This window comes from Hyposmocoma kahamanoa, unplaced genomic scaffold (genome assembly GCF_003589595.1).
Source record: "Hyposmocoma kahamanoa isolate Upper Pololo Valley unplaced genomic scaffold, ASM358959v1 202, whole genome shotgun sequence".
NCBI classification, from domain to species: Eukaryota; Metazoa; Arthropoda; class Insecta; order Lepidoptera; family Cosmopterigidae; genus Hyposmocoma; species Hyposmocoma kahamanoa.
In genome coordinates this window covers 13,871,268-13,929,524 of record NW_020653726.1, presented here as the reverse complement: position 1 = coordinate 13,929,524, position 58,257 = coordinate 13,871,268, and the positions used below count along the sequence as shown (strand labels likewise).

Below are 58,257 nucleotides of genomic sequence, written 5' to 3'. Positions count from 1 at the left end.
AAGGTTCCTGATTCCTGATTTAATGTGATGTCATGAAATGCCTATAGCAAATGGTGCTAAATATAGTAGGTACCCAGCTTTTACTGCCGGTTGCTTCAGCCCATTTCTCCTTTAAAAAGGATCCGGCGGGAATCTAAAAAAACCAATACAAAAACTGCAAATGTAAATCATGCCTGTGATAAAACTAACAACTCAAGCGGACGAAGGTGACGTATAACAGTGTTGGACGTTAATCAATTAAATTTCAATCAGAAATTCAATCAGATAAAAAAATAAATTCAATTGAAATCAATTGTAATTAAAAATTGCAATAAATTTTTTTAGTTGTTCTAAGAAACAATTCAAACCGAAACTACCAAATAAAAGTGTAATTACGAATATGGGTTAGGGGGTGGGTTAGGTTTGTGTTAGGGGGTGCTTTAACGGACCCCATAACCAACCCATTAACCGACTCCCAACCGGCCCTCCCTTTTTTTTCTTTCCGGGGGAAAATCCGTCATGGATACCACCGCGTCACGGAGACGCGGTGGTTATGTGAGACTCCTACTCACTAAAAACCCCCGGGTATTCCCACACTCCGCGTGGGACAGCCCCTGTGGCCACGTGGTTTACGATCTACCTCCGATCTCCAATGGTCCAGTGGCCAGATCTCGGCTCCTCCAGCTTCTCTTGCTACTTCCGGAACACGGCCCGTCGGATGTTTATCTGCCATCGATTAATGTGCTCCATAAGTGGCTCCTCCCCTTCGGCCCTCAGCTCTGCCGACCGCCAGTACAAAGCTGACAGCCCCTCTGCGTCCAGATCCTATGGTGGGGTACCTGCCATGACGAATGTCGCCTCGTAAGAGGTGGTGCGATATGCTCTCGTTACCCTGACCGTTATGACTCGCTGCGGTCTCCGTCTTGCTTTGAGCGGTGAGGCTATTTGCCCACATGGGCGCTCCATACATGGCCATCGAACGCAGCGACTTTATAAGATTGGAGATTTTCTTTCCCTTATCAACATGATTCCTATCTCCCTACTTGCTAATTATACGTCAGTGTTTTGTCCAATTTGTCCAAGGAAGAGGTACCAGAGGGCTGATATTGAACCTACGGCTTATAGTAGAAAAGTGCTACGAGTATAACAGCGACTTTCATATGTTTTGTGGCACTACCAAAAGGTTTTCGACTGTGTCAAGTAGGAGAAACTCTGGAATTTCTCATTTAATCAGATCAGTCAATCAGACTCACCTTGTATTAAGGGTTCGCAAACTTTATGAGTCCAGTTTCGGTACAGTGACAAAAGGAAACGTAACATCGGACCGTTTCAATTTCCAGATAGGCGTTCGACAGGGGTGCGTGATCCCCGGGCGGCGTCGTGGTGAATGTTCACTGATCCCGCGGCGCCGACTCAACCGGCGAGAGGGAAACCCGGGGGGGTTTTAGTGGGGTAGTTCCTCCAGTCTGGAAGGAGAGTCCCCACATAACCCCAGAGTCTCCCTGGGCTCAGGGGTATCCATAAAGATTTACTCCCCGTCAAAAAAAAAAAAGGTGTGCGTGATCTCCTATTTTGTTCAACATTTATGGCGAGTACATAATGCGTCAAACGCTCGAAGATTGGGAAGGTAGCATCAAGATAAATGGGGCCAAAGTAACTAACCTCCAATACGCAAATGACACCACCCTTTTTCATCATCGGAAGTTGAAATGGCGGAGCTGATAAATCGGTTGGAAACAAATAGTCTAGAAATGGGTCTTGCTATAAATAAATCTAAGACTAAGCTCATGGTGATGGACCGTTTCGCGACTATTCACCGTACTAACCTCCTGCAGGTATATGAGACCGTGGACCAGTTTCATTACCTGGGCTCTTTGATAACCAGTGGGGGCAGTTGTGAACCTGAAATACGAAGACAAATTGGGATGGCAAAGACAGCAATAACTCAACTGAGCAAGATATGGAGAGACAGGAATATCAGAAACCGAACTAAAATACGCCTGATTCGCACTCTTGTCTTCTCCATCTCTCTTTGTGGTGCAGAGACATGCGCACTGATAGCCACCGACAGGCAAACTATTGACGTCTTTGAAAGTGGTGCTGGCGCAGAATGTTAAGGACACCGTGGACAGCCTGCCGCACCAATGTCTCTGTACTTGAGGAACTCCAGATAAAGAATGCACAGCGTCTGTCTTCAACTTGCATGCAGCGTGTGATACGCTATTTTGGTCACGTGTCACGTAGAGATGCTAATAACCTGGAACGTTTGATGGTGGCAGGGAAGGAAGGCCCAAAAGGTGGTCGGATCAGATCTCCGAGCAACTGGAGATACCTGTTAGCGCCGCACTACATCATGCGACTGAGCGCCACCGATGGAGGCAAATGGTTGGCAGGATGAAGTGAAGTCACAATCCTCAGCAGTGAGGAAGCGATTAAGAAGAAGAAGTAGTGTATTTGAGATAGATGCACAACTCTATGGTTCTTATTTTAATTACGAGGTCCAAAAGTTAGAATTAAATGTTAATTTAATATTATCGAGATATGGTGGTATATCATAGTTATTACCATAAGCGAAATTTATATAACGCCAAGACGTCACGTAATTCCTTTTTTGAAAAAAAGGCGTACGAGGATTGACCTATATTGGTAGGTCAATGCGTACGAGGAACGATATCTATGTACTAGCGTACTAAATGCTGCGTTCCATACATACGCGGTGTATCACTGATGTGCGATGAAGACGCTGCACATCATTGAGTTGGTTGTCAAACATTCACGTTGGAGGACGCAGATGCGGTCCTCTTTGACAATTAATTTACATAGATATGTTGCTCACATTTCGCTGTTTGACTAAATTGTGTGAACATATAATTAAAGTTTTAAATTTATCACATTGTTTCGGTAAGTAATGTCGTTTTTGCTTAGTTTGTGCATTATAATATTTGATAATCGCGAAATAGTATACAAAATTTCGCACTATCCATCTCGTATTGCAACCATGCAATGACGCGTGTTAAACCAAGAAAAAACATACATCATAGATTAATAAACAACAGAGTGTTCTGACTACACAATAACAGAGTATGTATAATAAGATTATATCAGTTATTGAGGTTACCATATGAATTTAAGAATTATAAAAAAAGACGGCTCAACGATATCTATGTACTTGATCTACGTGGTCTAAAGATCTTTGCCTTTCCGCAAGGAAAAGTACATAAAATAACATCATTCATTTCAACAATTCGACTATTTTTTTTTTTCTTTTACTTATGTTTCTCTTTATATAACGCGATAATTCCGGTATTTGTGAACCGATTTTCATGATTCTTTTTTTGTTGGAAAGGGGGTACTTTCATAATGGTCCCATTTCATTTTGAAGAAAACCATCCACCTCGAAGGATGGCTGTTCACGCATGAAGATTCATTTTTATAAATAGCGCCTAACTTTAATTTAGGAGCAATTACTTTAATGGTTGATTTTGCTATTTCTCCAATTCAAGGCGTTTTTCTCTCGATATACTTTGCGTAGTGAGAACCGATTTTTATTATCTCCAGTTGCAAGTCCTGTAGAGTGGCGAACTAGGGGATATTTCAATAAAACTTGGTAAATAGACGTAATTCCACGTACTTTTGAGGTCGGTTTTCTAGTACTCTGTACTGACATTATATTATCATAAAAAACCATAACCCAGTTGTACAATATTGAAATTATTTAATGATATTTCAGCTATGTATCGTTAACTGGGTTCCAATAAATCGAACACGTTAAATAATTTCAACTGTTTTTAAAAGAGAATTTTGTCCTCTAATTTTTAACCGACTACAAAAAAGGAGGAGGTTCTCAATTCGTCTCTATGTTTTTTTTGTATGTATGTTACGCGACAACTCCGCCATTTGTGAACCAATTTTGATGATTCTTATTTTTTTGTTAGAAAGAACGTACCTCAGATGTGATCCCATTTAAATTTCAAGAAAATATTCCACCTGTAAGGGTGGCAAACTAGGGGACGAATGACTTTTGAGGTCGTTAGTAGTATAATAATTATAAATAGTAAATATAAGGACCCTGGGTCTAAACAAACTGAAAGTATTGTGCAATTAAAACAAAAATTAATAGCGACTTGGTGTTTTACATTAATTCTCCGACTATAGATGAATATCATTGGTAAACCCTCGATATTATCTGCTGCCTATTTGTAAGTCAATGTGCCTAGCTAATAAATAAAGCTACTGGGAATATCCAATAGGGATAGACTGTTGTCTGTCCGCGGTACTACGGTACGGTATTGATCATCTTTGACAATTTGTTTGGAATATGTAGTTGCTGTTAGTGTGAGGCCAGACGAGTTAAGTGAGCCGGGACTGCTAATTAATAGACTGGGTTTCTTATAAATATGATTTTATTGTATGGGAACAAAAATCGGGACAGCAGAAGATGGCCTTTAATAATTAGCGCCTTGTATCGTCTATGGTTTCGGGTTTCCCCATACTATAATAATAATAACGCACACACCATTGACCTTGATAGGTCAATGACACACACTCAACATAGTCTTGCACTAGGGAAACCTTGTGTCGCGGGTGCCATGGGCACACATATAGACAACCACAAATTACACATAAACTCACGAGAGAACTAAATGTAGGCCATACAAATATTTTCTCCTCCATACAAATACACTCCCAGCCCGGGAATCGAACCTAGGTCCCATTAAAAAAAAAACACACGCTGTATAGTAATACACTCTATCTATCATCTATGGTACTGAATTTCGGCATTCGTTGCCGCTAGTGACATCTAGTGAGAGATTGTTGGAAAACTTGACCGCAGCTGATAACTTTACAGGTGGCACGACTGACGCAGATGTTGCTTCAAATGTATTAATACGACTTTCTGTGAAATACCTCCACTAGTTTTGTATGTAGCTGTGAGAAGATAAACACTGATGTTTCCTTCCACACGTATGTAAGTTTACAATCAGAATATGCATAATTTATTTTAAAATCAATTATTTTCATTTGAATGAATTTCGTGGAAACAAATACGCAAACGAGTGCATGTAGCATGTTCGTACTAGATTGCGGCTTTTACTTGGTGCGGCACACTAGCGTCCTTATTTAGTAGGCCATGAATACCGAGCGAGCGATACATTTGATAATACTGTCAATTTCGTGCTAAGGGTTGGTTGTATGATCTAAGTGCTAAGGTAGCTTCATGTTTTTTGTAAATTTTTACGATTAAAGATATTCACTTGATACCTAAAAGGGATGATAATTCTTAGGACCTTCCAAAAAGTTATAAAAATACTAAACAAAGATGGTTGTATTTTTTTTAGTTGTCTGGTTTTTTTATTTCAAAATACGTATTATTAGAAGACGTAATTATCTTGTTCTGGTATTATTTTACTATATTAATATTTCACGGCTTTTTATAATCAACGAATACTTGTAAAATGATTATTCTAAATACCATGCTGCGTCAGCGTCTTCGATTTAATAAAAAATGCCAAAAAGAGGAGATCATTATGTGCAATAATTAAGAATCGACTAATAGTTTAAAGAAATAATGTAAGAGCCCCCTTTACACACTCACACTATTTAACATGGACTGCTTTATACTCTTGTTGAACAACTATTATTGCGTCGTACTGTTAAATTCTGTTAAATTCATCGGTGATAAAAGGTGGGATGGCGATGTAGATTAGCATTGTCACATATTATGCTAGTAGTGGCTAAGCGAGTAAGACAACCTTGAGTAGAAAACCTCCTCAGGTAGCCAGTTGAATAAAACTTATATAGGTACCAACAGTCATGGACAGGCGTGTAGCTTACCATTTTAATTATCTATACTTGTACAGTCAAGAGCACGTCAATATTGACATTTTGGACCGTTCACATGCGGCATTGAGTTGAATTAAAATCAAATTAAGTGTCAAGCCTGACGTGCTCTGGACCTTTACAACAATACTCAGTTTTATTGAATGTCAGGATGTTTCACCATCATGATATTCAATTATTTTTTGTGATATTACTCTACTAGTTTATTTTAATTATTATTACAAAGATCGAACACTTAAAAACAAATCCGTCGATCCGACCGGATTCGAGCCGACGTCTTCTAGCAAACTGTGACAGACGCTATGCCACAGGACGAACCAGCGGACCTCACGAATTTCTTCTGTGTGCTTGTTGTCGGATATTTGTATCTGGTTTTTAACGACTTTTTAGCCGTAGCGCCATCTATGAGAAATCTATGAAAGTATTTCGTCACCCAATTAGGCTCCTTTACAGCTACCAGCCCTGGCTAGAGACATCGCTGTTCACTGTAATTATGTTTTTATTGAATGTCAGGATGTTTCACCACTATATTTAATTATTTTTTATGAAATGAATCCAGTACTTTGTTATAATTATTTATTAATATTATAAATAATAAGTGTTACATATTTGTATTCAAAGATCTAACACTTATATGAACACTGTCACAGTGAAACGCACGGCAGACGCGCGGCTGCCGCGCGTTTCAGTGTGGCAGCAGTTTCCCGCGGTCGCCTCTGTGTGGTCTGAGCATTGTAATCGGCAAGTTAACACGTTATTTAAGTAATGACTTGCACTGCCGTTTTATAACCGGCTGTTCACCACCTGGAAAGTATGATAAAGTTTAGTCTTACTTGAATCGGTGTCAAGCGTATTTCTAAAAATGGATCCTATGATGCAGGAGCTTAAAATAATAGAATACTTGTGAAACAAAAGTGATGAAGATACTACGTACGTATTAGGTTTTTTATTTCTTCTTATCTATTTCATGTCCCCGACCGTAGGGCGAATATTGATTGGTTTGTAAGTAAAAATGGCCAAGAGCGTGAGGGTTGGCGCTTTCTCCTAAGTAAGAGCTGGGGGTACAGTTTCCTCGAACATAATCCGACCAATCGGCGCATTGATAAGCCGGGAAAGCTTTAGGATTGTAAATTGATTCCGTATATAAATAGTGGGCCCGGCTATGACTGCATGCCTCTGAAATGCAAGAAACACTATAGACGGAGAAAAGGAAACTCCACGTCCACGTAGAAACAATGTATCTATAGGTAAGTAAGTACATATACGTGCGACTTCTGAAAAAAATAAAAATTCAAAAAATCGGACACCACTTCAACCGTACCTCATCTACACGCTTGCTTGTTTAGCAGGCGGATTGATAATGTTAGTGAACACGCTATCACTATCGTATGCAGGTTGATTAATTATGTAGTAAATAAGGTAGGTAGGTAATTACTGGCCACTCACCCATATAACCTTGTAAGCCTTGACAGCCTGGTTGCGGTGCAATTCCGTCATTAGGGTAGTAATCAGCGTGTCCAACACCATTGAAGACTCCGAGGAGACCGGCGCAGGTGTGAATAACATCAACAAAGTTCGCGTCTGTGGAGTCTAATTTTTCTGACGTCTCTGGAACCTCGAAAAAAGGACGTGCGGGATCTAAACCTAAAACCACATTACACATAACAACCTAACTACTGATTATTAGTAATGAACCAATTTCAAAGAGATTTTTTTATAGCAATTTTGACGCGCGCATAGTATGTACAATCTTAAATTTTAATTGTATGCATCAGTTACTATTGGATACTACTACCTGTAATTCGATTCACGGTAAGTTTGCTAGTCGATGCGGCTCTTCCCATAACATGAGCGCCTAAACTATGGCCAATAAGATGTACTTGATTCCCATTCACATTATAGCGATCACTCAGTGCGTCTAAAAACTGTCCTATGTAAGCCCCAACATCTTTAGTCTGATACGCTACGATTGGGTAAAGGGCTGACTCAGCAATCGGACTCCAGTCAACCGCTATTACAGTTACATCCTTAGTAGCTAAGTATGCATTTTTTATATTCATAACAGCGTTTTTATCCGCCGACGATTCCCATCCGTGAGTGACCATTTTTAACGGCACTTTTGACAAATGATCTGTTACATTTGAATCTTTTGCTGGTTTTGCCGATGAATCCAATATAATAGGTTCTTCTGGGTTAGATCTGAAAAATGACAGTTTTTGATAAGGTACTGTCAAGAGCACACGTGTCTTATTGCTTCGAGCGTATCAAGCTTACCAATGGCGCACTTTGTTCCGTTGTACTACGGGCGATGTTCAAAAGTATCACGTTTGATGTGTTCTTGACTGTAACAGCAATATTGCATGGATTTTTTACTAACCTCGTATAAAGTCTGTATTCTATATCATCGCTATTGAAAAACATTTTAAGCCGACGTGTATTCAGTTCACTGAATATTAAGGAAACTTTTCGTGGAATTTCGTCGCCGTCAGGGAAATAAATCCATGTGATTCCGTATCCCGCCATGTTCTCATTTATGTTGCTCGAATTTAACATTTGGCCTGCAATTTTGTAGTTAAGAAATACATTTACAACGCACCTCCACATAATGTCACCTATAACTCCAAAAAGGAGAGCCCGAAACTTTGCAATGTCATGAGATTAAATGAAAGATATGAAGTCGGACATTTGTTCGATTCGACTTGAGAGTAAAAACATTTTTCTCTTAAATCACAAATTCTAAAATTAATAATTATTATATACTTACCTTCTGTTAAAATACTGTAAACGTTAACTGATAGAAGACATAATAACCAATAGTCCATTTTTAAGATCTGTTGGAAATAAAATTATATTGCAAAATGTATCCGACCAAACACTTCTTAGTAGTGCCACCCATAGCCTTTAGAAGTTTAATGACTGCGTGTTCAACATTGAGTGTACGATAAAACATTCATGCAAAATACACTCAAGCAAAAAAACAGAAACAAATTTAAATGGGGAAAACTTTACAGGAACCCTAATCAGACATTGATACTGTAAATTGCTTTCGGAAACAGTAGATAAAATTGTAAACCAGTTTTAAATTAGGTAAATAACATTGTGATTCACCACACAATTAAAAGTGTGTAAGGTTTAAGGGCTATCCACACATATCCGGGCCGTGGACGGGGCGTGCTAGTTAGCTAGTAGTAGCAAACATACACAACGACATTTTTTTGGGCCCCTGATGGAGCACGGCCCGTCGACGTCCCGGCCACGGCCCGGATATGCGTGGATAGACCTTTAATAGCACACATAATTAATGTGAAAGAACATATAAGTGAGTGGAGGAGGATACTTCTGAAATAGTGGACCTAATAGTCGATATCAAACCAACTAATCAGGCAGCAGCTGTTGGACCGGATGGGTTTTTTCTTCACTCAACATAAAGAAAAACAATTCTAACTACTTAACATAAATAAAAGCAAAATATAAAAAATTGAATTCCTAGAGGTTCGAACTAGAATCTTTGATTTATACTTTGGACCCCTTGGGCAAAGCGGACGCTAGACTACGGCACACTTGAATGTGTGATAACTAAGACTCGAGCGGAAAAGAAATATTTTTGTCAAAATTAAGGATAATACGTGAAACATCATGTGTGAATTTTAGAAGTATTATGAATTCCTCCAATCGCGTATACAATAAAAGTGTAACTTTCGGTTGCCAATTTTGTGAAAATTGTAAAAAGAAACTATTGCATTACATAAAACCGTGACGCTTAGCCTTAACATAGTGACATTAAAAAAAACTGTAAGGCGTTTTCTTTACAAACTGTAATACAATTACCTAAATTAGAATTTGCACAGTACGAACTTTACAATAATTGCTTACTCGACGAAACAATTTTCTTTGTTATTCACTACTACTCTATTATGTCATTGAAATTAATGCGTATCGAAGTCATTAGATAAGCTATATTTTCACACAACATTGAACATATAGGATGGTTTCTTTATAATTACATTATTGCAAGTTACGTGTTGTTTCTTGACATTACTATAAATAGGTAACTTAAGTAACGGTAAATTTAGACTTATTTTTTCGATATAAGTACAGAGGGCCACATGTTGCTATTCACAAACTGTACAATATTCTCTATCTTACATTCTAAGGATGAAATGTTAAATTGTTTACAGTGATATTAACAAGAAAAAACACATTTTCATATTTATTGGTTTATTTTAAACACAAATTGAAAGACTGACATTAATCGGACCCAAAATGCATTTGGAAACCTACTATGTCTAGATTCCCAAACCATCATGAAATTAGTTCTGACAACATTAAACAAAACATAAAAATGTTACTAACAGCAATTCACTTTATAAAGTTACCTAGAATCTACTCAGTAATACTCAGATTCCGTGTAGCACACATGTTGAACATCTGACACTGGTTTTCATCACAGAGATTTCATTACCTACATATTGAAAGATTACTTAAAAACATAGAAATATTCTATTTCCTCTCTAGCAATGTAAATTGATGCATGATTTGCTGCCTATTATTAATAAAGGCCGAATGCTGCCTAATGCTTCTAAAATACACCTTATCTAAAAGGTTTGCGCCGTAAAACCTTAAACACTTGCATTCATCACCTTGCATTGTTTCATGCGGTCCTCTGTACAAACTGACACAACAAGGCATATTTCATACGCACAGACGGCAGTTTTACATCATAGTAACAGTCCACTGGATACATTCTAATGCATTAATTTATTACTCTGTATGTTATGTAGATAAATAGCTACATTGCGGAACTAAAAAAGCTATTTGTTAATTATAAATAAATGTGGTGCATTGTGATAAGTAAAACAAATTCACAATTTTTACAATCTAAAAGATACGGAAAGCTATTATTATCATCCTAATTTACACTTCCCAATGTTACTGTTAGTGTATGTGCATAATTCCCCAAATTATTAACCAAACTGCCCTCTTTGTCTCACATTGAATTACTGCTAAATGGTCTTATTGCTTAGACCATTACAATAAGACAGAACAAAATTATCAAAACAAGTGAAAGTTATTTAAGTACTTCATTTTATTTCATATGATTTTTCTATTTTAATTTCCAATAAAAAATATTACGAGGTAGCATATTAATTTACGTGTGACACTTTACCACCTGTACAGTTCAGTGTATGCACATTTCAAATTGTGCCTCTAAAAGTACGGCAAGCTAATGTTAGCCAGAGTTTCTAACCTCATAGTGGGATCAAAACGTCCAGGCGAAGAGAATCGCGAGACTGTACTCCACGAGGACTGTTAACATATTAATAGACCTGTAGCACGAGGTAATCAATCAGCTTTCCCTAGTGGCAGTGGACTGTTACCAAGTAGTAGACAGTGCAGTTAGTCCTGCATCTCTTCAGGCAATTCGTGGGGATTGAGGATACCCGGCACTGAAAGCTGCACTCGCCGCTTCTCCTCCTGTGCCTGACGTAGCGCAAACAACCGTTCCTCTAGATACAGGTCACTGTCATCCTCGCCAGTGTACTCCTGGAAATTATAAAGAAACTTTGGAGTCCTACAAAGTATAAAAACATATTTTAAGTATTAAGAAGTATTTGGTCCAATAAATGACTCGACTATAAAGTAATGATCATACTCAGGTCGGGTAAAGTAACAACCTGTTCAGGCGGTGGTGTATCATAAGCAGTGTGGGCTTCTAGTGTGAGTGTGGTATTTTCCTTGTTGAAACAATGGAATTGTCGTAATAGAAACATTATTATATGCTGAATTAGGCTCAATTTACATATTATATTTTTCAAATATTGCGGCGGAACGGAATGGAAGCAAATTTTTTTTTTCAACAAAAATTCGCTTTCATTCCGTTCCGCCGCAATGTAAATTGAGCCTTATGAAAATGAATTCCTTTTTTTAGAAAATGTAACTTTGGTAAGTAACAAAACTGATATGATTGAAAAACTTAAGGCTGATTCATGTTCCCTATGTTTGACCAAGCCGAGTCCGTGCCCCATGTACACGGGACTTTCATTTCTATCATTTTCATTTCAATCACGCCTTTATTTAAAAATAACAAACTTACTCTTATTTGAACTAAGAAATCTCTTAGATGATCTTTGAATGCTGGAATATCTTGGTCCAAATTGAATAATCCTTGAACAGTTATTTTGATTTGATTGTCTGTTAAATGAGGGAATGCTGTTTTAAGAAGATTCGCCACATATTCCTGAAAGCAATAAACATAAAAGTCGTAAAATAAAAATGTTAAAACAAATGACAACAACATTTCTGTATATTATTAATAGATATTAATTACCTGTATGTAGAGAACATTGTCAGGTGTAGGTCCAAGAGGCACAGTTACTCTGCCAGCTTCCACCAAAGAGAATATATATGCTAGTATGGTAGCATGCATCGTCAAGCCGGCGCCGTGTGACGTGTCAGTTACTACGCTAAATACGTGTTCCAGAATATCACACAAGTAAGTTTGGTAGAAGCTTTGAGCAGCCTGTGGGTGCTGTTCTACATTTTGCAGCAGTCGGTACAATATCTGTAGACCAGTATCAGCCACATTTCTCATAGTATGCTTAAATGCCCAAATTATGGAATCCAGCACCAACTTGAATTGGGCTGGTGGTATACTTAGGAATGCCTTAAAACAGTGTGTGTTCACTGCCTGCAACAACAGGAAAAACTCTGTCCTGTGTTCTGGATACTCTTCAAAGTCCTTATTGATCATTTCCAAAGTGCACTCAAATACTGCGTCGAATATTTTTGGCACTTCAGATGTTATATGCCCACCTAGCTTGTACACAATTGCAGCCATACAAGATAGTACTTCTGGCTCTCGCGCATCTGGCACTGCTGTCCTTTGGTAATCCAAGAGAACAGCATCTAATAGTGGAGGAATAAAGTTCTCCAGCACCATGCTGTTATCGGTAGAGCGAGAAACCCAACTGGCAATCAATTTCAGAGTTTCCTTCTTAATTATCCTCATGTTCTTTATTAGGGGTTGTTTTGTGACAACCACACCATTCAGTGCAATTGCTTGACTGATGTTTTCAGACATAACTTTGTAGACATTTAGCATGTCTAGGTATATTCGCCCTAATTGAACAACATAAGGATGACCTAGGGCACGGCAAGCACGCACGTTGGTTTTAAGAATGCTTACAAGCTGTTTCACAGCTTCAGGATCTTTAAGAATGTCCACATTGTGCGATGCTTGGGAAATGATGTCATCCCACACCTGGTTAGGCAAATGCATATACTTTTCAATGAGTTGCTCTTGTGCAACTTGATCAACTTGTGCACTGATCATGTATCCTACAGCTTCATAGAAAGTGTGCACTTGTTGTGTTTGTAAATCACAAATAATAGAACTTATTGTGCTCAGAATTTCTTCAATGAAGGGGCATGCTTCTCCTACTTGCGTTGTAACAAAATGACGTCGACATTTAAGAGCTATTTTAATAAATGTGTCACAAGCCATATCTTGGACACCATCATGTGTTTCATGCATAAATTCAAAAAGTTTATTGACAACAGTTTTCAAAAACTTCCAATGCGCTCTGAGAAATCTTGGATACTGACCCACAACATACATGATGTTACTGGCTATAATAGCTTTGTTATCTTTACCCTTTTTCTGTTCACACAGTCCTAACAATTCTTTGATGACAACAACCAAAAAACGTTTTTCATCTTCTTCCATCATTGCTCCAGAAATGGAACCAATGGCCCAACACAGAGTGTTCAAATTCTTCCAAGACCACTCTGTGCCGTTTACTTGATTCTGAAGTTTTTCTGTCATGATACGCTCAGTATCTTGATAGTCCACATGTGTCAGGTAGACCAGTGTTTCTCTCATATTCTTATACAAATTGATTGAATCAGTATCTTTCATGAATTCTCTTACGACTTCACCATTCTCATTTTCGACCACCAACACTTCCTCTGGCTTAGCCATTCTGGAGATCATGATATAACGTACACTGCTCAGTACATCTGCATACAATGCTTTCCTTCCTGCAACTTTGCCTAGACTGTATAAGTTGCCCGAGTGTGAACAAGGTGCAATTTTATACAAATCTGCAGCTAATGCATTCCAAAACTCAAGACAGATCTTGAATATCTCAACATCTTCCACTTCAGATATCAACACTAGGTATCTCAGAGCATTCATTAAAGTGTTGGTGAGGCCTCTTCTTTCAATCAACTCACCATGCTCTTTCAGGTAAGTGCACAGAAATAATGCAAGGTTTTGGATGAACACTTGTTCTTGATCACGGCCAACGGCATAAGCTTCCCGAATGTTCGTGGTGAGAGGAAGCATAGCCTCTAGTTGCTCCATTGTTTGGACGAGCAGAGCCACAAATTGTTCTTCATAGTTACTCACAGTCACTCCAGCAATCTCAGTTAAACAACTCAAAGTAACATTACGAAACATGGGAACATTTAAGAATTTAAAAATCAATGTGCTTATCAACTTCATTTCAAAAATGTATCCAAGAGGTATCCAGTTCAGAAATCTTAAAAGAGTGTGAAGGGTGGCATCTACCAATGGGGCATTTTGAGAATTTTCAAGGACAAACTGACAAAGTTGGAAAATTTGGCTGAATTCAGAACACATTGTATCTTTCAGATGTTTAGCCTTAGTCTGTGTTAGCTGTCCAGTACTGAACACAAACACTTCTTCACTGAGTAGTTTCAAAATTACCATGTTGTTTTGACAGAGACTCTCATTCGTTTTAGAAGCACCCACAATGTCACTAATGAAACTTTCCCAGTTATGTGGCCATTCTCTTTTTAATACCTGGATTAAGATCATGTTGAGTTTCTTCAAGTAAACTTTATTATTTTCCATGGTCGCAGGATCCGAGGAGTTTTTTATGATTAGTCCAACAATGTATTTCTTTATCCCTTCACATTGGTTTCTTGGTAAAATTTTCCATCTTGTTTGTATCACTTGTTCCAAAATTTGTAAAGCGTAATATTTCGTTTCTTGATTTTGTGAATACTCAAGAATGGTATCAACACGAGTCCAGGCATCCGGGTGTTCCTTGAGCGCTGTCAGAATGTCTTGCGCGACGCGCTGTTGCTCTCCTACTGTTGAATACAGACACCCGACTATGTTGTCCAGTAAATTGATGTCCAGTTTTTGATTAAAATCCAGAAGTTTGGAAGCTTGTTGCTCCAAGGTTGCCATCCTGATTTTGATACAAATTTATATAAATTTGTTCCCTATTATAAAATCAAACTTGTGTTCGTTTATTCACATTCATTCCTCACCATATGCAACACTGAAAAAGAGAAATTTATGAGTTAGCAGTTGACCAGCTTATAACCTCTTTTAAGTACGCAGATAACGCCGAGTGAATAATACAGTGACATCGTCAGCTATAAACAAACTGTATTGTATTATAGTGTTAAAACAAATGTAACTTACATTAGGATACAAGATTACAGTAGTTTTTTGGTGGGAAAAGAAAATATAGAGCACACACCCCGTATGATTGTTAGCGCCGTTTACGGCGGCTTTGTTGTCAAAATTTACTAATAAAAGTAATTTCGCGTCGCGGCACATATAGGTGTGACAATTTATATTAAAACTATTGTTAATGAACGTACCCGAGAATATAATTTGCGGCGCAATCAGTCTAACGCACTTCCATACACACTATCCGTTGTTTTCGTCGTTTTCTTTTCGAAGCTTGTAAAAGCTTCCATACATGTACGTGTCTATGGTCACGGCGCGTTTGTCAATTCAGGAAAATGCAGGGTGCATGAAAAGGACATAATATATTTTGTACAAGATTGACAGAATCGACCTACACATTACGTCACTGAACTTTTTACATCATTTCAAATATTCATTCGGGATGGAAAAGACTACTTTACGTCGCATTTTGAGTTTCTTATGTTCTTAGTTCTTTATTTTTTGAACCGGCTGCTTCACAAATAATGCTCAATAACTGAATAAAAATTACGTCACTGAAAGACATCAAGTAAAGCTAAAATTCGTTAAATAGAGGTTTTTCATCTGAATGAACAATCTACCAATATTCATTAAATCAATAAAGATTTAAAATAAGTTTTTTTTTAAATCAATTATATCTATGTTGTACTTCAAATATTTGCCTTAAATACATTAACTGGCAAATATAAACCTTGGTTTATGTTGATGGTTTTACAAAATATTTAGTTCTTTTTTATATTTCTAAATAGTGTATTGATGAAACTGAAACATACGAAAAAAGACTCTATTTTCATAGACAAGCAAGATACCTTTTTCGGATTTAGTGCGGTAATACACGTTCGATTTCGTGTCTGATGGTCAGATTCGACTATCTGATCGGATTCACTCAATACACGTCCGATTCTTACGTCAGACTTTTACAGTGTCTAGCTAACTGCAGTGTTGCCAATTTATGGGGAATTCCCCAAATACCGGGAATTTCAACTCAACAACTCGTTTGTGGATTTTGTTTGGATTACACTATGTGGGGAAAATGCCCTCGCATTCTAGAATTTTATCATATTTTTGTTACATTGATGATCACTGACAAAAACACTATTTATTTGTTTGTTTATGAACCATATTAATTTTTTTTTCAACATCGCACATGCACTGCTTATATAGCAACATTTATATAGAATTATTTAATTAGCAAACCGCTTATATGTATAATATTATCCAGTAGGATTTGAATCACTTTGTCTTGAATTATAAAATTACTACTATTATCAGTCACCGACAAGAGCCTGGACAAAAGCAACATTTAAATAGGATGATGATGATTGGTCGGAGCGTGTTGAGCGTGCGAACTTTCCTCGTTTGGACCGGTCCCCGGCGTGAAAAAAGAATACAGCTTTTGCCGCACAAAGCCGAGCAATACGTATTTTAAAGGACTATCTACACACATCAGAGCCGTGCCCGGGACGTGGACGGGGCGTGCTAGTTTGTATGAACTGCGGGCCCGTCTCACGCCGGCCCGGACACGGACATGTGTGAATGAGTTCGTACAAAATAAACGCAACGGTATTTTTTGAGCCTTTGACGGAGCACGGCCCTTCCACGTTCTGGGCGCGGCCCGTTTACGTCCCGGACACTGCCCGGATATGTATGGATAGACCTTAATACCACAACTTGCCCTCACTCGTCAAGCTTAAATATTAAGATTTAACTTAATTCTACTTGTTGAGTTTATTTCTAATTATAGTGTAACGTATATGTAATAGATGGGCACATTTTGACTTTGTTAATTATTTGATATATTTTTAACCGTAACAATAATAATATAATAAATACTGAGAATAAATAAAGATTATTACATTCGGGAAATATGACCTTTGCTGTCACCAAAATAACCTTGATTATTGAGGATTTTGAATAATTTGCATTGGCAACGCTGCAAATCGACTAAAAGAATCGGACGTATATTTCGTCTGGCAACGAAGCAGTAGACGCCTGTGCAAAGGATGCGACAAGAATTGGCGTATGCAAATATTATAAGTGCTTTCCCAGAGATCTGCTCGCCATGACCAAACCCCAAATGCTAGCCTCTTGGTCGGACCTATGGCAGGAATCACGACAAACTGTTGGTAGACACTATGGTAACCTCCAACCAAATCTACCCACTAAACCCTGGTTTTATAAACGTCGCGATTTGCCTAAAAACATCACTTCCACTATTATACGTTTGCGCTTAGGCCATGTTTGCATCCCTGTATTTTTGCGTAAAATCAGAGTCCGAGATCACTCTCTGTGCGAGTGCGGCCTAGAAGACGGTACCTTGGAACACATTTTTTTCAATTGCCCTAATATTGCTGTTCCACTTTATAACTTACTTCCTCCAAAATTCCCCCGCCCCATTAACATAAATAACCTCTTAACTTTAGTGTTCTCCCGCCATATTGTTACTCTATGTAAATTTATCCACTTAAATAACATATAATTATAAATACATGTTTGTGTTGTCTTTTCTTTTAGATTCTCAACTGAGTACCCCAGTGGACCAACTCATCAACGCCGGTTAATGTCCTATTAGAGCTCAGCGTATTTTTTTTTGTTTTTTTTTTCTTTCAACCGTGACATTGGCAAAATCATTATTTCTCATAATGATGGAGCCATAAAAATTAAAAGTGAAGTATATTTCGTCGCTCCACAAAAGTACAGAGAGCTTTAGACAATCGGATCGGTAATAAAATCGGACGCTATTTCCGACTCGGACGCCACGTCACGTCACGTCCGATCCGATAATCGGATCGGACGTATATTGAGTGTTCATATAATTATATGGTACGAGCGCAATCCGGTAGTCGGATCAGGGGCTACTCTCGATCTCCGTCCGAAACAATTACTGTCAAATAAGTAATATTCGACAAAATTAAAAGACAAGTATCGAGTATGAACCTTCATTTGTATCACGCGTCTTTTCATTTGGTCAAGTATTGCTTATTTGGCAGCAATTGTTTCGGACGGATGTCGGACGGAGATCGAAAGTAGACCCCGCTATCGGATCCGACTATCGGATGGAAAAACGGACGTGTATTGTCGCGCTTATTCGCACTTGGCGTATGACCCTATTTCTATCTTTTTTTTTCCTGCGGTTCTGCGTCCTGCGCTGCGTCTGTCATTTATTTCTCTGATTCTCCCCTTTCAGTTGAGTCAGTTCGATTTCTGACCAAGTACTGAAAAAAATCTGTAGAAAATTGTAGAAGTTTCGATTTATTTGTGTCTTGAGCATGAATCTTAGCCGAAACCAATGGTAAATCAGTAAGGATTCAATATCAAGCAATAAGAAAGCAATACTCCCCGCTTTAAAATGGCTAATGTGAACGAAGATCAACCTGCTGGTGAATCGGCAGAAGATAGGTTGGTTCCAAGTGATAATAACGCTGTCGTCGATGAAAATGGTGTTCCGCAAGAAGTCGATGTAAGTGCCCATTATACCGTGTATTGTAATTTCAACTTGTACTCAGAAATTTTGCATTTGTTTAAATTTTAAACCTTGACCTATAATAGGTACTTATAGTTGTGTTGATATTCGTTTCAGATCAATGCTCAAATCGATGAACAACGTAGGAGAATGCAACCTACCAAGCTGGAATCGTTTTTTGCCATTACAAAGTCACTGATTATAAGAGCTTTGGTTGTCTATTTCATTACGTCGATGTTCCGACAACCAGCTGCGCCAAAACCCGAGTTGAATAATGCTTCTGGTGCTCCTCGGGTTCCCGCCGTAAACATGTTTAGTAATGGCACAGTATTAGATCTTTACTCTTATTTATCAGAGAACATCATGTTTGGTGATTTTGAGGATGAAAAACTAATATGGAAGAAGACTGGTATTATTTACGGTGACTGGTATGGTGGGGAAAATGGCGATGGCACATTCACATACAGTACAAGCTTTGAGCCATCACAGGCATTGAAGAACAATGGTTCAATTTATCTTCATGTATTTGTGGTACCAACTGGGAAATCGCCAAATCCTAAGGACAAAGACATTTATGCCGGAAACTACGTGACTTATGGAAAGAAAATGATAAACAAGTACAAGAAACTACGCTATCTGAAAACTCACAACTTATTGACAGGGCAAACAGAAAAGTCTGCTGAAGAAATTAAAAAAGCTGAGACTATGAAGGAAGAAATTTTGTCACATTGGCATCCAAATTTGACTCTTAACTTGGTGACTGACCAAACTAACTGGATGCAGGGGAGTGTGCCACCACCACTTGACGAATTTATATTTTTCTTCCCAGACGGTAAACAATATAAGCCAGCCATATTTATGAATGATTATTGGAACATGATGAGAGATTATGTACCAATAAATCAGACTACAACTAGCCTGCAGTTACAATTAACATATCAACCATTAAGCTTGTTAAAATGGCAGTTGTATACTGCTCAAGCAATGAGAGACAAATTGAGCATGTTTTCAGCTTTAGGGGCTGAGGAACAGGATGAGGAACAAGATACAGTCAAAGAGTTATTAATGGATACCTCTCCATATCTCTTGGGTCTTACTATTGCAGTATCTCTCCTACATTCAATATTTGAGCTCCTAGCATTTAAAAATGACATTCAGTTCTGGAATAACAGGCAGTCACTGGAAGGTCTCTCTGTCAGATCAGTGTTCTTTAATGTTTTCCAATCTACAGTTGTTTTGCTTTATGTACTGGATAATGAGACCAATGTTATGGTCAGAATTTCATGTTTCATTGGGCTAGTGATAGAGATTTGGAAAATTAACAAAGTGATGGATGTTAAGGTTAACAGGGAGGATCGCATTTTTGGTATCCCAAAACTGACATTTACAGACAAAGGATCTTATGTAGAGTCTAGTACTAGAGAATATGACGTGCTTGCATTCCGCTACCTTAGCTGGGCTTGCTTCCCGCTTTTAGTTGGATATGGAATTTACTCATTGTTGTACCAAGAGCACAAAGGATGGTATTCATTTGTTTTGAACATGATGTATGGTTATCTACTGACTTTTGGTTTTATCATGATGACACCTCAACTGTTCATTAACTACAAATTAAAGTCTGTTGCTCATCTGCCATGGAGAATGATGACATATAAATTTTTGAACACATTTATTGATGATATTTTTGCATTTGTAATTAAAATGCCAACCATGTATCGCCTAGGATGCTTCAGAGATGGTAAGTATCCACACTGATATCTAAATTAGAGGTAGTCTGAATAGAATTCATGATTCTAAAAAAGGTTTGATCATTTCAGACATTGTGTTCTTCATATTCCTGTACCAACGCTGGATCTACAAGGTAGACCACAAGCGGGTTAATGAGTTTGGTTTCTCAGGAGAGATGGAGCAGCAACAGAAACTGGCTAAGAATGGTGCTCCAGCAATCACAGAAGGTGGAGAAGAACCAGCCGCTGATAAGAAAAATGACTAAATGTCTAATAATATGTATTGTCACTTCATAGTATAATTTTTTTGTGATGTGCATGGTATGTATTTAAATAGTTGTTCAGTTTGCATAGTTAGAGCAAATAAAAATTATACAAATAGTTATGCTGTTTTTGTCATTCTTTAATATACAACGTTATTGTACAAGCTGAGTAATTGTGTGTACTTATAACTTATAGGCTTATAAGTAGAATTTGAGCCAAATATGTGTATGGATTATATACAATGGATGACTTCAGGAAGACTTTGTATTCCAACAGTATTTTTTTGTTAGTTTTTTTTAGATCAAATTTTTGTGAGCAAAGCTTTTGTGATATTTTAACTTGAGTTTGTTTTAAGTAAAGTAAAATAATAATACAAAGTTGTCTATTTTTTTCTAAATATGCCAGTGTTCTAAATAATTTTTAAATCAATCGATATTATGTTATTAGTAATTTTCTATATATTTGCGTAAATAACTAAATTTAATGTTTTACAAATTTCTATCTTTAAATATTTTGAATTGTCAATATTCTTTTCAATATTTTCTCTCATTCTAAGTGTATTTTTATATTATTGTTAGGCTATACTTATGTAGTACATATTCTTATCACTTTGTTATTAACTCAGCACAATGGATAGTTTGAAATTGTATATAAGTACTAATATTGAGTGATGCATTTAAAAAGAAGAAAATTTTACTGTACAAAAGTTATTGAATGGATTTGAAATTAAAAATTTAAACACATTTTAAATCCGTGTTATGCACAGGCCACACCGCGAACGTTAGCTTAGCTCACGTAGCCGGGGTCTTTTCACACTTCAATTCACACCGTGAACAAAGCTAATTAAACTAACTCCACGATCCCGCTAGCTATGTAAAATATGTCGCCATTGTACCCCCCTTCATCCCGGCACGTATCCATAGTCACTACTTACTACGTATTTTTTTAGCTTGGTTTGCATGCAACTACGTGAGCTAAGCTAAACTAATTTTAGTTGGCATAGTTGGTTACATCCAACTACGTCCGCTAAGTTAGCTAGCTTCGTTCGCGGTGTAACCTGCGCTTTACGAGAAATCCATCCAATAATTTTGACCAAAGATATACGAAAATACAATATTACCCGTTGGAATATTTAAATTGTGTTTATTACCAAATACTGTATCAAATATATTATTAACTCTGGTGTCTATGAATAAATATCTTGTTAAAATATATTATGCATGTATCTTTTTTTACATATTTTATTAAAGGTTTAGTTTTTAGGTAAATAAAAAACGAATAAATTAGGTACACATAGATTTTGAACTTTTCTTGAATCGTAAGTACAGATAAATCTAAAATTAGTTTAGAAGACAAAAAAACGTGCTTCATAATGGCACTTTCTAATAAAATACTTTACAAATCTTTCTAACAATAATAAATGAACACTAAAAGATATGCAAATGTTTAGAACTTAAACAGTAACGTTACGTTGAATTTATACAAATCAAGAAGTGCTTTCTTTTGATAGATTTTAAGACTTGTGGTAAGTTCAATAAATGTAAAGAATTAGGAAAAATAAAAATAATAATACCGTAGTAAGAAACCTGTAATGAGTGATAATCATTTGCTTCCTTATTTAAAAAGCCTATGTTATCAAATACACAATCAAATTGATGCCGATAAGCAATAAGTTGTCAACCAACATGACTATAGTTTTGCGAAAATGGCATCTAAATATTTTTTCCTTTTTGTTTTTGATAGTTTTAGTAGTAGAAAAAGTTTTTATTTTACAAGTTAATTTTAGAATAGACTATCAAAACATGGAAAAAATCTTTAGGTGCCATTTTTGCAAAACTGGTCATGTGGGTTGACACGTTGCCTATCAGCATCCTACAAATTAATCTTGCTGTCGACAATCAGTGTTTACCTTTCACTATCACACATGATGAGTGTATTTATATAATTTACCTTAGAGCATATATGACGGGAGGCGCTATTGGCGTTATTTCTCGAATAAAACTTTCTGCCACTCTTTGAGGGGCGGGAGGAAGTACTACAAGCAAACAGATGCACTCAAATGCAAAATTGAATTGTGTCACTATGGTCTCATACAAATAAAAGTCTACAACACTAGCTTATTTTTACCAATACACAGATAAAACACACATTCATATCATGTCCGTACACAGAAAAGGCCTATAAAAATAAATCGATTTTCATGAATGTACTAGACACGGAAAGTTATCGACGTGACGGTGTCGATGTATTACGTACTGGTTGGTTAATCATGTATATGAAAAATGTAATTCCACCCTTGGCTAGACTAGACGTAGTGAATTTCTTTTTCCAATTGTGTGTGTAGTGTAACAGTGGTATTGTTTTACTTGTATATGCCAGAGGAGATTGCCCATTGACTTACCAATAAATGGATGACAATAAATACAATCCAAAGTCTAATCCAAAAACCGCGAAAAAATGTCCGGAGTTCTTTTTTCAGTTTATGGCTTTTCGCGGTCAACGTTGGAGCCAATGACATGATTTTCGATGGCATGATTTATATTAAACAATTGCAATTTATTTTCATTATTTATAATTTATTATAATATAATATAATTTATTACATTATTATTTAATATACAATACGACGGTGAAATCAATTTGAATAAACTTTGTTACATAATCTGTCGATAAAACTAGGAGCTAAAAGAGCGCGTCGCTTCTCTGTAACGAAAAGACAGCGTCCATGAAGTACTGCATTTTTTGTCTAAAGTTGCCTGTTAGTAAATAAGGAACTTCATAGGCATGATTATGTCAAATGTTCGAATGTTTTCAAATATTTTTTATGTAATCGATAAATTGAATCAATGTGATCATTGTGAAAAAAAATGTCATAAAATAGAAAATTAGCAATTAATGTAAAAAATAGGCTTATGTACAGAATGTAATTCCACCCTTGGCTAGACTGGATGTAGCAGAGATTTTTTGCAAGTTTGTAAAGCGCAAGACGACATATTTCGTGGAGTATTTGACGCGGTGAATTCGATAATGGAAATGAAAAAACATCGATTTGAAAGTAACGTTTATGTTTTGTACCTGTACCTTGACAGAGGGGATTGCCTATCGATGACGCCTCCAGTCCTATATGCTCTAAGTAATTTACATTTGGGAATGTATAGAGCTTGTGTAATTGTGACGTAATTTTTTATGGGTTCTATGTATCACAAATATCAGGGTAATTTCACATTTCAACAAGTGCAAACTTAACTTCAATCAAATAGTTGAAATACATTTAATTTATAAAGAGGAAAATAAACTTGCCTAACACTGCCGTCATAGCCAGTCACCAAACTTTATGGCAGAATCGGCTCAGAAAAAGCTAAATGCCGGGTGCACGAGTCTTTCTCTTGCGTTTTTCGCTTGCTTGCGTTGGCTGGGGCGCAAGGCAGATTTCTACGCCGTAGAAATCTGGCTTCCGCGCAAAGGCGTTCACGAGTCTTCCGCTTTGCGTTGCGGAGAGACTTGCGCGCATGCGCATTTTATATCCATTTATATAGATTACCCAAAGGTGAATCGTATATTCTTTTGTAAGATCGTTATTTAATAGTAAATACCTAAACCATTCGATCTAGCAAAACAGGTTTTTCCGCTTCTCCTCCGGTGACTCGCCTTAAATACAAATCGTACAACGTCGTCTTTAAAGTGATTCCATGCCGATAAGGCTCAATTTACGTTGCTCCGGATTTGTTAATTGTGTAACGCACAAACTAGATAAGAGTAAAAAAACAGTGCCTCTACCATGCGATTACAATGACAGTTGTCGCTAGCGACCGTGTAAAATGTTTGTATACAAAATGTTGCTTCTTCTTGTGACCCCTAGGTGCCATGTGTAATTTGCCATACAAAATTGTGAAGTAATCTACGCGGTCGCTAGCGACAACTGTCACAGTAAACTCGTGGTAGAGGCACAGCTCGCGGAGAATTCTCGCGACATCTAGGTAATCCCTGCAGCTACCGTATCATATCTAGTTTCTACGTTACACAATTGATATAAAGTACATTATGCTATGTATTACGTTACAAAAACGTAAATGTAAATTGAGCCAATGTATTCTTAAGGCTAAGAAATCACGGAGCAGTTTCCAACCGCGCCCGCCGCGGTTGCGAAACAGCCGTTTTATTTCAATATTCACGACATCGCAGGCTTCCATACCAGTTACATATCGGCAGACACATGATCACACCATATTTTATGAACAAAATGTAAGTATATTATAATATAAGAAAAAAATAAATAACGCCACATACGTCAAATCACAGATTTGCTTACAAAGTATTTTCTTCCATACATGCGCATATCACAGATCGTAAATCTCAAACGTCACATACAATAATAATCGAAATAAAAGTTATGACGGTACGAGTTGACAGTATGTTAGAACGTTAATGTGCACTTTCTACGTTTTTACCGCTTTACGTGTACCAAAAAAAAAAACTCGTCTAAAATTACTTACACGCACATCATGGTGTCGCCACCGAGTATACTTATAACCAGAAATAGAGACGAAATAAGGGCCATCCATCCCTGGCAACTCATCAGGCAAATGGGCGTTCTATCACTTTTATATACCTACTTTCTTTAGCACTAAAACCACAAATTAGAAAGCTGATATAATACAGCGCCAACAACTGACCTGTGTGTACATCTCCGTATATTCCAAAAATCTTCTGTATTTTTTGTTATAAAGATTATGTGGGGCTGTTCCATCGGTGGTGTGGGAAAAACAGCGAAACATCTAATTACAAAACAAACGGAATCATATTTCATCGGTAATTAAATATGCAATTTTTCAACTTTCGTCTATTATAGGAAAGCTCAAGTTAAACTGATCGATTTGAAGTGAAACAATTGACGACACCCGTCAATTGTTTCGAATTCGGGTTGGCCAATCGGAGCGCAGTTGTCACCGTTAATGATTTGGCAGAATTGTTTTCAAACAAATTAAATGATATTTCGTCTCTATTTCTGGTTATATACTCGATGGGTGCCGCGCAAACATAGTAGAATAAGAAGAAGTATGGTAACTCCATGTTCCGGATATGCTCGGTCTAGTGTTCAATACCTAATTTCCGTGGTAATTTTTATTATTTAAGTATTCGATTTTTTTTATCGTGCAATATTTAACATTCGAGTATTGTATAGTGAAATATTATTTAATAATTACACGATAATATACTTGAATATTTAAATAATAAAAATTGCCACGGAAATTAGGTAACGAACACTAGCCCGGCTTGTATGTCTACAAGACATACGGACGCACACATTTGGACAGGCTAAGGGTGCTCTGGCGTTGCACAACACTGGTCGTCTCAACTCATATTTCATTATTACGCGAATGTGTGCGTTCGTACATGGTTGCGCGCACACACAATTATTGATTGGGTACGGAGTTGCCCTACTTATTCCACTATGGCCCAAACGTGTGTCTTGTATTGGATACAAGCAACCGGCGGCAACTAGAAGCGAACATTCTATTTTCATACAATTAATATGAATTCGACACTGTCGTCGGTTGCAGCAACAGGACACAGTCGCCAGTTGCGGCAACTGCAATAGCATGAAAGTAGAATATTCGCTTCTAGTTGACGGTTGCTTGTATCCAACACAAGACACACATTTGCGCGGCGCCTAAGCGGAATTTTTTAACGCAAAAGAGGTAAGTGATAGTATTATCATTCATACATTATACCATGTGTAATAAAAAATCTTGTGTCTGTCTATATTATAGGCAGAATTAATTTATTTGGTGTTTATATACGTAATTACCGCTTGAAAAAACGGTCAGTGTGGAAAATACCACCGTTGTATATAAGAAACAGTCAAAAAAGTCTATGGGGTTGCGTTGTTAGCGGAATGGGCAGCCGGGGGCCCAGTGGCCTCGTGTGTTGCAGTTGTAGCAGCGCCCGTAGCCGCCATAGGGGGCGCCGGGGAGGCCTGGGACGACCCCACGGCGTCGCGGCCGACTACCAGTATTGTTTGACCGCCCTGTTAAGTACATATTATTAGTCTTGCTGTTAAGTTCCTAGTACTTAAGAAACTACTATTATATTATGTAGAATATCTTGCAAATAGAGGTGACCCGATCGTGTAATTATCAAATATACACGCACACGAACACACGCACGCACGCACACGCACGCACGCACACGCACAGATGCACACGTTGTTGGCAATTTGTAACTAATGTGGTAGTGATAGATGAGAAGAACACGCTTACCTGTTGTATTATTTGATACACCCGATGCGGCTGGAGTGGCATCGGTAGCGCTCCCCTGGGCGGAAGACGAACCGCCCGAAGCGCCGACAACTGCGGCGGAGCCGGTAGCGGCATCTGCGCCAGTGGCAGCCGACTCGGAGTCATCGGAATCGAATTCGTCGGATGCACTATTGACGAGATAGTAGTCGCGGCCGAAGTCCCCCTCCGCGCCGCTGTTAAGTCAAATGTATCTTTCTTATGGTCACTTTTTACCACTCACGCACATTCTAGCTAGCTTTGGCTCTTGGGAGACTAAAATATATATACATAAATAATTATAATGACGCTCTGGATATCTATCCAGAGCGTCAGAGCGAGTGCATCTGCACTAGGCATGAGTCTGCACGACGATGATCTCTCACCAAATGCATCATTCGAGATCGTCGATTATGATTATGAAGATTATATGTCTATTAAGTGTCAATACCGTGCACATACTTTTTGACAATGACATAATTCGCGGGGAGATTATCACAGATAAAGGGCTCACTCCCTTGTCGTCGGCCAAAGAGGAATGGCGACTCCCGGCGGTGCTTAGTACCTCTGACCGGGAGTTCGTGTGGAAAGAGGAGTTCCATGGGAGGTTCTTCAAGGTACTCCACGACTCCTTTGTGGACAGGAAAGTCACTTAGGCATATGGTTTCCGGTTGTTCCGCTCGTGTTAATACTGAGTAGGTACATACTTGCACAGATACAACCAGGCAGTCAAAATATTATACACATCAAGAGCTCGCTCTGAAGTACGGACTCGTGTAACAGAGATTGCCTTATTCCAAGTATCCACCGGAGCCAATGCTCGAAAACGACAACACGGAAATCGATAGGGACCGATTCATTATCACAGAGAGGACTATTTTTTCAGCCCGAGATTCTGATATCGTCGCCTTACTTTTTCTAACTCGTATTGTAAAACACAAAGTTACTGAAATGCAAAAAATGGTTTGTATATACCACGGAAGAAAGAAAAGAATGGAAATGGCATCAAGCAACATTTGTATCAAAACCGGTGTCGCCACACGCACACATTTGAAAACGTAATCTTACATGAGTAGGTACTAAGATAACATAATTTTTGATTGGTTATAAATTACCAAACGAAAACGGGCAATAATAAAAATATTTTGGTAAAAAAATTGAACTTATTTGGATATAATAAGGTTTTATTATTACTAGTCACACAAAAGCTAAGAATCCTATGAACATAAATTTCTTGGAACAAAAGCAAAAAGTTGACAATCTACAGATAGGGATGTGACATTTAATTGATATCGACATTATGTTTCATAACTAGCGGAATATTGAACTAGGCATTGCTTTATACTTGCTACAATTAGGGTTAACCACGGAGTATATGGAAACGGCATTTAAAGCAATTTCTTCGAGAACTAGCGTAGCTGACTTTTACACGCACACATTTGTTACGAAATACGCATAAGGTTTTACTACACGCAAATATTAATTGATATTAGCTACGCAGGCGTGTGCGTATACATAGCTACATGCTACAATCACTGTATTAATGATTTATTATACTGTCATCGTACTTTCATTAACCTACTAGATTTCAAGTCAATCAGATCACTGGAAGGGTTGAAATATTAAAACACAGTCATCATAAAAATCTTTATTCTCCCTGAAATATGATATATTTGTTCAACAATTACCTCTTTCTGAACTGGCTGAACTTGACTACACCTACAGCGTCGACGAGCTTGTCAAGAAAATTAAGATACTTATTTCCGAAGGCGAAGAAGCGAATAATTTGATTCATGAAAACTTGACGAAAAATAACTGGCAATGCTTCAGAAATGTTTTCACATTTAGATGTGGTCTATAATTTGTGAAGGCGAGTCTGAGTTTCATGTCATACATTATTACCTGATTAACCAAATTATTTATTTCTTAATGAATTTTTCGGTTGTTATTTATATTTATATAATTTAATGTGACGTCATAAAATGCCTATAGCAAATGGTGCTACATTTAGTAGGTACCCAGCTTTTATTGCCTGTTGCTTCAGTCCATTTCTCCTTTAAAAAAGATCCTGCGGAAAATTAAAAAAATCAATACAAAAACTGCAAATGTAAATCATGCCTGTGATAAAACTAAGAACTCAAGCGCACGAAAATGACGTATAATGAGCAAGTAGGGAGATAGGAATCATGTAGACAAGGGAAAGAAAATCTCCAATCTCATAAAGTCTTCATTTGATACTCCACGAGCTTACGTGCATTGTAAAATTATCGATACTATAACTCTTCTGTCTATATTTCTTTTTTTCCATTAATATGTCGTTTTTACTTAAATTGAAAATTTTTAAAAACTATTGCGAGTGTTGGGACCAAACATTTAAGTAATCAAAATTGTTAGCTTTTAAATATCTGTAAACAATTTATGTTTACACATTGGTACCGCTATAATAAAAAAAATGTTGAACTAAACCAAAACCGGGTTTCTAAATACAGAGTTTCTACATATCGATAATTTGATTACAACACGCGGACCCAGTAGGTACCAAGTGTAATACGACGCTAGTGCAAGCAATTCATTGAGCGTCATTCGAATTGTTCTTTTGACGGCGGCGATGGTTAGCAACCAATGTATATTGTTATTACCGGGTTGCAAGAAAATAGTTTTGTTTCGAAATTATAGTATTGTATAGTCATTGACTTACAAATAAATGGACGACGGGTCTAATACAAAAACCACGAAAAAAATGTCCCAAGTCAACTTATTTAAACGTAGTGACATGTCAAGGAATATGAAAAAGCTAAAACGTTGAATTTAAATTGTAATGTCATCGCAGTACTGTCTAATTTTGCTTGCTTCGCTGTCAGTCGAACAAACGAATACTAAAGCGTGAATGACGCTCTGTATACGATTTTAACACCCTATAAGTTCGGACACTTTTTAGCGCGGGCCCGACGTCCATATAATTGTAAGTCAATGTGTATAGTTCAAAATATTAGAAAATACAGACTTTTAGCACTTACCGATGGAAGGAAATCACTCCCGGAGTATTTTTTAAACTTTGACTTCTTACGCGACATGATATAATGGCACAATTCTATTTCTATTTCTATGTTTTCCACAAATTAATCATGTATCACATTTGAACGACGACTGACGCGCTGTTGACACTCATACGAACGTCTGTTCATAAGCTAGGTAACGCGGACCCCACCCACTAACCAGTCTATTACTAGTATTTATGTGGTCTGTGGTATATACCAATTTTGCAGGCTGATTTCAAATCACATCTCTTTCATATTTATACACTGGCTTTTACCTATTCTTAAAATAATGCATCCAAATTAACACCCTTGATAAGAAATTTAAAATAAATAAAAAGACTTGCCATCTCCTGAATAATCACTCTTTATAAGATACGAGTTTGAGAAAGTAAGGCATCGATATTGGATCGATAGCATTCGAGGGTATTTCTCGTGAACGTTGCCATCCCGCATGATGACAGTTTCGTGAAAGCAGAAATCGAGAAACGTGGGAAGTATCTCGATCTGGCGCACGAGATCACAGACATATTGTACGTGGCCTACACTGAAATAATCTCAATATTGTTTTGTCCGCAAACGGGTTAACTCCAGTCACCCTCGCTAGCAGCTTGAGGCGGTTGAATTTCTGTGTCTTGTCGATTCCTGCACAAATGCAGAAAACTGTCCAACTCGATACGGCACGAATTGATCGCCGCCACCGATTCTTGAACCTGAGTCCCGAACCCCGGCCGACAGTGCCATGGCCCGACTGTGCCATGGCGTGCTCCCCACCGCCTCTCCCATTTAAAAATTCAAAATTAATCTTTTAGGTCATAGGAGAGGCGAGAGTTTAAAAGAGATAATAATAATAATTCTTATCTATTTTAAACTAATAAAAAATAAAACTTTTTGTGATGCCTTTTTTAGTTTTAATTTTTTTTAATTAAACCAACGTTTCGGGCTTTTTACAGGTTCCATAGTTGCGGCAGACTATACAAATACACTATAGATAAGTATACTTGAATTTGTATTTTTTTTAAATTGTAACTACTAGGCAATAGATTCTTACTAGTAATCGGGGTAGTATTCCAGGAAGTCCGTGTCCTCCTCGGCGCTGGAGTACGAGCTGAAGCTGAAGCTTCTTCTTCGGCTGCAAAAACACAATCGATTTTAGATTAGTTTATTCGAATTAAGAACGCACAGAGAGATTCCATAGAGCTAATCACATTGGTATATGAAATCAAACCAACCCATTGTTTCGATACAGTACAAATACTCTCTATAGCATATCTGAACAAATATACAATACAACAATAAAAACACAGGTGCAACAGGTGGCCTAATTGTTAGATAGCAATCTCTTTCAGGGAACCTCTGAGTTACAGGATAAACTTAACGATAATCATGAATGGCACAATAAAATGCTAGTTAATTAAAAAATACGAATGTATTGCACTAACACAAATAAAAATAAATAAAAGTAAAAATAAAAAAATTCGAATAAAAGTAAAAAATATACGAATATATCGCACTAAAAAAAATGAACTGTAATGTATTCACTTTAGCGGATGTTATGGCTTGATTGCTATTAACTCTGCGATCCTTTAGTCATCGTCAGGCTGAACTGATATGCCCGATAGTCTGTGACCAGGTGGTTTGATTTACGAATGTAATCACTCACAAACCCTTTTGTTTATGCATAATATTTAACCCGTATCAAGGAGCCTAGATCATAAATAAGAAAAAAGAAGACCAATCTTGAGCGTTATTTAATAATATGGGACCATAGCCATAATAAGACAAGATGCATACGGTCGACGAAGGAGCATGCACACCTAAATAATGTCTATTCACTTTCGCCTTGAAAAAGCCCAAGCTATAACGTTCAGGGAACAAGTCTGCAGGCAGAGAATTGCACTCCATAGCCGTTGGCCATATACATGTGGAAGCGTAACTCTTCGTGCGAATCTTTGAAATACTTGGTACTTGGTGTAACGGGCTAGTGTCCGCAACTCGACGTCAAGGCGCCTATTTTGCGTGTGGGAATCTTTGAAATATCCACAACATAGAGGTGGGACCCAAGCCTACGCCTAGTCCCCCGGTGATGGAAAGGGGAAGCCGGAATTAAATCGTGTTATTCCATCGCACACTCTCCGTGATATATCCTGTAAAATACCGATAAGCAGGCAATTTTACGGTGGTGTTCAAGGCTCTGCAGCTTCACCTCTACTGATTCCGAGTCACCTATAAGCCTTTTGGCACGATTGTCAATTGAATCCAAGGTGGCCAGTTGGTATGTAGCAGAGCCATCACAAAGCTGGTGGCTGTATGTAATGGTTCACCAATAATACCTACCAGTTCACTGAACAATATGAAATGTTAAATGGCGGCCCTAACCTTTAAATTCATTGTCTCATAAACTATCAGCAAAAAAAATTCAGAAAATTAAATTGTCTTTATTAGGATTGTTAAATCTGCGTTCGAAATAAAAAATTATGTCATGAAACTTTAACGCATTTCAATGATTTTTTAATATGAAATTAATTACTCAAAATCGATTATAGCATGACGATTAACATGTTCACAGAGTTGTTTTTGTTGTATAGAATAAATTTATCAAGAAAAGAATGCGCATCTTATTTGTTTGGGCTAATTTGGAGTGTCTCTAAATTTAAGTTAAATTAGAATTATTAGGGCCTTACATTTTATAAGTATTTGGGTTTTCCTAACTTTTTAACAGGAAACAAAAATTTTAATGTCATCCGTCTCGCAGAAGTGATCAACAATTAGTAGAATTTTATTTATTATTCAAAAAAATTCAGTAGAAATAATTGTTTTCTTATCTTTGACTACAGCAGCAAATTAATTATTTGCTTTGCGAGTGAAATGTCATTTGTAACTTAATAAAGTAGGCACCTTCAATTTTTGACAACTGTCAATTGTCAAATGTGGAAAAATATTTTATTTTTCTGAATATGACTTTTTGAAAACGGAAATTTTTCTGTGATCCAACAACTAAAATAACAATATGAATGAATGGAATATTGTTTATTGCACGTTAAATTACAGTTAAAATACAATACAATGCTTAACACGTTGCACCCGCCGCGCCGTGCCCAAACGAGGACACTACTTTGAGTACTCGTAATTTTTTTATATTACTATTAATATTCATTACAAAAGTGTATATGTAAAGTAAAATAGTGAATCTTGATTATATTACTTAAAAAAATTGTTTAGAATTAAATAAAAGTGGGTGTACTGTTCCTTTTGCGGGGTTAATTTACGCACATATGAAAGTCAGTTGTTTTTCCTGTTGTTACCAACAATTTATTACATTAATTTATTTATTGTTGAAATATATTCGTATACTGTAAAATAAAAATGATATAATTGAGTTAAATAGTGTTTTCACAACTTCAGACGGTGGTAAATAACGGTGTCCCTAATTGGGGCCATTGCGCGCATACGGGGTAGTTTATTCGTTTCTCATCTAGAAGTAATTTTCAAGGAAGTAATGACACAACGGGTATTTGGCAGCCACAATTATTACTATGGGCTTCAGAAAACCATTGAAGCTGTAATAGATGAAATAGAGTAAAACCGTGCCAATTTTGACTATCGATTTTAACCAATCAACCAAATTGTGTTCGTTCTATGGCTTGACAATAGTATTTGCACGATGAGCTCTCTGATTATGACAATGTACTTTCCCTGGTGAAAATAAAAAGATGAAGCGCTGTGAATAAATAGAAAGTTGACGTGGGTATCCCGCGTGATTTCAAACTTACCAGCAGGATAAATCAAGCTGACCAATCTTTTTGTATCGCACTGCTATAAGAGGCAAAAACTGGTGATGTGTTTTGTTCCGCTACAAGCTGGACCTAGCACTAGCTAATACACGGTGTTTACACTTCCTGACTAATGATACGAAGCTAGATCAGCTACAGTTTAACGGTTATATCAAGTCACTATTCGAGACACAAATACTCAAAGTTTACATCCAGCAGCTTCTTTGGTGCTAAATCTACAGTACATTGGTGTCGGTCACTACGCTCAGAAGTTGGCTTAACAGTTATGATGTGCAAATAGCTGTTGAGCCACAAATAAGCGCGTTGGCAACATAAAAAGTGCAACAAGTCGTTGTACACCGACAAATATTGTTATAATTTTTTTGATACTGCTTGAGCCCATTGTCCCCGTTTGAGGACGGCATTTTATTTCATATAAAATAATATCTTTTTTTCTTCATAATTTTCTCATAAGTAGGCTATTTTGTAAAGGTTCATAAAAAAAATACTTTTCTAACGCTAATTTGTATTTGGGCGTTAATGGGTTAAGTACAATAGTAATAGTAAGTTAATGTGCAACAGGCGGCATTATTGCTATGTAGCAATTTTTTTCCAGGCAACCTTAGTGCACCCCTTTTGCATATCTCAAAAATGATAGACATTTGAGATATGCAAAAGGGGTGCAACCATAGAATAAAATAATAAGTACACTACGTAATAAGTAATAATAAAAATATATATGTAGCAAGACATACATACAAATAATATTAATGCATACATAATAAATAACTAATAATATTAAATACTTATATACTTTTAAAGGAAAAAGAAAAATTAAGTATAAATATAGGAAATAAATGAACGGATAGTAGAGGAAATACGTAACTTAGAAGTAGAAGAAGTGATCCTTGACACGTTGTTTGAAGGAATCAAGAGAAAGGGATCGTCGAATCAATTCAGGGAGAGATTCCACAGATCTGACCGCAGAAACGGTAAAAGAGTTGGAATAAAAGTTAGAGGTATGTTCAGTAGGAGAGTATCAGAGGAGCGAAGGGGACGGCAGAGTGTAGAAGAGTGGAAAGTAAGCGATCCTTATGATAAGAAGGCGTAAAGGGATAGAATATAATTGAATAAATTTTTCGCATAAATAAATAATGTTCCGGATGTTTTTCCACATTTGACGTTGGTCAATGTGGAAAAATATCCGGAATGTGTTGTATATATGAGAAAAATAAGTGTATATGTGTTGGACACCGGTCAAAAGTTGGAAGTTACTCAACGAAAACGATGGAGCCAGTAAAAAGGTTTTCCCGTTGTTGTGAAACCATTTTAAATCTCGGTTTTTTCTATGTGGTTTTAGCTAAACAAGTTTACTTTATAATTCACGCTAAATAAAACTTCAAAAGACATTTCTAAACGTAGAATATTCGTCGCGAATATTAGTCGCCTTCGAAATTATATTTTTCCAATTTTTCGGCGAAATACCAACAGTAGGGTTGTGCGCCGGACAGGCGGGAGTTGTCCTACTTATTTTTATTATACTATGACGTAACATTTTGTCTTTTCACAAACGTCACATTTATTATAAGGCGAACATTTCGGGAGTTATATATTTAAAATATAATGCCAAGTTCAACATTCGCCATTTTACAGCAAGAATGCTTGCTAAAATAAGCATTACTTGCGATCATATTTCAATTACATGGATGACATGCTCGTAAATAAATCATTTACTGATAAGAGACAGCAGCACTGAAATTAAATTAATTTTAGTTTTCATTTGCTCGAGTCGTTGTCACTGTCTACGAAATGTTAAACTGAACAATTGAATCAGAATATGCACGACTTATGATTTCATAAGCCGTGCATATTCTGATAATGGTATTCGCTTAATGGTAACTTGGTTTTGTTGTGTGTTTCGCTCACGTTATGCATCAGTGTCTAAACAAAATGGTCGGTGCAATTTAGGTTTGATTTTTTTAATTTGACCTAAAATTAAAGAACATCAGATCAAAAACGATACGAGACATTTTAACTTATTCTCTTTTTAACGCTAAACGCATCGAAACGGTAGTTTTTGTACGTTACTACGAATAATTCATCCAACCTGAACAGCAACCGATAAATCCGTCTTAAAAATATATTTCAAATAAACGGATCTGAACACAATGCGAGAATTCCGTCAAATGAGACTAAACGAAATTAGAATTCAAATTTACGGGCTTTTGTTCGCTCCTCAATTCACTTCGGTAAGTGCCTGATAAAAATTATACCACTTATCATACCTATAGGCCTCCGCGTAGTTCGATGTTGCGAGTTCGGCCTCGAGTTCTGCAAACAATACAGCTTCTATAAGACTAAATGCATTTATTTTGTTAATTTACACGACTAAAAAGACTTTTACGAAACGCTTTTGCTTGTAACGCTAAAACGAGTAACTTTAGTTACGAGTGTGGATGGGACTATATATATAATTTTATAAAAGGGGATTAAAACTACAAAGACATAAGTTTTGTAAAAAATATATACATTTTATTGATAGAAATATTATAGGATACTTTAACAAACTACGCTTAAAAATTTGTACATTTGCTACTTAAATATAAGTTTTTCAATATACATACAGGCAATTTGTGACAATTTATTTCATTCAACATTGTAAAGCAAAAAAAGGAGAAAATTTTATAAACAACATGTCGTTTTATGTTAAAAACAAATTACGTAGTATTCTCAGTCATAATATAGTATTATTTCCGAAGATTATTTGAAAAATTTTAGAGAAGTGTCAATGAAGCTGCATTGTTCACATTTTATTTTTGCATTCACCAAATATATATTTAAAAAAAAACACAACAATGTTATTACCGTCTAAAAATACGTTTACATTTGCATGTTGCATTTTTTTCAACAAAAATCAACTTGCTAATAAGTTGTTACAAATGAAAATACGCAACATAAATAAGGTATATGCTTCAGGCCTTCTATAAGCTGACAAGTGAGTTTCACAAACGCCATATTGCGGAGTAATATAGCAATAGTTTCTTCTATATTGATAATAACCATATGGACATAAAATTCTACATCACTATATGCATTCAGGGTCTTAAAACAACTTGTCAGCTTTTGTTTCAATTCAATTTATTTCTTTTTGAATTTACCTTCTCTATCTTTGAGCATTTCTTCTCTTCTTTTCTTCATTTCTTCCGATTTTTGTATCGCTTTTTCTATGAACGAATCGAGAACTAAACTTCTACATTGTGATGTTATTTTGGCGCTGAAACAAAATAAATATTGGTAAGTTTCTCTAATCTCCGGGTCGTATTCTAGAATTCTACTTAATGCTCAAGTCAGGATTTGAGTATGGTTTAAAGCACTCGAAATCATACTCAAGTCCCTGCCATTAGTGTCGTATTTCCAGTGCTTGAAATCATACTCAGATCCTGACTTGAGCATTGAGTAGAGTTCTAGAAGACGACCCTCAGTGTACTACTGTCTGTCACGAGCTGATGATATAAAAGATAAAGGTAAGTGCTCATACTATATTTTACGGGCAGTAGATGAGATGCTGTACAGCACTTCTGTCAAGCCGTTGAAAGGGTTGCTATTTATAAATAACTCTTTCTTCTTCGTCTCTTTCTGGTAATGAACTGCTGTTTCTTCACAATAAACATTTTATTATCTACATCTTTTGAAAAGATAATTCGATCTAAGACTGATACAAGATGTAGCGCAACTCACCGACAAATAGGGCAGTCTTTTTTCTTCTTCTTCCACATTGTGATGCAATATTTGCAAAACGTATGCGAGCAGTTCAAAGTAGTGGCGACTATGAACAATTCGGCACAAATGCTGCACTGCAGTTCACTCTCCATTAATTCGCCTACTTCCTCCATTGTGCCCTGCTTGGAAGTACCCTGGCCGGCGTTGTTGGAACATAGACTATTCAGCAATGTGTTCTTTTCACTTTCAAGTGACTGTAGTTGGGATTTCGTCTGGAAGATAAAATGAGTATTGTGAGACGTAATATAGGTATCGATTAGTAGTAGTCGACAGATAAAGGTGGTACCTTTATCTGTGAATCAAGTTTTATTGAAAGCAAATTCTTGCATTATATTCCATGTGTGTACTGAACTCAAAAAGCACCATAAGTTCCTGGAAATACAAGAAAGGATGTGACCAAACTTGACGACACGGATTCGCATAAAGCAGGTCAGAAAACTTTATGTCGTTTCCACACGGACCGTTTAATAGGTGTGGTGGCTCCCTGTTAGAAAATGCAATATAGGAATATATTAAGTAATCTGGATGTCAGTAACTCTACCTTTGACAAAGTCAGAGTTTGGTCAAATTACATGCATACGAGACTTTTCAACTTATATCTCAGGGTGCCGGGCGCAGTGGCAGCGCCTCTCGAGATCTTTGCGATGTAAAGCTCTGAGTGGCACTGCAACTGTTATGGATAGGCGTGTCGTTTATCGCCAAGTGCACGACTTGTTCGTCCCGTCACTGGGTATCATGGTATCATGTTATTAAAAAAGTAGCTTCAAGAAAAGAGTATGCCTGTGAATGGCTTAAATATCTATGCTGTAGACTGTGTAGGCATTTCACGAGGCATCCATTCCAATAAAGAATGAACACTAATCATGTTGTTTAGCTAGTGTAATATTTAGGCAACCTATACTAATACATGTATATATATTATTAGTCTTTTTTGAATATGGAGTAAAATGACGTTTGCAGGGTTGCCAGTTTTCATAAAATTAGTTATTGTCGATAGTTTCGTCGGTAGATTGTGAAAGAAGGTAAAATTTTGCCATAAATTGTCTGAATTGTGAATGTTAGAAGTTCTAATGATTACTAATTGTGTTGTTACATTCTTTATTCTAATTTTGACAGTTGGCCTACTAGATTCGAAATAAATTTTTATTCATACACATTATCTATACTAAATTAAAATGAAAAACTTTAAAATATGTCTCCACTTTGTATTTTTATAGAAATAGCTCTAAATGCAGTGTATGCATGTATGAAGTTACGAAAATATACAATTTAAATGGACCTCTGCTCAGCAGTTGGACGAATAATGGGCCGATGATTATTCAAATGAAACGAGTACAGCTATTTATTGCATGAGGGTGACCAACATTCAGTCGATAGAATATTTATTGATTGCAATCACTAAATACTTGCAAGCGGGCAACACTTTTACACAATGAAATGTCATTTCACTCCATCTTCAAAAAAAGGCAGAATAAAGGCTGTCTACATTACTTACTGATTTAGAATTAAAGACATTATGGTAAACTCAATCCTTTTCACTATTTAGTACATAATTACTACTAATTTCAGAATAAAAACCTGTGGATTATTTACCTTTGCCAATTGTTCCTGTAATGAACTTATCACTCCACCGGACTGTTCTGCCTGCTTTTGTATCATTTCTGCAGCCAGTGAAGCTAGCTCAATTTCTCTTTCTCTTATTTTTTCCTGGTAATAACAGCTATCTATTAGACATAATTATAAAGTACAATCACATTACACTAAAACTATATAAAACTAGGTATGTACACATACATAATAAGTTTGTGAACATTTCTGCAAGGTGGCTGTTCTTTATTTTTACACATTTCCAAGGTGAAAGGTTGTTACATCGCCGTGTCGTCGTCCTCAGTTTAATGTGGACAAGGCAATTTTTTTTCATATTTACGCACACGTAAAATGTCACGCATGCAATCGGCGGTTATAAGTGATAATTAAAAATGACCAAAAATTGATTTAATGTAATAATTTTTAAGCTTAGTGTGCAAATAAAATACCTTGAGTTCTTTCATCTCTTTTTCCGCATTTGCTTCTGCCTCAGCAAGTTCTGTCAGTTTTGACTCCTTTTCATGGAGCTGAAACAATACATTTATTCACAGGCCAAAACAATATAATAATACCAACTAAGCATTGGAAAATTACTATGGACGTGGCACAGTGATGTCATAATAATATAGTCTCGTATTTGACGGTATGCAAAACGAATTTACTAGGTGATTTTGAAGTGTAGCATTAACCTAAAGTAACAAAAGTAATTTAAATTAACCCTCATTTTTTCTAGCCACATTGGCTTATTGTACATCGAGTTCCTAACCTAACCGAGTCCATACAATTTATGGGAAAAAATCTTACAAGTTGTTCCATTTTCATTTTTTCGTCTTCACTGACTTTCTTCAGCTCTTCAACTCGCGTGTTCAACGTCACTTGGGCCTTGAGCCTTTCCTGCTCTGTTTGCTCAATTTGCTGAGCCAAATTTTTTTTTATGTCGTTCAGTTCTTTTATAAGCTCTTGTTCTAGTTGCTTCTTTTGATCTTCTAAATTCCTGAGTTCCTGAAAAAAGTTTCATAATGACAAAGATTAAAATGGGTATGGGGAAACAAAAATTGTATTGTTAACAAGTGTATTGTTTTCTTGTCTATTTCCAAAAACCAGTAATGAACAGCTACAGACTCGAATAGTTAATAGATTTACAATGCGTTTACAAAAAGGGAAATTCAATTTATAATGTAAAAGTTTAAAAACGGAAAGAAATCTCCAGTATTACCTAGCAGTGTAAGGCGAAAGACAGCCTGGTGACTTCAATATTCAGTAATTTTGTTTCTGCTAAAATATGTTTCTACCAATTTTAAGGTTAGTTTTCTCTACCTTATATCGGTGGCAATTTCTATTATTTGAATATGCAGATGAATCGAAAATTGACACTGTTCTTAACCAAGACTTCCAAATTGACCTTCTTCTAAAATTAGTGACGCCCACGGAGATAAGTTAATAAATATATTAAACTCATGGCAAACCACCAAGCACCAGGGTTCGATCTCATCGACAAGAAAGTCCTTGAAGAGTTGCCGCACAAAGTATTAGTATATCTCACAATACTATTCAATGCAATCGTGAGAGTAACACATTTCCCAGATCTGTGGAAAGTATCCCAAATTATAATGGTCCACAAACCTGGTAAATCTCCTCACGAAGATACTTCATATAGGCCGATCAGCCTACTGCCTGCTATGTCCAAGCTGTTTGAGAGGTGTCTGCTACGGCTGACACATTTATTTCAGGAAAATTTCATCGTCTCTGACCACCAATTCGGGTTTAGAAAGGAACACTCAACTGCAGAACAGGCCCACAGAGTATGCAGAGCAATCGGAAAGTCATACGAAACAAGAATACTGCTTGTCGGCGTTCCTTGACATACAGCAAGCCTTTGATGAAGTTTGGCACAATAGGTTTGCTCTATAAACTAAAGTCTTTATAGTCACACGCATTCTATGGACTCCTCGAGCTCATACATTAGTAACAGAACAGTTCAAATTAAGGATAGTTCCCACACATCAGGATTTTATGAAATCTCTGCAGGTGTTCCACAAGGTTCCGTGTTTGGGCCTGTTCTGTACACACTCTTCACAGCCGACCTGCGACAATACTCAAAGGCCACAGTTGCTACTTTCGCTGATGACACGGCATTACTAGCCTCAAGTAAATGTCCAGTTGAAGCGGACCGAACACTTCAAAGCAGCCTAAACGAAATGGAAGTTGCCACTAGTGTGATTACATCACTACAGGTCACATTCACTCTCTGCAAAGAAGACTGCCCACCGGTCACCTTAAATGGCGCTCAACTCCCACATCAGAATGTAGTGATATACCTGAGAATGCATTTGAACAGCAGACTTACTTGGAAGAAACACATTCAAACCAAAAGAGATGAAATCAATTTGAAATTCAAAGGACTCCTCTGGCTGATTGGACGAAATTCAAAAGTGGCCATTGATAACAAAATTCTAATTTACAAAGCAATACTAAAGCCAATTTGGTCTTATGGCACTATGGTAATGACTTTCCAAAGGGTGCAGAGCAATATACTAGGAGAGACATCAAATGTGCCATGGTTCATAAAAACAACGAAGATTCACGAATTTTTGACATGCTCACAGTTACAGAAGAAATAGCTTGCTATGGTGATAAATACAGAAGTCAGCTAGAAGATCACCCAAATTAACTAGCCAAGTAGCTCACTATGCCTTCGTATACTTTCGTATACGAAGATTTAAAAAAGGCGTGTCATCTTTGACCACGGCAGTCAGTAAAATACCTGACTACACAACCTATAAAGCAGGGCTCCATTGGGAGTAGCACCCTTTCTATTATGAACTACATACAACCCATCTGTTCAAAGCCAGGAAGGCTGATTGCAGGATTAAGAAAAAAAAAAAATATTTAATTAAATTAAATTCTTAAATTCTTGTTTTAAGTATCTAGGGCACTGAGTGTGTCGGAGAGTCTGTGTAACGACATGGACGTTGACAGGGAGCGCAGGGCGTTGGCAGTAAGATGCAATAAGCTGGCCCGCAGGTTTGCACATTGTACTAGAAACGTAAAACTCACGTTTTTTAAAGCATTTTGCCAATCTTTTTACACATGTGGCTTGTGGGTTAAGTATACACAGAAAGCGTGTCGCGCCCTGTCCGTCCAGTATAATGACGCCCTCAGAATGTTGTTGGAATTGCCGCGCTACTGCAGCGCTTCGGGAATGTTTGCCGAGGCGCGAGTTTAGAGTAGAGAGAGTAGTAGAGAGTAGGCTTTAGCGCCATTTTGCGGAAGCGGGTAGCGGCCCTAATGCGCAGGGTGCGGGGCAGCGCCAATAGCCTTTTTCGTACAGAGGCCGAGAGGAATGATGGGCCCATATTATATCAATGGGTGTACATGTCAATGTTTAGATTATTTATATTAACATAGTTTGTAACAATTTCGTTACTTACACCACATGGGTATATTGTCCAAAATAAAGAATTGAAATATCAGTGAATAGTCTTTATCTGTTTAGTCACCTGTCAAAACTTTAATTACACTGTTAACAGTAAAGTTTACCACTACAATTCTTTTAGCCTGCTGTATGAAGTGCTTATATATATTTTGGTCTGGTTTCTATTTGATACTTTTTCATTATAATTATAAGAGTGGATATTACCTGTTCTTTAGCCAATTTAATCAGTTCCGTTTCTTTACGCAACTGTTCTTCCAGTTCTTGCTTTTCTCTTAGTCGAATCTCCTCCTGTTCCAGCATTTTGGCTTCTAACTTCTCCAACATGTCCTGTTTAGAGGAATTTTCTCTACTCAGTTCAGAGAGGAACTCTTCACGCTCTTTTAATAATTTCTCTTTTAGCTGATTGTTCTCTTTGAGAAGTTCTGACTCTGTTGCGTTGTGTTTCTGAATTTGTTCCTAAAATTAAGAGAATGGGCTACTATTGCTTATATGTGTACAATGTTTGTGGTAATTGATGCAGTTAGGTTTAGTTGTAATTTGGCTCAAATGTCAAAGATACAGAATACTAACCATCAGCTCTTTAATTTTTCCTTCCATTTCGTCTCTAACAGAAGCCAACTGTATATCTCGTTCTTCAATCAACTTGACCTTCTGAGATTCCACCTCTAGTTTCTCCCCTTTTAAATTTTCTATTTGTATTGCAAAGTCATTTTCAAGCTGTTGCATTTTTCTATCCATATCTAATTGTAATTGCACTTTTAACATCTTAGAAGTTTCCTGTCTTTGTTTTGTACTAAGAATTTTTTCTTCTAAATGTTTTATTTCATAGCTCTGTGATTCTTCAAATTTTATCTTAACATCCTTTAAAAGATCATCTCCATTTCCATCATTAAGTTTTCTTCTCTTTTTTGGTACTTCAAATATGTGAGAGGCAGGGTCAATGAATTTATATATGAATTCATTTGGCTCAAGTGTGACTACATCATTGTGTGCAAGTTTCCATGTATTGCCTTTCCCTATCCTATGCCCATTGACTTGAATGCCAAACGAACTGTGATCTTGGAGTTCCCACTCATTGTCTTGGTTCTTTTTCAGAGTGCAATGATTTCTGGATATCGAAAGACATGGAATCACTATCACATTTTTTAATCCTCTGCCAAGAGTGAACTGAAATAAATAGTTCAATTAGGGTTAAAATAAATAATAAATAAATACTGTGAAATTTTACTTGACAATATCTTTTGTGTAGATATAGATACAAAGTAGAGAGTAGAGAGATATACAAATAAGTTTTCTCCGCTTGCTGGGGTCAAAGTAAAGGTACATGATAACTCATGTTAACTCTGTAGCAACTTATAGTTGTGCTCATGAACCAGTATTGAATGTGTCCAGAACTAAATCTAATTGAAATTGGCCTCTTATAACCACATAGTGGTCACATTCCATCTAATGTAGCATATCTTTGAGTTTGTTACAAAATTGACATAGTGGGGATTCCGGTCTGTATATTTCATGATAAAACTTGTTTAAGGGAAGTGACCAGCACAAAGTCTAAAGCCAAGACTAATGTATTTCTAAAAAGTGTGCTGTCCTCAAACCAGGACTTTCACTGGACAGTTTTATAGCAAATTGCTTGCACTGCAGAAACTTCACTATACATCTTACTCCACATGTCTATATTTAAGTTTCTTAAAAATGGGATAACTTCTGTAGCACGAGGTTTACATAATGGTACAGTTAAGAGCACATCAAGCTTGACGCTTTATGCTTTGGACCATTCTTATCATAAGTAGCATGGAGTTGGATTTAAGCCTTAAGTGTTAAGCTTGACGTGCTCTTGACCTTGTACCATGGAGTTTGAGATTGCCTCTCTTGCTAATTTCAAAATATTTCAGTCTGATGTGTGATGATATCCGTTGCAGCCTGATCATAAATTAATTTATCGAGATTTTAGGTTTTCGCGATTGTTACACATAGGAAATGAAACTATTTTTCCGGATTTAAATCACGTATGTTTGTTTTTTCAAACAAACCGACGTCTCGGGCACTTTACAGGTCCTATGGTCACAGTTGACTGAGGTGGTACAATCTTCAACCTGTTATGTCTAATATTAATGCAAACACCCTATTTTTTCACTATAGTTGCAATAGTTATTAATTAAATACCTTATTTTTAATTTTATAAAGAAAACATTCCAATTTATGCCACATTAAGTTTTACAAATTATTTTATTGAATGAATTTTTATTAAGTTTAATTTATTATTAATTAATAATAGAAATTAGAATAAACTAAAACATATTAATTAGTACTGCAGTCTTATGTCTGTTTAGGATTTTTCATTAGAGGAAATACTGGATCCCAAACTGGTGGTACGGAGAAACTATCTTCCTAGTTGAAATTAGGACGTTTTTTAATTTCAATGGCCTCTCGCAGCATCCTGGGTAGATAACGGACTTCTATTGCAAAGACCTGCGGTTTGTCAAACTTCATTGAATGTGTAGGTTTATCCATGACATGCTCGCAGACTGGAGACTTGTTTACGCGACAGTGTTTGACATCAGCTATATGTTCTTTGATGCTGGTACAAATACTTCACTTCGTTTGTCCAACATAAGAGAGACTGCACTCACAGTCAAGGTTGTAAACTCCTGCATCCTGTAAGGGGATGTTACATTTCATGGGTCTCAGGAACTGAGAAATCTTCCTCAGAAGCTTGAAATAGGTCTTGATAGGTGCACGCCCGAGGACTCTTCCGATCTTGTCTGTAACATGTAGGACTTGCTTTATATGCTGATGTTCCCCTGCCAGATTTTTACTGTCGCAGACACCATTTTTTTGTTTTTTCAACAGATTTTAAAAAAAAAACAAATATACGCGATTTAAATCCGGAAAAAATAGTTTCATTTCCTATGCATAAATTAATTATTAATCTCAAAGCTTCGTATGTTATAGGCGTACCTGGCTCCACAAAATACATCAGACTGAGTGTTGTAGTGAACTTTTAAGCCAGGTAATCACTAGCGAGCTGTAACAGTAACGTGACAGATACAGTAACGAGGTTCTAGCGTGAAACAGTCTTCACTCGCTAGAATAAGTACCTGGTTTTCGTTGGCTCACTGCGAACCGCATGCGTTTCGCTTGCGGCAAGCTCGGTAGCCACGTACACACTGTAATTTTTGGTAACATAACATACACGGTTACGGTTCGCTTGTGAGTATCCGACTTTTTAATCTGTAAGACATAAAGACACTGTACTCCATATCATTAGCAAAAGTGTACAGACTTACATCTTCGCAAGTTATATTTATTTTAGACAAATATTCTACGTCTGTCTTCAGCGCCTTGCAAGATAATAAATATGGATAGTTTTCAGACATTGTTATGTTATGCTTAGTTTGTTACTATATCTATTTAATGAATAAATTCACATTAAACGAAGCAACACACCACGCAATTAAGCTTTAACTGACATTATGACATTGACATTGCTAACCACAGAGTACATAGATTTTCTTGCCATATTTGACGTTATTTTACCATAATATACGCTTTAACATATCTGATGGCTAGGCTCCCTGCCAGCACTGGTTCACGTAGTAGCTACGGACCCCAGAGTACATTGAATAATATTGAAATAACCACAGAGCACTTTACTAAATAACTGTGTTGACAACGATAATAAATGACATGACACTGACCGAGTGAATGATGTGACATTGTTCTTGTTCTTAAATAATTTAAAGATCAATATGAGCACATTTTCCAGATTGGTCGAATTTCAGGTACGTAGTATCTATAGTCTGAAAGATTACAAAATTGTTTTGTAAACCGAGGGTCAAAAAATTCACCGCAGAAAGATTTTGCACCAAGATAGGCAACACAGAAAACACAACGTGATTACGTGAATTCGCGTGTTGATAAAGGGATTAATGACAATGGCATTCATTATATGCAAAAATTATTAAGATATTTTACGATATGGAATGGTTTTTGTATTATTTGTTTTCTTAATGCTATGGATAGAAGAAATTATAAATTAGAGATTTGACCAGTGTCCTCAAAAATGTTTATTTTTTTTAAATACAGTTTTTCCAAACGTATTTTTCGTACTACAAATCGTGCCGAAAGTTGGATTTTTCGCATTAGTGCTTTTACTTTTACATTTTTTTAAAATTTACTGTTGTTTCAAGTCTTAAACATAGAACTAAAGAGGTTCTTTAATGATTTAATATTTATGTCCTTTGTGACGTAAGTCATTCGTCATTCAAAGTTATATTTACTTGCAAACATCTTATTTGTTTAAATTGCTAAGGTGTTTTTTAAAACAACGGGTTACATTTAAAAATATCAAAATATTTTCCATAAAGAGGGTTGATTACGCGAGACCGCTGCACGCCGCGCCTCTAAAATAGTAATTTTAATATGGCTGAATACTGGCAACAGTTGCCATTGCACTCCGGAATTTTTAGCAGTAAAGAAATAAAATTAGTTTTTTCTTAAATACTGTTTTATTTTACTTTCAATGTAGTTTTTTCGCAAATGTATTAAAAAATGTCGTTTGACACACGTGCGGATTTGTCATTTTCACTTGTCTCGAGTCTTGACCCTCGCCTCCGGCTCGGGCCAAGAAGCCTCGAGACTCCTGAATAATAACTAACTTTCCGCATTTGTATCAAAAATAACTATTGGTAAACACTCAACTATGTGCAATCTCGATGACGTTAGAAACTAGAACGCCAATGTATTATTGACCCTAAGTTGCGTTGATTAAAAAGTAATCTGCTGATCATTTAGATAAGATTTTAATAGCACTCAACTGTGCTTTGTACGGTTGTTTTTTAAATGCCAATGTTCACCTGTCATGTTTCCTTCTCCATTAGATTCCGTCTTTGTAGTACCTACATCTGCTCCTATCATTTATTATAACATCTAGCTTTGTTCGTGTTTATAATTGTATCAATTTACTATAGTATTATACAGACATATTATATTATATAATAATAATTTATTTTCTCAAAATAATTATACATTCACCTAAATCAGAAACTTAAATATAGTAACATTAAGTACATAAGTTATAAACACAGTACTTCGTGCGACAAACGCTAAATGCATAAAATCTATGTAATACAAATATGACATTTTTAAGAGGTTGGTAGTCTTCACTCAACCAACATAACATACTGGGCAAGAGCATCGTGCGTTCGCGCAAGCGTAGTCTACAAAGATCGGCAATAATTAGATATGTCAAGGAACGTACGTTGTGGGTGGGTTTTGTTCATTATTTGAAATTTATTTTTATTGTTATGTATTTTTATTGAATTTTCTAGAATCTAGAATCTATGAATGCAGTTTTATTTCTTTTAAAAATTAAAGGAATGTTTCCTTTAAGTAAAAATTTCTATCTCCAGTATTTAGAGTACTTTCCCTCCAGGTGGCATTACTTTCCACCCGGTATAATGTATTTTTATTTGACCTTTATTCTACTTATAACTGATACATATTTACTTCCAAATATTTTTTTTATTCTTTCCGCAATTTTGCAGTGGTGAATTGTACGGACAACAGTGCTTCAGACCACACATTTTTGTTCGAAAATCGCCTCCAGCGCAACGGAACAAGATACGTCAATGTGTAGTATAGCATAGGACGTAGATCAGGTAGCGTTGCGAGAGATACTTTTGTATTTTTACATTTTGAACTGGGATTATCTTCATAAATAGATATTTATTACGTATTTTTCAGATTGATTCATGGAAGCCGTTCTTCTAGAACTACCAAGATGTTCTTTTTTTCTATCCTATTTTTTAAATACATTCCAAACACAAACCTACATTCATTCAGCCAGTATTTCTACTCATAGAGTAGAGCCTAGACTACAGTAGCTTGATGTGTTCTTGACTGTACAATTCAAAGAATACATTATTTTGTTATGTAGTTTGTGTGAGTGTTCTCTATTTGTATTGTTGGGTACGTTTCGACCTACTTGATGACACCAGAAGATTAGTGTTTAAAAGGTGTTTCTAATGCTTCAAGTAAAAAGTATAAACGTGTCAAAAGTTAAAAAAAAATTTGTCATAACATGTGGAATCTTTGCCTACCCAAATAAATGTGAAAAAATAATAAAAATTTAAAGGAAGGATTGAAGATTGTTATTCTTAGCTTGTAAACGGCATTCCCACTACTGGCATCACGGCTGGCTTCTTTGAGGAGTTTGCGTATCATACAACTGTCAGTTTGCACACGTATGACCAGTTTGGAGACAGAACCAATAAAGGGTGTGAGTAGCAACAGAAGAGGTTTTGAACGCATGGATTGCTGCTGAATAACGTTAAATCCAGTGTCATGATTTTCTTAAAACAAGCCCAAAGTGGTAGAATCGGTTGAACCACCTCTCTAATCCTGACAGATAATGGTTATTTGTTATGCAAGGCTGCAAAGTTGTTGTTTGACGTGAGTGCTTGTATTGAAACCTGAGCAAACGAAGGAGTCTAAGGGTCGTATTTCAGAACTCTACTCAACGCTCAAGTCAAGATTTGAGCAGATTTGAGTATGATTTGAAGCACTGGAAATACGACCCTAATGGCAAGAACTTGAGTATGATTTTCAGTGCTCACTATAATATTCATGTCCTGACTTGAGTATTGAGTAGAGTTCTGGAATACGACCCTAAGAATCCTGAGCCTAGCGAGGGTTTCAAGCCACGAGACGCGAAACAACTTTGCTGCCGAGCGAAACACCCATCTTTTCATCTCACTATAGCGAGGAAAATGGTAGATGATGAGAAAAGCAGTTAAATTATAACAAATAACTTTATTCATTCATACATCAAAAAATAGTTATCATTGATAATTTAATGTCAACGTTGTTTATAAGAATAAAATATATCAAGGGAGTTATATTATGTACGATAAATCACGTACTTGAACATGTCATTATGTTTTATTTCATCGAAAGAAGAAGTTAGGTGATTTAGTATATGGTGTACCACAGTCCACCGTCAAGTTCGAATTTCAAAAACGCTTTTGCGCGCAAGTTTCTAATGAGAAAGAAAGTCTTTCCGAGCTAGTGACGTGAACATTTATTTTTCCGATCTATCATATAAAAAAAAGTCATGGTAGCTAAATGGTTTGACCTACCACCTCTCAAACAGAGGTCGTGGGTTCGAATCTGGGCCCGCACCACAGAGTTTCTCGGAATTTTTGCGCGAAATTGCATTTGAAATTTACCATGAATTTTTCGGACAAGGAAAACATCATGATGAAACCTTCACGTCGAAGAAGGTGCACAACACTCGGAAAACGTGTGAAGTCGCCTAAACCCTCGCCTGAGAGGACACCCGTGCCCAGTAGTGGGGCGTATAAATGGGTTGATATTGATGACGATGTAGATATTTTTTCCGATGTTTACAGCTAACTAAGCACCCTTTGTTACTGGGATTAGAGCTTCTTCAGTGGACACTTCCTCTTTACTTATAGTGGATTCATAAATCCTTTCCATGTTACTCATTAGTTTCCTAAAGCGTTATCTTCCTCTCTTTTGTTTTTATTATGATATTTTAATATTAGTATAGCCCCGACTGACGTTCGTTTATGTGTAAGAATTATAATATAGACGTGTATTACCTAATTAATTAATAGGAAAGATTTTTTTTAACTTTGTTGGATCTTCAACTTCCAAACTGGGCATCATATTTATAGCGATGCTTCTACACAATAGCAATGTATGAATTGGAGTTTAATATTCACAATATAATATTGTACAGAAAATCAGATGAGAGTTTGGCATATTTTCAAGGGCATGTTTTGGGTCAAACCGTTGAGTACATTATTTTAGTAAAATTAAAAATCCGTAATGTTTCTATGAGTTTCTTTCAGGAACTTATAAAATAAAAATTCCGCTAATTAATAATATAAGAAGGTTACTACTTAAATGTAATTGAAAATATCGAGTTCTTAGATTTTCGCGAAAGTTACACATTCGAAATGAGACTATATCTGTTTTTTCAAACAATCCAATCCTTTTCGGACCCGTCCCGTGGTCACGGCTGACAGACGGTTTGTTTGAAAAAAAAAAACAAATTATTCGCGATTTAGTTCCAAAAAAATAGTTTCATTTCCAATCACATTGAACAAACAGTTTTTCAGTAGTAGTGTTTGTCTAGATTTCCGGTACGCAATAAACTTAGGCAAAACCTTCTGTGTATCAAGCTGTAAGTTATGCATTTTTATTAAAACAATAAATATTATAATGGCCAGTATCAAACTGTTAACGTTTCAGGTGGACCACCGCCAATATAAGTTTTGTGTTTTTCTGTTTTATATGCAGAAGGTGATACTACGGGAAGAAATAATTGCCCGTGGTCTATCCAGGTGAACCCGTCAGGTTTCCGAGGAAGACGGGGAATTATACTTAAAGAGCATGCTGACTAAGGGTCGTATTCTAGAACTCTACTCAATGCTCAAGTCAGGATTTGAGTATGGTTTAAAGCACTCCAAATCATACTCTAGTCCCTGCCATTGGGGTCGTATTTCCAGTGCTTGTGTTTCTAGTGCAATCCTGACTTGAGCATTGAGTAGAGTTCTAGAATACGACACTCAGTTGCCGATGATGCTATCATCTGAGGAGATAAGGCTAATCAAATATGTTTTTTTTTGCTTTCGGATCTAGAATTGTAGATGATTCGATTAGCATCTAATAATTGATTCGCTTGAAAATTGCAATCGATACAAAAAAAAATCGTTAGATCGTTTGAATTTCATAAAAATCGAAACGTAATGTGAGAATCCACAGGATTACAAGTTGGATATTGTGTGGAGGTGCCTTTTTCGTCTGGGAAAGAATTTTTACGTCGAAATTTGTAATAAGTATGGAAGTATACCAAATTCCGTTTTTATCGTTTCCGTCAACGATTTTGGTCACAAATGGGTTAAAACCTTGGCGCTTTGAGTAAAAACCTGGGCGAGTTGATTGGATTTTAACCCACTGCCCATCTCTGATTACGATAATTTATTACTATAAATTATAAGAAATTTTGTTATGTGTATTTAGTGTAATTTATGTATTTACCTCAAATCATAATATTCCTTATAATGTATTAATTCCTTCTAGTTCTCCTGATTATTTTTTCTCTCCTTTTTAGTTTTCCTCTCATATATTTCCTAACCTTTTACTTTGACGTTGGCATAGTATTCTAGTGCCATTTATAAAAAAAGGACAATGAAAAAGAGAAAATAAGTACTACGTTATTAATAATGTGACGCCATTGTAAGTATATTAAAATAAGCCAAAGTTGATACTTTTGACATTGTAGCGGTTTGTTTACGTCATAATCTGTGATGTAATACTTTTATGATTCCAACGCCTTTTTGTCGATAACTATCGACAAAGTATATATGCCTACTTCCATCCATCACAGCCCTTGTATAGTCCGCGTTCGGACAAGGCATGATGTTTGATGTCGTTCACCCATGTTTCGGTTTGGCCGCCTTTTCTACGCGTCGTTTCCCGCGGTGTTTACTCGAGCAATTTGAAATCAGGCATTTGATGTATCAGGATCAATCAGGATTGCATTGTGTTAGCCTAGTTGAGAGGTCATTCGATACCTGTACAAGAGGGTACGAGTATAAATAAGCTTTGATATCGGTGTTCATTATAGATTATTATTACCAGTTGCTTTAATTGTAAAAAGATTGAGAATTATTTGAGAGAGATACGTGAAATCACACAAAACAATGTGGCAATGTAAGTTGATTCCACTTTGCTATAGTCTTTCCATTTACCTCATCTTCAAAATGTAAAGGCGATGAAGCTTTTGGGCTTTCATAAATCTGTTCATAATATAAAAAGCAGAAGCATCAACTCCACTTACACTCACCGCAGTAATTTAAAAGCGCAATATTTTTAGCTAAGTTGCACCGTTGAACGGTATTTTCCTCAGAAACCAAGGTAAGCGGAAAGCCAGCGGGATGAAGAGGCGACGAGAGTGAAAGCATATTTCGTGCCGGATAAAACGAATAGATAGAGGTCTTTAATATAAACGAAGCAGACTTTAGTACTCTCGAAAAATGCAGGCGTGGCGGTCGGGTAGCTACACACTGAATTATTAAAGCCCAGGCCGGGGTTGTACTTTGTTGGTTAGCAGAGACCGAAATTTCCCGTCTGGCGCTTTTGGATTTTTTTTGTTGATGCCGCTACCGATTTATATGTAATAAGAAGTTAATTTATTTATAAAATTTTGTTGTTGTGTTTATACATAAAAATCAATAAATAGAAAAAAAAATGTTAAAGTCACAAGTAGAGATTGAATAGCTAACGAAAATGAGGCCTGTGTCTATTTGGAATTTAAATAATTTTAAACGCATTGTTGCAAATTAACTCGAACGTTGGTATTTTTTAAAATAAAAGTCGATAATACGGCGGAATTTAGATCCATTAAACGAAAGCTAAAGGCTATCGGCTATCAATATAGCCTCTGATGTTCAGATACTATCAAGCGAAAAGAGTAAAAAAAGTAAATGAGTTGTCGTCGAGGTCGGTGCGCGCGGAGGCAAGGCGCAATGGCGGCGCATCGGCCCTCAATATATCAACATGGACAGGACGAAAATTGGACTGGACCCTTGTTAATGTCCCGCACTTAGGCCCTCCCGCCCTTGTTTTTGATTATTTATTAAAGACCTATTGATACCTACCCACCGAAGGGTAAGTAACGATCCATAATCCGATAACAAACATCTCTGTGAATCGATTCGAGTTTAACTGATTTCTGTACCCCAAAGAAGTGTCTTTGGCGCATTGAGTTATTGTTTGCGAAATATTTTGTCTCAATTTTATTGTGTTTTCGAAAACTGAGCGAATGAAAGACAGAATATATTCTAAAAAGGATGTGGAATTAGGTATATTGCAATGTACTAGCGTTTATAATGTAAAGATAGGATATATAACGTTCTTACGTCTTATTTACGTATACGGTTAACAGGAAGCGCAGATATTTGTAACGTTTGACCCTTCTCGGGATCATGTGGAAATGTTATTTCTACAGAAAATATTTCATTTGGAGGGGTCGTCAAACATAATAAACATGTTATGTTTATTTTCTTTTGATGTCAACTAATTTATTACTCTAGGATGATAAATTTGAATGCACGTGCGCTTAAAACCGCAAGATTGTTTTACGCAGTGAAATGATAATAATCTAAATTACATATATTAAGAAAATATCGCACCTTCGGTGAAACTGTGTTAATTAATATTTGCATAAAGCAGGAAATGATTTGAATGTTTTTATACGGCTATTGAGCACAATTGAAGAGTTCTTACTATTAAGAGTATTGTTCTCTATGAAAAAATGAAAGAATTAATGATAATGAATGAAATTAACAATGAATGAAATTTATATGCAAAAACATATCATGCATGATATGTTTTTGCATATAAATTTCATTGTTAAGTCATATCACGTGTTCAGTAATACTGAATCAAAATTTCCAACATCTGCTGATTACTATTTGGAGATGGACACCACCGAAAGCTCTTCTTTTGGTCGGGGATCGACTCAACCCTAATATAACCTATAACTTATATATATTTAGTTATAAGGATTGTCAGTGTAACAAAGTGAAAAACAGTGTAAAAAGCTGTACAAAATAAATATATTTATCACATTTTTTGCAGTCAAGTCTGTGTTTCACTGTGTACATTATCGCAACAGACATATGTATTAAACACGTATGTACATTTAAATAAATAACCATTCATAAAACTTAAGTATAGAAGATTATTAAACACATATTGTAGACGGGAGGTTTTGGTCAGCCTAAATTACGTCGACCTCCATGGTAGAGAGGCTTGCATACCGGTTTTCATGGTGTCGCCATCTCTGAGATCGCGGTTTCGATTCCCGGTCGGATCAATGTAAAAATGTAACTTTCTATATTGTCTCGGGCCTAGGTGTTTGAGGTACCATCGTTGTTTCCGATTTCCATAACACAAGTTCTTTAGTTGTTGTTGTTGAGATTAGAGCAAAGTATGTATTCTTGTCCAAAATTGTAATATTATTGGCTTGCAATGGTCGTCTGTGCCCATCAGCAACAGCAACCGGCTATAAATATGCGCTTGACAAACATGAAACTCTGTTTTATCCCTGAAATCTCTATGCGGCAAAGTAGAAAGTTCGTCAACAGTTGGTAAAACTGAATTTTCCAGTTTTTCAATTTAAACATTCTGTGTTATTTCTGGATTCATATCGAATTCAAACAAATAGCATACGTGTGTAGGTGTTCTTTACGTTTGGAATTTTTAAAATTTGTACTCTGTTTCTACTTAAATGGAATATACTGAAATAAGTAAATCGTATCTCGTCACCTAATAAGTAAATCTTATCTTGTAACCTAATTATGTATATTATAATTTGTGCGATTGAAAAATTATTGAGATCTTACTTTCCCCTAAAATCTTTGCACACGGAGAATTTTATACGCCGACGTATAAACCGACGACGCCCACATACGCGCAGTAAACGCCCGTCTATGCGCCGTAAACGCGTTGTGAACGCACGTATGTATCGCACATTTTGATAAGAAATAGTTTTAATTTTAGTTTTGTTTCTTACCTTCGGTTAATTTTTGAAATGAAGCAACTACATGAAATTCTATGTATATAAGCTTCTTATTTGGAACGTGATGTTTGCGTGCGTTTGAATCGATTAAATACAGTGCGTCTGCGGCGCGTATACTCGCAGTAGACGCGCGTTTACTGCGTGTATAAAATACGCCGTGTGCAAAGGCACTTAGAATTTTATTATATGCCCTCGTCCAAAAGTACCTGGCATAATATGTTCCAGCACACCAACTCCGTTTTAATTAACTCTGCTTTAAAATAAAACAAAATGTCGGTCATTGTACGAGTATAGCCAATGGTCTACTGGGGTAGATTCGCACACACCTGCCCTCGCGAGCTCTTTATCTGATCTTAATAAAGGCGGCGGAAGCCTCCATTCCGATCACGTAGACAATTATTCGACTAAAGTGCGCGGGCTTGAATCACTAACCTCACTGAACGGCAAACTTTTACAATAAATCCATCCCGGCCTCGACACTTAATCAGTCCTCTGATAAAAGCTTTAATCGGGAGTTAGAGTACCTACCTACCGCGCAGTTGAGTTTTATTACAATGTTATTGAACTAAATTAAATGAGACCTGGGAAGTGAAGGGGTGCGGCAATGGGCGACGGTGTGAACTCGCTAGATTTGTGGACAAACTCGATCCGGGCCGATCGCGGATTGGCTACGCCCGGCGGATCATTTATTATTTCCTTGGCGTGCCTCCAGTTTGAGGTCGTATTTAGGCCTGCTTCTAAAATCTGCTCTTTTGGTTCCACGTAAAAATGAGGTGGCATTTATCGCAAATTTCTTGGATTAGTTTTAACAATTTGTTTGTACAATATCCAAGAGTGGTTAAATGTTCATACCTAGGAGTATAATGTGTGACTACTGCATTTTTGAGTTGCAATTTTGAGAATTAGACATTTACTACATTTGCAGTAAACCGGTTTATCATAGATTGCAAAATTGCATATGTATTTCCAGCGAATAAGATTTTTTCATCATTATAACATTTTTCAAGATAATTGTGTCGCTCGAAATTAAGAATGTTTCTCGAATACAATTGTTTAATTTAACGTGTTCATAAATTAGAATGCTAAGAAAAAAATACATGCATTTTCACAATCAGTGCATAGTTTAGTTTTACACCTCAGGTTTGAATTCAATTCTATGTCACATGTGATAAGAACAATCCAGTGTTCAAAGTGTAAAGCTGAGTATGGTGTTACCAGTGTGTGTATTAATAAACTTTTTTTTAAACGCGGACTTTCGGGCTTCATTTATAACTGCTTAACTGGTTATTTTACTTAAAGTGTATAGTGTAACATGAGCTCTACTGTTATTCTATTTATAGAGCATAGTGACTTTTCCACTTGGAAAGTTTTCTGTATCGAGATTCGTCGATAAAATAAAGGCTTAGGCCTAGTCTTACCACTTAGTTAGGCATCTACTATATGGGTTCACATCGGCAGTTGATAAATAGGCAACAATAGTTATTTGTTATGCAAGGCTGCAAAGTTGTTGTTTGACGCGAGTGCTTGCATTGAATCCTGAGCAAGCGAAGGAAGCTAAGATAAGAATATAGAAAAATAGAAATCTGAGCGTAGCGAGGGTTTCAAGACACGCGACGCAAAACAACTGCGTTGCCGAGTGAAGCACACTTCTCTTCACCTCACTATAACGAGGAAAATTGTAGATGAAAGAATAACAGTTGAACTATAACAAATCAGTTTAATTCATTCGTACATCAAAAAATAATTTAATAATAAACAAAATTCGTTTTATCGTTGTCGTTGTTGAAAAAGTTAGGTGCACCACGGTCCATCGTTAAGTTCGAATTTCAAAAACCTTTTCCACCCTAGCGTAGAAAAAACGAGCTAGTGAAGTGAAAAACTTTTCGTTAAAAAAACACCATAGTTAATTAATAAGTGTTCATAAGTTTTTTGTTACTATTATTTAATTGCTCCCGCCTATGCCTGTTCGGCACCTACACTTTGCTTGGAGCCTAGGGCTGTAATATTATTATTTTAGTTGTACATACATGCAGGTTGTAAACATAAATTTAAAAAATTAAAACGGTAGTCACATTATTATTTTATTTTATTTTAGCAGCAGTTGAGCTCCTTGTGAAAGAGTTCGTCCAGAAAAGTACTGTTACCTTACCTATTTCTGCCGCCAAGCAGTAATGTGAGCATAGTAATGCGGTTGGGACGGGTAACAGTGACGATGAAATTACCGACACTTGAGACCATTTCACAAGGAGCTCTACTGCTACTCATAAGGAGCTCTACTGCTACTATCTGGCGCACCCTGGATAACCATCGGCGTGTACCTTACGCCGATTGGCAAATCCTGTCACAACGATGGCAAGTATTGTAGTGTACGCCATCGATACGATAAGACGATAACAATACACACGTCTACTATTTAATGTTTATCAACACTGAGGCAACTCTTCAATTCTATAATGAACGGCGCGTGTTACGACTTACGACTCGCAGTATGCAACGCGTTAATAAAGTTAATTATGCTGTATACATTTTCGTTACAAAAACTCGCTTCCATTACATTCCTCGGCGATGGAAATTAAGCCATAGTATAGTAGAGTACACCGATCTTTCCACATGGGGTTTCTCGTTGCCGTATCGAGAGTAGTCGGGAAATTGATGACCTGACCACGGTTTAGCCGCATCTAGCTAGAGCCGATTCCGCAGTTAATTTCACTTACGCCGATCATTTGTTCTCGCTTCTTGATTTTATTACTCCAACGAACTTGCAATCTAATAGATTGTACCTATCCTCTAGCTTTAGGCACGATATACTTATATGTTGCTTTGTTACGTTAACTATATTAAATTAATACATTTATTTATGAGAAGGAGAGGTTCTCAACGATTTGTTTCAATTAAAAGTTATTTATTATAGGTAATCTATTCATGGCATACTAGTTCACGAGATCGCCTACGTTATGTATAATATATACAGAAACTTTGTATGTCAAC

The 58,257-nt window shown here is 36.6% G+C and overlaps 4 protein-coding genes across 6 annotated transcripts; 1 reads left to right on the top strand and 3 right to left on the bottom strand.

Annotated features, from left to right (window-relative positions):
• Positions 1 to 6,504: 6,504 nt before the first annotated feature.
• Positions 6,505 to 8,306, bottom strand: LOC113226981 (pancreatic triacylglycerol lipase-like). Of its 2 annotated transcripts, none has more exons than XM_026459828.1 (5): positions 8,198 to 8,306; positions 7,613 to 8,019; positions 7,267 to 7,464; positions 6,755 to 6,996; positions 6,505 to 6,624 (listed from the first exon to the last, which is right to left on the bottom strand). In XM_026459828.1, the coding sequence occupies exons 1-4, from the start codon at positions 8,239 to 8,241 to the stop codon at positions 6,767 to 6,769; spliced, it is 879 nt and encodes a 292-aa protein (XP_026315613.1). In that variant the 5' UTR covers positions 8,242 to 8,306; the 3' UTR covers positions 6,505 to 6,624; positions 6,755 to 6,766. The 2 variants fall into 2 exon arrangements, with proteins under 2 accessions (XP_026315613.1, XP_026315614.1); XM_026459829.1 differs by having other exon boundaries at positions 7,616 to 8,019; positions 8,198 to 8,303.
• A 1,424-nt stretch (positions 8,307 to 9,730) lies between these two features.
• Positions 9,731 to 15,588, bottom strand: LOC113226970 (exportin-1). Of its 2 annotated transcripts, none has more exons than XM_026459816.1 (4): positions 15,281 to 15,435; positions 12,149 to 15,134; positions 11,915 to 12,058; positions 9,731 to 11,364 (listed from the first exon to the last, which is right to left on the bottom strand). In XM_026459816.1, exons 2-4 carry the CDS (start codon positions 15,038 to 15,040, stop codon positions 11,218 to 11,220), a joined length of 3,183 nt encoding a protein of 1,060 aa, XP_026315601.1. In that variant the 5' UTR covers positions 15,041 to 15,134; positions 15,281 to 15,435; the 3' UTR covers positions 9,731 to 11,217. The 2 variants fall into 2 exon arrangements, with proteins under 2 accessions (XP_026315601.1, XP_026315600.1); XM_026459815.1 differs by lacking the exon at positions 15,281 to 15,435 and adding an exon at positions 15,463 to 15,588 and having other exon boundaries at positions 9,732 to 11,364.
• A 2,851-nt stretch (positions 15,589 to 18,439) lies between these two features.
• Positions 18,440 to 21,158, top strand: LOC113226830 (cleft lip and palate transmembrane protein 1 homolog). The gene is made up of 3 exons (XM_026459601.1): positions 18,440 to 18,770; positions 18,891 to 20,511; positions 20,591 to 21,158. Exons 1-3 carry the CDS (start codon positions 18,660 to 18,662, stop codon positions 20,764 to 20,766), a joined length of 1,908 nt encoding a protein of 635 aa, XP_026315386.1. The 5' UTR covers positions 18,440 to 18,659; the 3' UTR covers positions 20,767 to 21,158.
• Positions 21,159 to 26,395: 5,237 nt separating this feature from the next.
• On the bottom strand, positions 26,396 to 45,337 carry LOC113226863 (E3 ubiquitin-protein ligase RNF8-like). Its single transcript, XM_026459650.1, has 12 exons — positions 45,284 to 45,337; positions 43,221 to 43,817; positions 42,855 to 43,106; positions 40,019 to 40,216; positions 39,664 to 39,741; positions 39,221 to 39,334; positions 37,586 to 37,839; positions 37,006 to 37,121; positions 36,133 to 36,178; positions 31,126 to 31,206; positions 27,025 to 27,236; positions 26,396 to 26,792 (listed from the first exon to the last, which is right to left on the bottom strand). Exons 1-12 carry the CDS (start codon positions 45,305 to 45,307, stop codon positions 26,653 to 26,655), a joined length of 2,112 nt encoding a protein of 703 aa, XP_026315435.1. The 5' UTR covers positions 45,308 to 45,337; the 3' UTR covers positions 26,396 to 26,652.
• Between the last annotated feature and the right edge of the window lie 12,920 nt (positions 45,338 to 58,257).

Excerpts from the sequence above, each read along its gene's own strand:
- LOC113226981 (XM_026459828.1), bottom strand. The coding sequence starts at position 8,241 with ATGTTTTTCAATAGCGATGATATAGAATACAGACTTTATACGAG. Across the intron at positions 8,020-8,197 it reads GAATACAGACTTTATACGAG|ATCTAACCCAGAAGAACCTA; the intron begins GTTAGTAAAAAA and ends GTCATTTTTCAG. Across the intron at positions 6,997-7,266 it reads AGGCTTACAAGGTTATATGG|AGGCATGCAGTCATAGCCGG; the intron begins GTGAGTGGCCAG and ends CTTGCATTTCAG.
- LOC113226970 (XM_026459815.1), bottom strand. The coding sequence starts at position 15,040 with ATGGCAACCTTGGAGCAACAAGCTTCCAAACTTCTGGATTTTAATCAA. Across the intron at positions 12,059-12,148 it reads ACAATGTTCTCTACATACAG|GAATATGTGGCGAATCTTCT; the intron begins GTAATTAATATC and ends TATTGCTTTCAG. Across the intron at positions 11,365-11,914 it reads ATTTCTTAGTTCAAATAAGA|GAGTACACTGGCGAGGATGA; the intron begins GTAAGTTTGTTA and ends TATAATTTCCAG.
- LOC113226830 (XM_026459601.1), top strand. The coding sequence starts at position 18,660 with ATGGCTAATGTGAACGAAGATCAACCTGCTGGTGAATCGGCAGAAGAT. Across the intron at positions 18,771-18,890 it reads GTGTTCCGCAAGAAGTCGAT|ATCAATGCTCAAATCGATGA; the intron begins GTAAGTGCCCAT and ends TATTCGTTTCAG. Across the intron at positions 20,512-20,590 it reads CCTAGGATGCTTCAGAGATG|ACATTGTGTTCTTCATATTC; the intron begins GTAAGTATCCAC and ends TGATCATTTCAG.
- LOC113226863 (XM_026459650.1), bottom strand. The coding sequence starts at position 45,307 with ATGCAGGAGTTTACAACCTTGACT. Across the intron at positions 39,742-40,018 it reads AAATGAAAATGGAACAACTT|CTCCATGAAAAGGAGTCAAA; the intron begins GTAAGATTTTTT and ends GTATTGTTTCAG. Across the intron at positions 27,237-31,125 it reads GAATACTACCCCGATTACTA|CGGCGCGGAGGGGGACTTCG; the intron begins GTAAGAATCTAT and ends TTGACTTAACAG.